The sequence below is a fragment of the Nicotiana tomentosiformis genome, chromosome 8 (genome assembly GCF_000390325.3).
Source record: "Nicotiana tomentosiformis chromosome 8, ASM39032v3, whole genome shotgun sequence".
Taxonomy (NCBI): domain Eukaryota; kingdom Viridiplantae; phylum Streptophyta; class Magnoliopsida; order Solanales; family Solanaceae; genus Nicotiana; species Nicotiana tomentosiformis.
Genome location: NC_090819.1, coordinates 22665509 through 22737597, shown reverse-complemented (window position 1 = coordinate 22737597; position 72089 = coordinate 22665509). Strand labels below are relative to the sequence as shown.

Sequence of the window (72089 nt, the reverse complement as noted above, 5' to 3'; positions counted from 1 at the left end):
ACTAACTACACTCCATCCTGTCTGACAATCAAGAAACACAAAATATTCTAAGCATCGTCCTCGTTGTGTCCTCATCCATTGAAATACCAGTCATAAAGCCCACACTCCCTGTTCCGACTAGTCCAAACCCTAAGCTAGAGTCACAACCATCCTTTGCTTCCTCTCCAACCCAGTCGAGTTCTGGTTCTCATCGAAGTCGCAAAACATCGAATCCCAAGAAATTTGTGGTTGTTACCTCTACTTCTGCCTCGCCAGAAAAGATGGTTAACGAAGATACAGTGGATGGAGAAGAAAATCAAGAAATTTCTAGTCTACCAGTGGAAAAAAGTTCTGCTAAAGAACAAGGTGTGGGTCATTCCAGTGATGAATCGATAATGGCAGCCCCGGGCTTTGATCTTACAGGTAATGATCCTCTTATGCCTTCTGAAGTTACTTTGGAGTTATAAGAACAGGAGGCGATAGAAAATATGCTTTCAATCGCTGCTGAGGGAAGTCTGATTGGAGGTTATGAAGGTATGTCTGAGTTTTAGGGGGAAGATAATGGTACATAGGACGAGGATAGGGAAATATTGTATGTCAAAACCTCGACACCTAACAGTACTACTGGGAACCAACTGAGGGACCTGATTCCTCTGTATCTAATAGGGATAAAACCCCTAGTTCTTCACAAGAACCCCAGGTAAGTACTGATCTCGCCCCATCTCCTCATTTCTACGCTGCGCCATTATCAATTGTGGTTCCTGCGATGCGATCTCTGTCTGATGAGGAGAATGACGACAGTGAAGGAGAAGATTATGATAATGTGGTGCTGGTGAGCTTTATTAATGCTAGGAGTAGAAAGGCACCTCCCAACGATCAATTTCTAAGAGACTTATCATGAGGTTGCAGACAAAGGAAGAATTTGAGTCAGTTTTAAGGAAAAGCAAATAGGGAAAGAAGAAAAGGAGATTGTTGAAGGATGGGAAGATTGTAAATGAGAGGGTAGTGCCTCCAACACCAGTTGTCGATATTGATGATGAGGTGGATGAGGAACCTGGTTCCTTAGTTCGTAAGTCCTCCAAGAAACTTACAATTCCAACGTCCAAGAAAGAATCATCCGTAAGTGGTATGAGTTTGAGGAATGATGAAGGTGAAACATCTGGTGGAAAGGTGGATGACGAACTTGGAGAGAAGAAAACTAAAGAACTGGTTGAAAAAGTGTCTAAGAAAAGGGTGTTTGAAACATCTACGGAGAAAAGAAAGAGTGCTAGAAAATCAGTGAAAATGAAGGCTGATGCCAGTGGGGAGCCTGGTTCCTCCAATAAGACCAAGGTTGGTGATGCCCAGGATGCTAGCAAGGAAAAATTGAGAATCAAAAGGTACTGTGAGGCCGTACATTTGCCCTTAATATTCTGAATATGTCAGGAATGCGCCAATTGGTGGAGATCTATAAATTCCAACAATTGGCACATTTGTTCATAAGTGAAAATCCCAAAGTATATGAGGCAGAAGTGTGTAGTTTCTATGCTGACTTCTACACAGTTGAGAATGATAACATTTATCTAAAAGTGAATAGTGTTGATTTTGTGATGGACACTACTGTACTGGGGGCCATTTTGGGCGTGCTTACTGATGGGATGTCCTCCATTGAGGGGGTCTTCTCTACAAATTTCAGAAACGCCATTGTGAAGGATAAGGCAGTGCAACAAGGGGTTATGATAGAGCAGACTTAGTTCTCATGGAAGTACTGGATGGATACATCACTCTAAACCTGCCTGGTCTTATGATAGAGCACATGAAGAAAGTAGCAAAGTTCAAGAAAGGTAATCATGGGTTGCCTTATGGGTTTCTCCTCACTAAAGTTTTTGAATTCTTCAAGGTTCCTTTGGGACAGGCTAAAGTAGGAACTCGCAAGCAATCGTTCTCCAAAACCACCCTCGAAGAGTGTGAGTGCATTGATAGGAGTGGAAGGGTTGGCAGCATTTCGACTATTTCTCAGCTGATCAATGCTCAAAATAGTGCCACTGAAGAAATAAGGAAGCTGAAGGCTTGGAATGCCATTCTCGAAAGTCAGCTCAGTTAGGCCCAGGGAGCAGCTGGATCCAATGGTGCCCAAAATACAGAGGTTACTCGCCTGACAAAGGAAAATGCTGCTCTCAGGAAACTAAAGGAAAGGCTGCTAAACGAGCAAGGTTCTGCAAATGCTCGCATGGACATACTTCTTAGAACCCTTGCCTCTTATTCAGCCTCCAGTGCTCCCCCTTCCAGTGCTCCTTAATAGCCGTCTTGTTCCCAGTGTCAAGTTCCTAGTGTCTGTCCTATGTTTTTCGTCTTAATTATGTTTATGACTGGTAACTTTTGTTGTTGTTTTTATTTTGTAGATATTTTGGTAACAATGGAAATGCTCCTTGCTTAATTTCCAAAAATTAATGGATGTTTCATCCTTTTGCCGTGTATGTCTTGCTCTTTTGCTCTGTTTTTATCATAATTGTATGCACACATGTGACATAAATTAATCAAGCTAGACTTATTTTTGGTTATTGCTTGCTACTGACTTTTTATGATGCCAAAAGGGGGAAAAATAATTGAGGGGGAACAAGCTGGGGAACAGATTCAGGAGGAATATAGGAAATTGATCTACCATTCTAGCTCTCAGGGGGGACGTCAATTATAAGTTTGTCATCATAAAAAAGAGGAAATTGATAGGTTATACATATCCCTGTTATGTTTTGATGATCTAACAAACTTAATGATAAGAATTAGATAATGAACCTGTTACACATCCTCAATTACTTAAAGAACAACAAGTCACAGTTCGGGGACGTGGTTCAACTTTTCAAAGTCAAAGGAACAACAGAGGAAACAGATGGCCACCAGTTCCCGTGGTGACTGTACAAGTCAACTCCTTACAGCTGTAAAGTTGTTGTCTACTCACGCAACAGTACAAAAACAGTTCAGCAGTCGACTTTATGGGGAATGCCCTTTACCTAACTTGCTTGCATCATTCAAGTGATGTCACAAATGAGTTATTAACATCAAGCAAAGGTAAACAAAACACTTGCACATTCAAGAATCGATCAAGCATTCTCTCAAGTTTGTGTCAATCTTACAAGTGATTCTCAAGGGCATCAAGAATAAAGAACAACATAACGAAGGACCAGTTTCCTGTATTGAGTCATTACATGTCCTTAGTTGTGTTGCACCTTTGTTAAAGCACTTTACTTGTAATTCCTACTTAGCTTAGTTAGAAGCATTGTGTAGGAAATCTTTGTAAAATCATAAGCCTTATGTTTGTGTCTTGGCTAGAGTTAGTCGAGTTGTATGTCTTTGTAATAGAGTTATTACAAAGTGGCTTGTAATAGAGTTGTTACAAGTTAGTGAGGGATTAAGAGGTTAATTTCTAGGTTACAATAGGTTGTAATCTAAAGTTTGCTCAGTAGTGAAGTTGAAATCCTACAAGGGTAGATCGTGATTTTTTATCCTGTGAGCTAAGAGTTTTTCACGTAAAATTTCGTTGTGTCATTTACTTACTGTTGTGTGCGTGCGTTCTGTGAGAACTTATAGAGAACCTGATTCTCTACGTAGTTTGGTGGGCCATTAATTTCTATCGGTTCATATATAACATACCAACTCAGCGAGCATTGACATTTCAGTGTTTTGTTTACACTATCAAGATTTATAATTTTAATCCTCAATTATTGGTACTTAACATAAAAAAATTATGTAATTCCTAACAGCCAATGCCCTTCGATAAGACTTTTAAGTTGCACTGTAAATTTTTTATTTTTTATTAAAACCGCCAATGCAAGTATACTAAAACATATGGTATAAATCATGTGGCACTTTGTCGTTTTCTGTAATACTGCGTATTGACTAGATCATACAATATGACAAAAAGCACAAGGCTAAAAATTATTATATCAAGCTACTCTATTTAATCATTTAGATTTCCCATATAAATAGAGCGAAATGGCTGAGGAAGAGATAAAGCAAAAATGGAGAAGAAAAGCAACTGTATGGTCTGTGTTACAGGAGGTGCAGGGTACATAGGTTCTTCTCTTGTAAAGAAACTTTTGGATAGAGGCTATACCGTTCACGCTACCCTCAGGAACTTAGGTATGTTTTTAATTTCTTTTACTCCTCGAATTTTTTGCTGCACTCGTGTCGGATCTTTTAAAAATATAAATTTTTTAGAGAATCCGACACACACCCGACTGAATTTTGTCAATGATCTAATTAACTTCACTGACGTGTGCAGAGGATGAATCAAAGGTGGGGCTGTTAAAGAGCTTCCCCGGTGCAGATGAAAGACTCAAGTTATTTCAAGCTGATATTTACAAACCAGAAGAGTTTGAGAAGGCTATTCAAGGCTGTGAATTCGTTTTCCACGTTGCTACCCCTTTGTTGCATTCTGACGGATTTCACGTATGATGTTTTGTCCTCCCTCTCCCTTTCCACCTATGCCACTCATCCATCCCTCTTATCCCCAATTTTGATTGAGCTTAAATTTTGTGCACAGGCTATTAGGCCGTCAAATTTGGCCAAAGCCCAACCCGTTCAAGGTTGGGATGGTTATTGATCCGCTTATTTATTGAACTTAACTCATCTTGATCCAACACATCTTAACTCATTTAAAGTTGAGCCAATTTTAAGCCAAATTGATCCATGAGTAACTTTGTTCAAATATCTTAGAAATATTTTTTTTTTTTTGATATATATTATATATGACCATAACAAAAGAAAAAAATACCTTATTTAGTAATTATACAATTCATACGAAGACAACACATATTAAGTAAAGGTTGAAAAGAGTTTGATAAGTTGGGCTATGACCCGAATTTTAGCCCATCTTGAACCAACTCATCTTAGCCCAAGTAACTTTTGGACGAGTAATTTGATCAGCCCAATTATTGACTCAATCCATTTTGACTCGCCCAAAATCTGTCCAACCCGCCTATTTGACATCCCTACTGACTGTGTAGAATTTATTTTTTATACGATAGGTTAATTTGAATAAATGACATGTCACTCTTAAAAGTAAACTTGGTATGGTAACAAAAAAACCTGTTGTAACCTATTAAATTATACTGATAGTAAGAAAAGTATCATACGCTATTAATATATACTTCCTCCGTTTCAATTTATGTGAACTCATTTGACTGGGCACGGAGTTTAAGAAAAGAGAGAAGACTTTTAAATTTGTGGTGTAAAATGAGTCACATATATTTTGTGTGGCTATAAATCATTGCATAAAGGTAAATTATTTCCAAATAGGAAAAGAGTTCATTCTTTTTGGCACGGATTAAAAAAGAAATAGGTTCACATAAATTGAAACGGGGAGTATAACTTAAATCCATTGTGATTTGGTGGGGATGTGGCTTCCTCAGCACCATTCATGAGTTCAATGGACTCAAAACTAAAAATCCCAAATATTAACTCATCAAATTTAAATGTTCAATCCGGTAACTAGCCCCTATTATATATAGTTACTACTAGGATTTGTTTAAGACTACAAGAAATTGACAAAAGAAGGAAAAGATCAAATATTATGGAAATTTTTTCTTTTTCTTCTCTTTTTTTTTTTTTAATAATTTAGTTTTTTGTTTTTGGGGTCATATGAAACAGTACAAAAATAGAACTGAGGCTACAATTGCTGCAGTGAAGAAAATTGGAATGAGTAGCCTTAAATCTGGGACAGTAAAGAAGCTTATCTATACTGCCTCAGTGGTTGCTGCTTCTCCATTGAAGGATGATGGGACTAATTTCAAGGATTTGATGGATGAAACGTGTTGGACACCTCTCAATTTCTCAAATCCTTATGCCGATCAGGGGCTTAGGGTGAGCCTAATGTATTTATTTACCTTCCTATATGCTGCAATAAAGCTCGTATGTAGTTTAAACACTCATAGCAATACGAGTTTCTCTTCGGCCAAAAGAACTTTTTTTGAAAAGTATTTTTGAGAAAAATACACTTAGAAGCACTTTTTAAGAGCTTGGTAAAACACTAATTGTTGCTCAGAAGTGTTTTTCAAATTCATTAGCAAAACACAAATTGCTTCTCATCACAATTACTTTTGAAAAAAACACTTATCAAAATAAACTCATTTTAGAAACTTGGCCAAATAAGTTTCATTTTTTTCAAGTTAGTAATTAATATAATGCTCATTCACTAAAATTTACTTGTAATTACATTAAAAATGACATGTCAAACTCTTTTATAATTTTTGCAATATCAGTACATTTTAACATGTATCAAGTTAATGCTATATCTAGTAATTTAGCCAATTAATAGTTATGATGAAATGTTTACTGTAGTTATCTTATAAGTTAGTGATATGATTATGTAAATATCGTTATAATATCAGTGCATATAACTTAACTCTTTATAATAATAGGATTATGTAGAGTCAAAGATGCTAGCTGAGAAAGAAATGTTGAACTTTGGGAAGGAGGATATGGAGGTAGTGACGTTATGTTGCGGTCTTGTGGGTGGAGACACTTACTTACCTTATACCCCAACAAGTACTGCCTTATTCTTGTCACTGTTGAGCCCTCAAGAGAAAAGTCTCTATAATACACTCAAGTTTTTAGAAGAGCTTATTGGAAAAGTGCCAATTGTGCATATTGAAGATGTATGTGAAGCTCACTTGTTCTCCATCAAAGCTGCAGTCAATGGCCGTTTCTTGTTGGCTAGCTCCTTTGTTTCTTCTGCAGAGATTGGCTGTTATTACCAACAGAATTATCCAGAGTTTAATCTCAACCAAGAGTAAGATCGTCAAATCTTTCGTTGTTCATTAATTTTAAGTTTTATGCATCGATAGTGTTATAAGTGAATAGAAACCTGTGTGACTTAGATTACGGGTTCAAGCCGTGGAATCAGCCATTGATACTTGTATCAGGGTAGGTTTCCTATATCACACCCCTTATGATACAACCCTTCCCCGGACCCTGCGTGAGCACGGATGCTTCGTGTACCGGGTTGCCCTATTTTTAGTATTAAAAGTATTTGCACACTCAAGTCCCTTGTGAAGTAACTACAATATAAGTTTATATGATTTAATTAGCTGTGACTTGATAAAAAGTGTAACTAACTTTAGAGGCAGATTCAACATTTGAACTTAATGGATTTTTGGTTCTAAGACAGTAATCTCAAGTGTTAGTAATTGAGTTTTGAATTTAATTTTTGTACATGTTAGTAAATTTCTTTACACTTATAAAGGGTTTGGGTACTCAAAACTATTGGATTTTATCGAATTCATATATTAGAACCTGTTATGAATGAAAATAACCTTATGAAGGGCACATTGGGAAAATTAGAAAATTATATGTGGAACCGAAGATAGGGACACGCGAGGAAGGAAATGGGCAAATGAAAAACTAGTAAAGGTTAGGTGAAATTAGGTATGCTATGTTGTTGACATAGTAAAGGTTTGTCGTCTATTTCTTATCTCATATTCTGTATCCTCTGCTTCTCATCCCCTTCTTTTAGGTTACTATTCTTCTATCCTGCTATAACTTTTTCAATATTTTGGTTATGAATTTGAATAATCAGTCTTCCTTTATAATTGTGAGTGTTTATGTATTTGGAGGCTGTTACAGAGCCTACCTCCACCCTAAAATTAGATTATAATGTCAATATATATATATATATATATATATATATATATATATATATATATATATATATATATATATATATAAAACTTGTTAACTCCTTATATATATAAAACTTGTTAACTCCTTATGCATTACTTACTTCCTTTGCCTCAAACATAGTGTCATTCTAAGGTCAATAAATGACAAAATAATTTAGAGGTAAATACGGGTGTACTATTAGTTTCATTGAAATTTTATTTTCAATATTTAGAATTTAATTCAAATTTTAAACACGATGAATTTTTTGCATTTAAAATATTTAAGAAGATTTAGTGAAAGAAATTCAAATTTGAGTAGTCCGAAGAATATGAATTTGAATTGCATATGGAGAGAACCTACTCTATCTTGAATGGAATTTTTTCTAATTATGTTTTTTCCTCTTAATTCCTTCGGCAAAAATTTCTCATTCCAGGTACTTGAATGACCCCAAGAGAGAAATTAAATGGGGATCGAAAAAGCTTGTTGACAACGGTTTCGTGTACAAGTATGGGATGAAGGAGATATTGGATGATAGCGTTAGTTGTGCCAGAAAAAATGGCACCTTTCAGCAACAATGAAGCACCTCGTGCATTCAAAGGCGGATCTAGAATTTAAAATTTATAGGTTCCTATAATGATCTCAAATTTATATATAATAACAATTGGATTCACAGTTTAATTTTTATAAATATTTAATAAACTTTTTAATATATATACAAGGTATGAGTGAGCAAAAGCTACGTACGTAATGCTTTGGATTCACCCCTATGCGACTCGAAGTTTCATAGTTGACGCGAGTTTTCAAGTAATTGCTCTGGTAATAACAAATGCGGCCCTCCGGGTCGTATTGATTGTCTAGACTCTATTGTTAGGCTTCCTAAGGCAGCTTAATTGATTGATTTCTCCATTGAATTTCTTTGGTTAAAGTGTAACAATAACTTTCGTGTCTAGAAAATAATCAAGATAAAGACAAGAAAAATGTAACAGTATTATGAAATAAAAATAATTTAGTAAAACATGAACAAGATATATTGTTATGAAATAAAAATAATTTAGTAAAGCATGAACAAGAAATGAATATAGAGAGAAAGAAGAAATTTTCTTTTTCAATTGTATATATTTATTCCTATCTATTACAAGGCCTTTATATAGGCATGAAAAGTGAAGAATCACTATTGCAAAATATGTCATTGAACATGTCATTAAGCATTTGAGAGGAAGATCATGGAGGAGGTTATGGAGTTACAATCATAACTCCATAATTATTAGAGTATTGGGAGTTATGGAGATAATGGAGAAGAGTAAACGTCCACTAGAATTTAATTTTCTTATAACACTCCCCCTTGGATGTCCATAGATAATGTGCCTTGTTAAAACCTTATTAGAAAAAATCTTATGGGAAAAAAAATCATAATGAAGGAAAAAGAGTACACATGTCTAGAAATACGCTTTTTGGTTGCCTCGTTAAAAATTTTGCAAGAAAAACCCTATGGGACAAAATCTTGTAAGGAAAAAAGTGTACAACATGTATTAACTCCCCCTGATGAGAGCATCAATTCATATCCCTGAGCCTTCGCATCATAATTTTGTACATTAGTTTCTTGAAGGTTGATGTCGGTAGAGATTTGGTGAACAAATCAGTCATACTATTACTTGAACGAATCTGTTGCACATTGATATCACCATTCTTTTGAAGATCATATGTGAAAAATAACTTTAGTGAAATGTGCCTTGTCATATCTCCTTTTATGAATCCTCCTTTCAATTGGGCTATGCATGCTGCATTGTCTTTATACAAAATTGTGGGTAGTTTATCACGCTTCAAACTACATTTGTCTCAAATAAGATGTATTATAGACCTCGACCATACACATTCTCAACTTGCTTCATGAATAGCAATTATCTCAGCATGATTAGATGAAGTAGTCATTGATTGCTTAGTCGATCGCTAAGATATGGTAGTGCCTCCCATGTAAACACATAGTCATAAAATAAGCCCATATCGGTAGTCCCTTCTAGATACCGCAATATTTATTTGATTCCATTCCAATGTCTCCTTGTAGGAGCAAAGCTATATCTTGCTAAGACATTAACTGAAAAATTTATGTCAGGCCTTGTAGTGTTAGCAAGATACATTAGTGCACCAATTGCACTAAGATATGGTACTTCAGGACCAAAAGGTTGTTCATTATTTTCATGAGGTCAGAATGGATGTTTTATTTATATCGAGTGATCTCACAACCATCGGGGTACTCAATAGATGTGCTTTATCTATATAGAATCGCTTTAAAATATTTTCAGTGTATGTTTATTGATGGACAAAAATTTTATATTTTATATACTCAATTTGTAGACCACGACAAAATTTTATCTTTCCAATATCTTTCATTTTAAATTCTTTCTTAAATAGTCTACTGCTTTAGGAAGCTCCCCAGGAGTTTCAATGATATTTAAATCATCAACATACACGGCGGTTATAACAAATTCAGATCGTTTTATAAAGACACAAGGACAAATTGAATCATTCTTGTACCCTTCTTTCAACAGGTACTCACTCAGGCGATTATACTGCATGCGCCCTGATTGTTTCAATCCGTATAAGGATTTTTGAAACTTTATTTAATAAATTTCTTGGAAACCTTAATATACTTCAGAACAATTTAAATCCTTCAATGATTTCCATTATACGTATATCAAGTTTTTCATGTATTACCAGATTAAAACCTGAAATGACTACATCAACCACAGGAGAATATGTCTATATATAATCAATGTGAGGATATTTACAAATCTTCTTGTGACACAAGTCGTCTTTGCATATTTATACCTCCACTGGCTTTATACTTTCAGGTGTTGGGACTATCCGTCCAACTTCATATTTTTTAGGTGAAATCAATCTTGATTGCGTATTTTTTATTTTGGCCAATTATTTATTTGTCTACATTCCATGACAGATTTGATCTCAAGATCCTCGTGAATATTAATAATATTGAGCGTTATATTATATTAACAACATCGTTGACGATCATTCTATATCGGTTTCATTATTACCCAATAAAGACATAACTTACTGAGATCTCTTTATCTCATTATTTTCAGGTATCTGAGCCTCTCTCATGAGGTCTTATGAAGTGTTATGTCGTGGTGCTCTTCTAGAGTACTTGCCTCCTTATTATGACCATCTTGAACATTTGCTCATCTCCTTCTTCAAGGAGTTTCATCTTTAGAACCGATTAGTCTATTACACTATATGCGTGCCATAAAATATGTCCATCAAAGACGTTATTCTATTTGGAGCATTAACAGCTGAAATATAACATTTAGCTTTGGGTCAACAAATGCGTCTGCAATAATTTGCAAATGAATTATCACTTGAACTTCAAGTTCATATTTTTTTTATACGAGGATCTATATGTATTCATAATAATTCATTCTACGTATTGCTTTCTCAGCTGCCCATTTTCTCCCCCTAATATTGGGATCACCAACACATTTTTCAACCTTCTTTGGGAACCCATCTTTGTGCATTGTGGTGGCATAATTAAATCATATAATTCATTCATATTTCTAGATGGAAATTATTTGGTTCCTGACCCTGAACCGATTGTGATAGGGAGAAATTTTCATAACTTGGCTAGATGCATACAAATACTGTTCTATATTAAATAATATATCTCACACCAAATTTTATTTTGGGGGTTTTGTTCTCATAACCAATAGTTTAGCTATAATTTGAGGCATACAATTTTTGCTAAACCAACTTGAATTTAAACTAGTATTATCAAGATAAATCATCATAATTTATATTCTGAAACTTTGCTCTAATAATTTGTGCAAGTAACCTTGCAAAAGTCAAATTGCAAGTTGAACAAATGCACATGTGACCATAGAATAGATACATCTATTAAAATCATATAATAATAAAAGGTCCACATGGCAGGTGACTAGACTCATATATTTATCACCTTTTATTTGCTCTAAAAATCAAGGGATTCAATCCCAATATTAACTGGTATATCATGAGAATAAGCAACATAAGAGAATTCTTGAATAATCTTCTATTTCTTCAATATATGCCAATGTGAATTCTCAATCAATTTTTCGCATCATAATTGAACCGAGATGGTCAACCAGTCATGCCAACTAATATTTATTACAGTAAACTTCTAGTTTACTTGTGGCATATTATTCCATCATCATACTTATACTTGTGTAGTACAAATAGAAAAAAATCGGGTAACCTTTCATATTTACCCGGTATGATTAAAGAAATATGAAGACATTCAATCTTCCTTTCAGTTATAGTCTCAATATGCCAACCACTTTGGCTAATATATTTGAAACTCAAAAAGTTTTTTTTGAGATTTACTACAATATTAATGTCATGAACAATTTTACCTATCCGTGTAGTAACAAATTAGCTCTTTCGGAGCTCTTAATTGATTTTGTACTACAAAATTTTTTGTCACACCATCCATATGGTGAATATCTCCTTCACGGAGAAAATTATATCATAATAATTATCATTATCAAAATCATCATAAGCAAAATCGTTTATTACTTTAATTTTGCCTTTAATAATTTTTTATAAGACATGGCAAAATATTTTCGGTGTACCATATGTACGCGACCAATGACATATTCATGTAACCATACAATAATGTTCATTATCTATCTTTCTCTCAAACCTCCCATAGAGGTGAGTTGTAGTATTTATTCATCCATGCATAAATACATTCTTATGCATAATTTATATCATATATATATTTTCACACTCACTTTCAGGAATGAATCTGCATTTACAATGCTTATAATAAGTCACATTTTCTAAGAATAAACCATAATCATCTGAATATGCCTCATATTTACAGACCACATTAATGGCAAATATTTCCTTCACCTTATGAAGGATTATTTTATGAGAACTCTTATTGTTCTCCATTTTATAATTACCAGAATGATGACTATTATTATTTTGGTCTTTGGTACGCCCGCATTCATTGGTCAACCACTTGTCTTCATTTAGACTTATTATGCATCACTATCACATTCACTTCAAGAATGGAGCAAATTAAATGAGACACGTTTTATGCTATTTAATGAAAAATATATTATTTTTCCTTAGCCATCATTATATCATCAATTTGGTACATTGAGACTCATACCCAATGTCTTATCCATATAAAGGTATGTTAGTCCATAATGAGTTGGGACTTGAACCCATCGTCTTACCCTCAACCAATGACATAATATCAAACAGGCCAAAGTGCACAAAGACACTCTCGAGCTTTAAAAATTTTACCAGTTTTAAACCACATATAAAAGAGATTATAACTTATAATCAAACAATAACAGAGAACCATCAATAAGATCAAATTTGAACATTAGATTGTGAGGTGTAACTTGACGTCAACTTCAGTAATAGCAGGCTACTGATTAGTAACCATTAGGGGCTCTTTTATTACATCACCTAATTATCTTCTTATTTCACTTCTTATATCAATCTACAACTTGCCTTGATAAAAGCCAATTCATTGATAAAATTATAGAAACTAAAATACAAGGGAATATCTTTTTCATTTATCTAATTAATTGAAGATAAAAACAATGGCGACAGTAACTAAATAGAAAGCTAGTCCAAGAACATATATATAAAACATAATTACTTGAACTTCAGCAAACACTTGAAGTGCAGGTGTAGCCAAACTTTGGTGAACTTTGAATTAAGTTTAGTAGCGATTATATTTTAACCAAAGATAATAAAATATTTGTTCCTTAACCAAAAATTTCGAAGCAATACTAATTTTCAAGGGAAGTTACCATAAGTTATAAGCTATGCCAATATTACCTTTAAGTTATACCAACAAATGTTGTGATATCAAATATACTGCTTGAGTTTCCATCCCATCACATCTTTAATTTATGATGATACCGTCTCTTCTATTTTCTATACCAAAATTCTTGAAGAAGAAAGAGATCAAACTCAATTGGTTAGAAACTCGTACTGATAACGTGTTATGAAATAAAAGTAATTTAGTAAAACATGAACAAGAAATGGAGATAGAGAGAAGGAAAAGATTTTCTTTTTCAATTTTGTACATTTATTCCTATCTATTACAAGGCCTTTATATAGGCATGAAAAGTAAAGAATCACTATTGCAAAATATGTCATTGAACATGTCATTAAGCATTTGAGAGGAAGATCATGGAGGAGGTTATAGAGTTACAATCATAACTCCATAATTATTAGAGTATTGAGAGTTATGGAGATAATGGAGAAGAGTAGATATCCACCATAATTTAATTTTCTTATAACAAACCGTTCGATATATTTAATAATCAATAACTTCTACTGCTCTACAGCCCGCAATTGGGCTTTGGTTTAGGCACTGAAACCTTCTTCTTCAATCTACAACAACCAGAATGGCGGGTCAGATCTGACCCAATTCGGCTCCACTACTAGAAATTCAGCAAAAATCATCCAAAATAATCGACAAAAGTAGGTCGGTAATAGCCAATAACCGTCCAAAATGCGATCATTAATGTGTGGTCGATATTTTAAAGGTCGGAAGGGCATACCGACAAAAGTTGGTCGGAAATTACCGACCAACTTTGGTCGATCAATTAAATTCAAAAAAAAAAATTGCCTAAAAAACCGATCAAAGTTGGTCGGTTTTTTCCAACCAAAGTAGGTCGGTATTTTGATTATGTAATTAAAAAATACACTATCTGGGAATCGAACTGGGGTCTGTACTGTGACAGAATACTATTCTACCGCTAGACTATTGATGCATTTTATTTTAAAACTATCTTTTATTTTATTTTTACTCTTTAATTGTATTTTCGCACAAAAATAACCGACCAATGTCGGTCGGATTTATTAAAAAATAAAATTACCGACCGAATTCGGTCGGTTTTTTAAAATGACTGGCTGAATTAACCGATCGATTGCAGTCAATTTTTATTTATATTAATTTTAATTTATTTTAAATGAAAAACCGACCAAAGTTGGTCGATTTCTTGAAAAATAAATTTTGCGGGATTCAAAAATAGTTTTCCGCAATTTTGCGCCAAAGAAAACCGACCAAAGTTGGTCGGTTTCGTAAAAAAAATCAAAAAATAAAATATTTTGAAAAACCAACCGACTTTGATCGGATTTTTGACCGACCAAAATTAGTCGGTAGACCGCGCTCGGTTTTTGCCGAATTTCTAGTGGTACTCGTGGGTCTGTCACGATTTAGTCAAATTTCCTCCAATCTTTTATTATGTCACGACCCCAAATTCCTACATTAGAATGTCGTGTTGGCACCTTATCTCTAAGACTAGGTAAGCCTAACACATGCTAAGAACTTCAGAATTAAACCAACTTAACTGTAAAATATTAATTAATAACTGAAATAACATAGCTGAACCGACATCAATCATACAATCCCAAAACCGGTAGTACAAGCCATAAGCTTTTCTAAGAGAAACTAGGAATATCAAGTACATCGCTATCTCAAAATAATGGTAAACAATGGAAATGAAAGACAACAGAAGGTGACTCCGGGGCCTGTGAATATCAAGCAGGTATACCTTGAAATCTCCAGCCGCGCAGACATAAGTCTCAAAACCAACTCGATCAGAAGTACCTAGATCTGTACAAAAATGTGCAGAAGCGTAGCATGAGTACACCATAACGGTACCCAGTAAGTATTAAGACTAACCTCGGTGGAGTAATGACGAGGTAAGTCGAGACACTCACTAGACATAAAATTTATGCAAGATATTAACATAAACTAGCAATGGAAAACATATCAATATATGGCTAATAGCGTAAAGATTGTCAATAGAAAACCAACAAGGGATTAATAGAAGCACAGTTGACACCAAAAGTAAATGGATAATAAAGCAGCAAAGTAATCAGAACACACTAAAAATGTGAATGAGATCAATTTGGGGAAACAAATGCCCCCTTTCAAGTAATCAAGTCCCTCAAACACATGGTGCACAACAAGAATTACTCCGAGGCACCACATCTCGTAACCACGAATCATAAGCCACAATTTCGAATCTTACACGCATGACACCTCGTGGCCACATTTTTTCAATTCACTTTCGTACGGCAAAGTCCACGTGCTACCATGTATATTGTATCCGTGTCAAATGCTAAATAAAATATTCGAGAGATTTATTTATATATAATAATGCATAATAACAATCTTGAATAAAGTAGGGAATCAAATGAGAAAATGAGTTTATTTTAGAAACCAAATACAGTGAAATAAAGTACATTTTATACAAGATATGGTATCAAATGAGTTTAGTTTAGAAAGCAATTGGGTAAAGAAAATAACATATTTAAATAACACAAAGCATCTGATAAATGACCGAATTAAATATAGAATTAGTTAAAATAAAATATAATAACAATTTATAAGTAAAGTAAAACATCAGATGGGGTAAGGAGTTTAATTTGAGAAATCAATTAAAGTAAACTATAATAACCATTAAGAATAGTAAAGTATCGGGTGAAATGATTAGTTATAACTTAAGAGTCACCTAAAGTAAGCACGTTCATAATTTTTTATTTAAAACCTTTATGTTACCAACAACTCAACAGAGTATGAGATAATGATTCTGCGCCATAAATTCATCTTGAAAATCAATTCACCAAGTAACCATGAAGGCACATATTGACACATTGAAGTAACACAACAATTCACATAGGATGCATGACTCACACAAGAAGTCGTTATCATTCCAATACTACAATAACAACAGTCAACCAAATATGATCAAATACTAGTGAAATGGTTTAAGGAAAAATAATAACCGTGCAACCGATAAACCATTCCACATAGAACACACCATGAGAATAAAAATTTAGGATAACTTTTCTGTTACAACAATTACAACATATCAATCCGTTTCGTCATGCAACCTGATCCCACACAATAATAACAATATCCGTTGTAGCGTGCAACCCAATTGTCACGCCCCAAAACCGAGGAGCACGACCGGCGCTCAGCCGAGTAAACCCGACCGAGCAAGCCTGTTAGATTCTTTCTACCCAATTCACCCATAACCAAGAAAAGACATGATTTCATAAATTATACAGCAAGAAGTTCATATATACGATACTAAATAATTTGATTAGCCATTGCGCCTTTAAGTTTCAAAATACATATTTCTTATAGTTCGAATTGAACAAGTGATCAAACACAACATAACTGGTTTAACATTCCCAACATCCATATACAACCCACATAGTGTCTACGGAACCTCTAAAGATACAAAAGAGAGTAAATATGGTGCCGGCAATAAGGCCCTGGCTATACCTCAAAAGTGACCACAATATAAATAAAAGGTACAATACATGACCCCGGAATGAAATGGGGCTCACCGAGTCTGCTGAGAAGATGATGATGTACCACTAACTGCGATCAACATTGTCTGCTATGTAACCACCTGCATCCATTTAAAGATGCAGCGCCCCCGGAAAAAAAAGGGACGTTAGTACCTTCGAATAGTACTAGTATGTAAAGCTAAAACACCATTTTAATATAATGGACAATAATGCAAGGGAAAAACAGTCATGAGTTCAATAAGAGCTTCAAAATAATACTAAAACATCAAGTGAGGATCACATGAGTTCTCAAGTTAATTTCCATCTTATTAGGTTGGGTAATCTTTAGTGCCATATGCCACAATCCATAATACCACCGTATTCTTACACGGAGTCCGATCTCGACCTGATCGGCTAGGTCATCTCATTTGAGACATCACCCATATCCCCAATTTCAATTATTATTTCTAGTACAGTTACCGCCATATATGCGGCATGGCGTCCGATCACGGCCCGATCGGCTAGGCCATCTCACTTGAGACATCAACCATAACCACAATTTTAATTATCTCACATCATAGTTCTTTCATATTCTTTCGGTTCATTGGCACTAGTAATCACGATTACAAAATCATTCTTGGCACTTGGCCGTATTTCATAATTTCAGTCCCCTTTTTCACATTCAAATATCATTATCATAATCGTTATCAACAATAATAAGGCTTCCCATTCAAGACAGTAAGTTCACATAACACAACAATTTGGGAATCTTAGGCACATAGGGGCTTTTCATACAATTTGGTATAACAACCTTTATTTCGATCTTGATATGAAGTCATAACATTTCTAACACATATTTCACATTTTGAACATATCTTCAAATAGCAAGATGACATGATAAAAACATTTAGAATAAATATTGAACATATATCCTTCGACACAACCAAATTAGGAATAGCCAATTCAATAATGATCAAGGTCTTACTTCAATTACATGAACACCGTTGAATTCGATTCTAAGGATAAGTGGGTTTAGCCATACATACCTTGATGGAGCTCTTTAGTGATATTAAAACCACCAACTACTCTTACAACTTCAATCTACATTAACATAATTCAATGAGACCAATATTAGTAATAAATTCCATAATTTAGGCCATTTAGGTATTTTATCAAATACCTAGTAGGCATGAATCTCTACATCTTTTAACCATAGAATTAGTTCATCCAACTACTACCATTTACCAATAATTTATCCCACCATCATTCTTAAACAATTCTTAACTTCCAACATCACATACATGACCATCCATCCACACCCAACCAATAAAATTTTATCAAATAATCATCTTTCCATCTCTACAATGGTTATATATTTAAATTGGGAACTTATGACTTCCAATCACCATACCCTAAGTTATAACACATATTCCATACATAAATAATCCCCATATATTAGTTAGAGATGGTAGACATACCTCTTGTAGTGAGACTCATAAAAATCCCAACTTGTAGTGTTCTTGACCAATTTGGAGATTTAAATAAAAATCTATAGATCTTCAAGATTAATCCTTGTTAATACAAGTATTTAGGAGTAGTAATCAACTCAAAATTACTCCAAATACATTACCTTGGTTCATGGTAGGGAGGTGTTGGGCGGATTCCCCTTGATATATAAGCCCTAACTCAAAGAAATGACTTCTTTCTCTCTCTACCCGGTTTTGGGGGTATTTAATGGGTTTCTACGTGCGCGGCCGCGGATTTGGCCGCGGATTTGAGGCAGAAACTCTCAAATATGCGCGGCCGCGGATTTGGCCATGCATATGACACATGTACAGTAAAATGGCCATAACTTTCTGTATATATATCCAAATGACGAACGGTTTGATGCGTTGGAAACTAGATTCAAAGGGATTTAATTTGATAGGTAGATAACCACCTAAGTCATTATATTGATGGAGTTCTATTCATTTGAAGTTGGGTCTTGTGCCAATTGAAACATCCTTTCCACTTAATGTGTCCAACTTGTTTCACACAAGTTCTTGCCATTCCCAAAACTCTTTAGTATGTTCCAACACACCTTAAACATACATTATCAATTCAACATAATGTGGCTCTATCCCATAGGTCTCCTTTAATACTCAAATACGTTATTCTCAAATACCGTTGGCGCACTTTAAAAACTTAAATTATTTGATTTTTTTTTTCCGGGGTGTTACACCAATTCCACACAATAATAACAACATCCGTTGTGGCGTGCAATCCGATCCCACATAATAATAATAATATCCGTTGCGACGTGCAACCCGATCGCCAAACAATAGGCATTGCGCAAACAACTACAACAAACTACGGCATATCACAAAACCAAACACAATAACGAATCTCAAAATCAATAGAATTCTCTCTTTCTTTCCTTTGCAATATTCTTCTTTTCTTTATTGTTTTATTTCATTAGCCTTAATTTTAACGGTTCATATATAACAGACCAACTCAGCGAGCATTAACTTTTTTATAGGGACACTTCGGTGTTTTGTTTACACTATCAAGATTTATAATTTTTATCCTCAATTATTGATTAACATAAATAACTATTTAATTACTAACATCCAGATGTCCTTCGATAAGATTTTAAGTTGCACTGTAAATTTATTATTAATTAAAACCGCCAATGCAAGTAAAGTAAAACCTATGGCATAATTAATCATGTGGAATTTTGTCGTTTCCTGTAATAACACTGCGTATTGGATTAATCTAGATCATACAATATGACAAAAAGCACAAGGCTAAAAATAATAATAATAATAATTATTATTATTATTATCAAGCTGCTCTATTTAATCATTTAGATTTCCCATATAAATAGAAAAAAATGTCTGAGGAAGAGATAAAGCAAAAATGGAGAAGAAAAGCAACTGTATGGTCTGTGTTACAGGAGGTGCAGGTTCTTCTCTTGTAAAGAAACTTTTGGATAGAGGTTATACCGTTCACGCTATCCTCAGGAACTTAGGTATGTTTTTAATTTCTTTTACTCCTCGAATTTTTCGCTGCACTCGGATCTTTTAAACTCTTTATTTTATCCTTAATAAGAAGTTTTATAACTACACAAATATCATGACCCCGCAAAGCTTTTACCCCTTATGTTTTTAAGACCACAAATTTCAATTTTTTTTTAAAACTCCGTGATGAGTGAAATTAACTAATCTTATTTGAAACGGAAAAAGTAGTATATTTGGTTCCAAAAGTAATGGGTGCTCAGACACCCATAACCTATAATGTAGATCCGTACTTGCCCCTTTCCACCTATGCCGCTCATCCATTCCATCCCCAAATTTGATTGAGTTTAACCGTTACTCTCTATATATATAAAAGTTAATTTGATCTATAATGACATGTTACTCTTGATATTAAACTTGGTATGGTAACTCAAAAAACATGTTATAACTTATTAAATTATAGAATTTTCCAAAAGAAGGAAAAGTCCAATATTATAGATTTTTTTCTTCTTAATTTTGATTTTTGTTTTAGGTGTCATATGAAACAGTACAAAAATAAAACTGAGGCTTCAGTTGCTGCAGTGAAGAGAATTGGAATGGCTTGCCTTAAATCTGGGACAGTAAAAAAGCTTATCTATACTGCCTCTGTGGTTGCTGCTTCTCCATTGAAGGATGATGGGTCCGGTTTCAACGATTTGATGGATGAAATGTGTTGGACACCTTTCAATTTCTCAAATCCTTATGCCGATCAGGGGCTTAGGGTGAGCCTAATGTATTTATTTACCTTCCTATATGCTGCGGTAAAGTTCTTATGCAGTTTAACCGTTGATAGCAAGTTAGTATTCCTTTCGTCCTAACTGTCGTTTTTGCTCTTTTCATCCTCATTAAGAAAACACTAAATACAATTTATAGTTTACTAAGTTACCTTTATTAAATATTTTTTGAGAATTGAGCAGTATTAAAAATTAAAAAACTACAACTTCTTTAATATTAAGGGCATAAATGAAAATAATTATAATTTAGTCTTGAACTCCTAAAGTGTCAATTATTTTGAGATAAATTTTGAACTAAATTGAATGTTAATTTGGGATGTAGGGAGTATCATTTTTAACAAGTTTAGTAATTATAACGCTTATTCAATAAAATTACGTGTAAATACAGTAAAAATGACATGATTGTGTATTTCGATGCATAAAAGTCAAACTCTTTTATAATATTTGTAACATCAATACATTTTAAAAATATCAGGTTAATTATTACCCAATTAGTAGTTATTATGAGGGGATTATGTGGTTATTAAGCTTGACATGACCAAGGCTTATGATAAGGTGAACTGGGATTTCATGTTAGCTGTTTTAAGGAAATTTTAGTTCTCTAAGAGATGGATTGATATGGTTTGGAGATTCATTTCCAACAACTGGTATTCTGTCACGACCCAAAACTCAACATGTCGTGATGGCGCCTATCACAGAACTAGGCAGCCGACAATCACAATTAACTACGCATTTTTATACTGAAAATAAGATGAAACAAGTTCAACAATAATAACTCTCATAAATAGTCGATATGAATAACTGCGACTCGAATACAACATTCTTAAATCCGGGTGTCACTGAATACATGAGCTACTAAAATGTCAACACAGTCTAACTACTAAAACAACCGTCTAGAAAGATAGAACAATGCTAATAAACTGAAAAGAAGAAGAGTCGAGGTCTGCGAACGCTAAGGCAGCTACCTCAATCGTCTCCAAACAAATTAAGCTCCAAATCTAGCAACCGCCGGGGCCAGAAGTACCTGGATCTGCACACGAAGTGCAGAGTGTAGTATGAGTACAACCGACCCAATGTACTCAATAAGTAACTAGACTAACCTTGCACTGAAAGCAATGACGAGCTCAGATAGGTATAGTCCAAATCAATATTATAACAGTACAGACATGATAGGAAAAATGACAGTAATAACTCGGAGAATACTCATAATTAGTTTGTACACAGTACAGAAATATAGACATGCTTTCAAGTTTAACAGTTTAAACTTAACACGGATAAAATATGCCAAGTATGACTAATATGAGGAATGTTACATCTCTATATCTACATGTCAAATGTGCCACATGTAATTCATCAGAATGATAACCTCACGTACTCACACTCTTAGAGTACTCAATCTCACTATCTCAACTCTCACTCATCACACTTAGTAACCCAGCACTATACGGTACTTGCGCTCACTGCTGGTATATCAGACTCCGGAGAGGCGGATCCTGCCCAAGCGCTAATAAAACCTGTTGCGACGCGCAACGATCCCATCATGAATCAATAATACCTGCTGCAGCGTGCAACCCGATCCCATCTTGAATCAATAAAACTTGCTGAGGCAAGCAGCCCGATCCCATCAATATCGCTCATAATCAGGCCTTCGACCTCACTCAATCATCAATCTCTCCAGTCTCTCAGGCTCACAAGACTCATGCCAATCAGCCCAAACAATGATAACATGATGTACAATAAATGATAACAAAGACTGAGATATGGTATGCAAATGATGGATGCGACTGAGTACATAACTGCAATTTAAGCAAATAACACAACAACAAAAACGACCTATGTGGGTCTCAACAGTACTAACATATAGCCTAAACATGATTTTTAACATGAATCACAGCTCAATTTCTCTAACACATGTAGAGTACATGAATAGTAACGAGATCAGATAACTACACAGTTCCATGGAAACAACCAAGTCACAATTACTGCGGTGCACGCCCACACGCCCGTCACCTAGCATGTGCGTTACCTCAACACCAACCACATAACATGTAGTTCAGGGATTCATACCCTCAGAGCAAACACCAAAATAATGTAAAACTTCTTAAAGTAGTAAAAAGAAACGGCTACAGCAGCTTTTAATGTTCAAACTTGACCTAATTTTGTGAAACTCGTCTGTTTATACAGGGCCAAAAATTGCAGACAAAAATACCCCTCGGGAGGTTCTACGGCCGCACAATTCCATGCGCGGTCCGCAGATTTCTTCAGTTGGCAGGAAGGAGGATTCTGCGGCCGCACATTTCTTGTGCGGTCTGCACTTCACAAAGGCTTCAGTACTTGGTCTTCTTGCATATTCTTTGAACTTTGAATCTTTGTCAGTGAAAGCCCAGTTCTGCGGCCGCACAATTCATGTGCGGTCCACACATTGCTGTCAAGCCTGTTGGGTTCTGCTGCTTGGGTTGCGGCCGCAAATGGAATTCTGCGGTCCGCAATTTCTTCTACGGCTACAAAATTCCTTCTGCGGACCGTACATCTTTGTTTCTGCGCCCTTTATTGCCTTGTTCTTCAGAACACTCCTTTTTGAGTCAGATTTTATCTTAAGAGACCAAACTTCCAACGTTCCTGCAATTTGCACAATTTTATTAGTTTCGGGAATATAATTCAATACTTTCATACTAAAACATAATCTAAAAGGTGCTAATAAGCAGTCAAAATCCCCACTTATCAACTCCCTTAAACTTAAGTCTTTGCTTGTCCTCAAGCAAATAAATTAGTTTTCACCTCCAAAAGTTAAGGGTCATTTCAGCGAGTCAAAGGTGAGCCATTCACACATCAATTGGGACTAACAATTACCTATACTACTCATGCATTATCAACAAGGCGGCAAGTTTAGCATTCATGCACATATAGTTCTACTGTGACATTTGAGCTACAAGAATTGACTTTACTCATCAAGGACTCTTGCTCTATCATGTAGGCCATGGTGGACTCCAAACTCTTCCTCCTCTACTTTCCATTTGCCAAGCTCACTTAAGAAATTTAGCACTCAATCTAAAAATTTATGAAAGGTTTACTCATCTGTCTCAAGAGAATGTCACAAGTACGGCGTCAAGTACTATAGGCTTACCCCTATTGTAGATCGCCACTAATGTAAGCTCACTCGGTTTGTAATGAAGGCTTTTGGGTTAGGGTAGGAGACCGTATGGGTAAGTGGTTACACCTTTCCTTAAGCACTCCATCTTTTATTTTTTGACTCACACTTTGCCAATTCTTAGAGGCACTTTCTTTTCATTGGGGACTAGAGAGACTTAGCATCGCTCTTTCTTGATCATTTTATTATTTTCTCCCTTTTTGATTTTTCCATGTTTGGGATCATTACCTCCCTCTTATTTTTTGAATCCATTCAACCCTTCCACTTATTCACTTTTTTGCAATTTTCTTTTTTGTTCTTTTCTTTTCTTGCCTTCTCTTCTCATATAGATCATTTATTTTTTCTTTTTATGCTTTGATACCTTTTTCAAGTTCATCATCTCTCCCCTAAGCTTACGTTTTAAGCCATTTATTTCACAAGAGTGTTAAGGAAAGCTCGGGTGCCAAGAGAGGGTCACAGCAAAACGGGTAAAGGCTTGTAACATGGTTACCAAATGAGAAAGGCTAGAGATTCAAAGGGGTTGACTAGGGATAACGACATTGGATGGCAATAGAAAACTCAAACGGTCAAAGGAGAGCATACAATCACTTCCCAAACCAAGCAAAACTTAAGATTTTGCCTTGACACACATTCGGGGCAAGTTCTAGACCCTTCGCATGGATACTTGGACTAGCAACAATTCATCTCACCCCTCACGCAACCAGATTGTAAAAGAGGACAGAATATAGGGCTCACAATGACCACATTCAAGTTTAAAGATCACTATGGTCCAACTAAAACACTCAATGATTTCCAAAGTCAACACAAGAGTCACAAAGTCACTACTAGAGCTATTTCTTTCAAAAACCTTGTCTCTAACTATAAGCACATAGTTAAGTGTGTTGGTGCCAATTGAAGCATTACTGACTCTTCCAGCATGACTTAATTAAGTCTTTTTATTTATTACTACTACTATTATTACCTAAACACAAAAACAGACTCATTCCCTTAAGAAGGTTATCACGCCATCCATCGTTGGGACGCGTCACCTGGTTCACACAATAACTACCTTTGAAAAGAATCATGGCATTAAGAAAACCAAAGGCTTATTATATACTAAAACATAAAAAGAAGCTACTAAACAAAACAAGAGCTAATACGCTACTAAAACATAAAACGAAGCTAATAAGCAAAAACAAAGATAAAAAAAACTAATGAGCAAAACTACTAAAGATAGAATGAATATACATAGTAAGAGAGAGAGAAGATATAGACATACAAATAAGAAAAGAGAGAATATCATCAAATTATTACAGACCAAATGTATCAAAGTACTAAATGTGTGAAATAAACTCCCCCTCCCCCACCGAATAAAAGTAAGCATTGTCCCCAATGCTTAGCAAAATAAGAGTAAAAGAGGGAAGAGTGATGAAAATTCCCTATGGCTCCTTGGACATCTCTGTCTCCAAGCAATGTCATCGCCCTCAGGATCAATAACTGAATCTCATCATCCTCAACTCTAGGTATGGCTGGGTTGGCGAACATCTGATGCACTACCTCAGCAGTGTCGGCAGCCAGGTCTGGCTCTTCAGACTGGCCAGCTGGTACCATCGATGCAGATGGTGCTGAAGGATTTAGGGCAGAATGGTATGGGTCAAGCAACATATCAAAGGAGAGATCTCCGGCTGTAGCAATCCTGGTCACCACTCTCCGGAGCTTGTCCACTGACTTCTTGCTGGCTTGGGACTTCCTCATCTTCTTTACTTCTTTTCCCAGCTCTTCAATCACCGATCCATGTTGTACCAAGGTGTCCATGATAGTATTCCGATTCTCCAAAATTTTCTTCAATGTCTCCTCAATGTCAGAAGGAACCTGTGATGCCTATGAGGTGGACTGCGCTGCAACAGTACTAGACAAGAAAGTCAGCTTTACAGTGGATGTCTGCATCCAGTTGTTGAGACTCACCAATGTCTGGGAGACTCGTAGTGCAGATAGTGGGTGAGTAGGCACGGGAACTGGCTTCAAAGCCGAGGTGGGAGCTGTGGAAGGAGCTGTAGTAGGGGCTGTGGATGATGGTGGAGGCATAGCTATGACACTAGAAGAAGGCTCAGCCGAAGTGGATGGAACAACAACTATTTCAGGAGCTACCACTGCTGGCTCATCAGACTGGCCTGTGGTGGTAGGAGGCTGAACTTCTTCTTCGGGTTGCTCGCATCTATTAGTGAGTACCAAGTAAAAGGCTTCTTCGGCTTTACCTTTGTATCATAATCCCTCGGCTCTACCTTTGCATCAGTGAGATATTCTGTAATGGTGTTGGGATAGAGGTAGTACGAGTCATCTTGCCGAGCAATCACTGAGATGTTGGCTGACATCACGGCACCCACATTGATTGGGTACCCGACCATAATAGAAGCAACCAGAACTGCCCGAGGGATCGGAAGGTGAGTCTCATTCTAGCATGGATCCAACTAGCTGCATACAAATGTCTGCCACCCCTTTGCCTCAAAGCTTAACATGCTACGGTGGTTGGGAACCCCATCAGCAATCCATGGTGGTGGTGGCCTTAGTGGTGCCAGAATCTCCGCTAACCAAGTTCGGACCTCGTCCCCCAGTGCACACTTCTCCAAATACTCCTTCGGCTCAACATCTTCAAATCCCAAGTACGCGTTGAGCGTATGCTGATCAAACCTCACTTTTAGGTTATGTACTTTGGTCTCCTTTGTCCCCTTTTTGATATGAGCCACATTGGCGTAGAATTCACGGACAAGGTACTCTTTGGCATCCACTACACTCTGAGTGAACCACATCCACCCCTTGCATGCCTTGAACTGTCTCAAAACTGCTGGGTTGTACCTCTCCAAATCTGTCAACAGAAATTGTAGCTCAAGAGTTAGCGACCTCAGTGGCCATCACACACAGAAGCTGGTGAAGGTCGCCAGGCTAACAAAGCGGTCCTCCCAAACCTCTTTCTTCTTCGATCTTTCAAGACCGGCAGCTATAGCATCTCCCCCTCTGCCATCATCGGGGATATCATGAACTGGAGCATCATGTGCCTCAGGGACTAGTGTAGCCGATGGATCAGAAGCCTGACTAGCACTCTCCGATCCCTCGAAAGTGCTATGAGATAAGGATGGCTCATCCCTGAGCTGGTATCTCCCTAGCGCCCTCGACTGTATGGCTGGCTGCTCCTAAACAGAGGTTGAGTTTCCCTGTGATACTTCCCTAGATGGTACATATGAGCTCGTCTCGGAGAGATATGCACCTCTCCCTTTGCTGGCTGTTGCTTTCTTCCTTATTGTCTTTGGTTGGCCAAGGGATAAGGCACTCTTGCCTCGGCCTAGAGAAGGTTCACCTCTCCCTTTTGAAGTGTCGTCGCGTCCTCTAGATCGAACCATTATCTGTACCAAACAAAGGCGATTGTTAGTTTCAATTCAATGTTCAGACATACACAACATATGTACAAACAAAGGATAACCAGAGTACAAAATGAGAGTGTTCAATCAAAGCGTGCTTGCAGGGAACAAGAACTGCGGTCCGTATAATTTGTCTTGCGGTCGCAGATGAGAACTTGCAGACCGCACAATTTTGTTTCGCGGTTGCAAAAGTGAAGTGCGGTCCGCACAATTTCACTTGTGGCCGCACCTTTGAGTCCCAACAAATGCCAACTCTCTGATGACAGAGAATTGGCTCATGTGCGGCCGCAACATGATTTCTGCGGTCCGCACAATTAAACTTGCGGCCGCACATTGGAGTCTCAAGGTAGGTACTCTCTGATGATAGTAAGGGTTGTTCTGCGGCCGTGATGGAAAATCTGCGGTCCGTACATTTTATCTTGCGGCCGTAGATCCCTTCTTTTACTATGTTGCCCTAAAATCAAAATCTGCGGACCACACAAATTCAGGTGCGGCCGCAGAATTCAAAAATTACAAACAATTCAATTTTTTCTATCTAGGTTTTTCATCTTCGTGCACAATTTGACATGGCAACATCATAGAAGCCTGAAAATATGTTAACCCAGTCCCCATAGAGCATGTATACACAATTGAATTCTAATGACAAATGGCCTAAAAATAAATAAAACTTTACAAATTAAAAGAAAAGAATTAACAAAAAATTGAAGCATACCAGATGAATGAGTGTAATGAGTTACCTATCAAAGATGTTGTGTGTGTGGACAGATGAAATCACCAAGAAATTTCAAAAGGGCACTTTTGTTTTTGTTCAGAGAGTGAAAAATGTACAAATGGCCCTATTCCTCTATTTATACCAGTTGGTTGGCTAAGGGAAAGAAGAGCGAGTGCGGCCGCACATTTTCATGTGCGGACCACACTCTATTACCTGGTGAATCCATCTCAGCATCTCATCTGCGGTCCGCACAATTTTGTATACGGCCGCAGATTTTCATGTGTGGTCGCACATCACCCTTTCTTCTGACAGGCTAAACTTCAAAGAGTTGGTATTTTCAACCTTTCATTTGTGCGGTTCGCAAGATAATTGTACGGCTGCATTGCACTTTTGCTACAACAACCATAATTGTGCGGTCCGCACAAATAAACTGCGGTCTGCAATTCTTAGAACACTTAGTCAAAGTTTTGGTCCACAGTTTCTGTAAGTCATACTCACCGTGTAGCACACTTCAAATCAAGTTAGAACAAAAATAACACCTAATTACAAAAAGAAAAAGGAAAAGAAACATGGGTTGCCTCCTAAGAAGCGCCTAACGTCGCGGCACAATGCAAAATACCCTCAATTGAAATGAATGACCACCACGACGTGGCTATCTCCAACCTTTCCCAAATAGTACTTCACCCGGTGACCATTGACTCGGAATACTTCATTATTTTTTCTTCAAGTCTAATGCAACAAAAGGTGTCACACCCATAATTTCAAAAGGACCACTCCATTTAGACTTTAGCTTCCCGGGAAATATTCGCAACCTTGAGTTAAATAACAATACAAGATCACCCACCTTGAACTCTTTGTTCCAAATGTATTTGTCATGAAGATATTTCATCTTTTCTTTGTACAAGGACGAACTTGCATAAGCATGATACCGAAACTCATCTAATTCATTTAAATGTGCAACCTTCAAGTTAGCGGCTACATCCCAATCAAGATTCAACTTCTTTAGAGCCCACATGGCCTTGTGCTCTAGTTCCATCGGAAGATGACAAGCTTTTCCGAATACCAACCGGAACAGAACCAATCACCCCAGAAAATCACATATCAATAAATGAGCATAGAATAAGCAATAAATGGGAGAACGAGACTACAATACTCAAAATGACCGACCGGGTCGTTACATATTCAATTTTGATTAATGGAAACAGAAAGGGTTTCTTTCACTCAACTCAGGGACTCAAGCAAGGAGACCCTATTTCACCAGCTCTTTTTATTATTGGAGCAGAAGTACTTTCCAAGCTACTTAACCAGCTGAATTCTGATGATCTTTTCAGGGGCTTCTCAATGCATAGAAATGGACCACAAGTTACCCATCTAGCTTATGCTGATGATGTAATGATCTTTACTTCTGGATCCAGGGCTTTTTAAAACTTGGTTATGCAATAACTTAGTAATTATGAAAGATATTCTGGTCAATCTATTAATTATGATAAGAGTTATTTCTTGGTTGCTTCCAATGCTGGCTCGGAATATATTGCAAAAATCAAGAACATCACTAGCTTTAGGAATACTCAGTTTCCTATTACCTATATTAGTTGTCCTCTCTATGTAGGAAGGAAAAAATAATATATTTTAATGAATCAGTAGCCAAGAATGTTAGGAAGACTAATGGATGGCAAGGCAAATTATTATCTATAGGAGGGAGAGCTGTCCTGATTAAACATGTACTTCAGTTTCAATCTTTACATCTTCTTGCTGCTCTGGACCCTCCAAAAACTATTTTCAAGCAAATTGAAAGATACATGGCTAGATTCTATTGGAGAACTTCATATGGAAAACAAAGATATCATTGGAGCTCATGGAGCAATATGTGTTACCCAAAGGAGGAAGGGGGCATGAGATTCAGAAGTCTAATAGATATAAGCAATTCTTTCTCTATGAAGAGGTGGTGGAGATTCAGAACTACGTACTAAATCTCTATGGCAGAATTTTTGATAGTCAAATATTGCAGTAGAATACATCCTATAAAGAAGAAAAAGAATAATAAAGACTCTCACTATTGGAAAAATTTATTGGACATAAGGGATCAAAGAGAGAAACATATTTTCTGGAGATGCAATGAAGGAAATATTATTCTTTGGTGGGATAACTGGTTGGGCATTGGTGCCCTTGCTAATACTGTCCAACTTGAACCTCATGACATGAGGAAGATCAAACATGTTAGAATAGGAACCTCTCTACAATTTGAGGAACTTCAACAACTTGCTGAATATTTGATAGAGCTTATTCAGTGTTTTAAGCTTGGGGATCCTAATTTTCCTGATAAAGCTGTGTGGACTCCCTCTTCAACTGGTTCTTCTCTTCCTCATCAGCGTGGCAGATTGTAAGGCAATCAAGAGAATTTACACCAGTACTCAAGGAATTATGGCACAAATTTCTACCATATAACATGTCATTTTTAATGTGGAGAGTGCTAAAAAGGAAACTATCTTTTGATGATATTATTATTCGGTTTGGACAGCAACTTGCATCTAGATGCGAATGTTGTAGGACATCACGAGACCATGCACCACACCTTTGTCAATGGTGAGAGGGCTAAGATAATTTGGAGGCAATTTGGAGCTCCTTTCGGGTTTAGATGGGAAGATAAGCCTATTCTCAATATCCTTTAAAGCTGGTGGAGTCTCAAGGCCAAAAATAAAGTAGTGCATGTCATCAACAAGATGACTCCTATTATTATTTGTTGGGAACTTTGGAAAGTTAGATGTGCATCGAGATATGGTGGCATTAAGATATCATCTTCTAGATCTCATTTTCAGGTTCTTTCTCATCAGAGGTGGGTGATTTACAAGCACAATATTCATGTTGAAGGGGTTGTTCAATGGCATGGAATATGTGACAGGTTATTGTCGTTAACTGCCAAAATTAATTGTTTTCCGGTAACATGGGAAAAATATTTATTTGGTTGGACTAAGCTTAATGCAGATGGAAGTAAACAGGATAATGACCTCATTGGTGCTGGTAGTATTTTAAGAGATCATAGAGGTGATATGATCAAGGTTTTTTCTCAAAAGTTGGGGAGCGGGACTAGCAATTTGGCAGAGGCTTAGTCTGCATTGATTCGCTTACAATGGTGCCACTCTAATGGATACGATAGGGTTATCTTGGAATGTGACTCTAAATTAGTTGTGGATATATTGAATAATACCATCACTCCTCCCTGGCACATTGAGGTTATTATCATGGAAGCTCAACACCTAATACACCAACATAACATTGTTATTAGACAGTGTTATAGAGAAGCTAATAATGTCGCAGACGTATTGGCAAAATGGAGTCATGAAATTCAAGAGAGTATGTTATTCAACTATGTGAATCTTCCAAGACAAGGATATGAGGCAGGTTCCAAACTTGAGGCACAAAATTTTCAAGAATCATTTTCTACGGAATGTAATCACATAGCCTCGGGCATCATTTTCTCCAGAAACCAATTACACGGCCTCAAGCTTTGATATTCTTGTTATCCCTTTATTATGTGTTGTATTAGATTTTCTGTAATAGTTTCTTTTGGGAGTTAGCACATATGACAGACCAATAAGAAACTCTTTTGGATCGTCTGTTATCTTATTTCTCTTTATGTATTATTACTCTTGGGAGGTTTTGGTTTTATGTCCCTCCTCCTTTGTACTCTACTTTTTGCTATTTAATAAATAAGGCAGGGGTCAATGTCGAACCTCCCATCACCATAGAAGATGAAAGCCTTAGTCGATGGCTTAATTTTTTTTAAAAAGTAGTTATTATGAAAATTGTACCGTAATTATCTTATAAGTTATATGATTATGTAAATATTCTTCATAATATCAGTACATATAACTTATGAACTCTTTATAATAATAGAATTATGTAGAATCAAAGATGCTAGCTGAGAAAGAGATGTTGAACTTTGGGAAGGAGGGTTTGGAGGTGGTGACATTATGTTGCGGTCTTGTGGGCGGAGAAACTTACTTACCTTATATCCCAACAAGTACTGCCATATATTTGTCACTGTTGAGTACTCAAGAGAAAAGTCACTACAATACACTCAAGTTTATAGAAGAGCTTACTGGAAAAGTGCCAATTGTGCATATTGAAGATGTATGTGAAGCTCACTTGTTCTCAATGAAAGCTGCAGTCAATGGCCGTTTCTTGTGCGCTAGCCTCTTTGTTTCTTCTGCAGAGATTGGCTGTTACTACCAACAGAATTATCCAGAGTTTAATGTCAACCAAGAGTAAGATCGTATCCATTGATTTTAAGTTTCATACATCCATAGTGTAAAAAGTGTTTGGCTGTTTGCATTCTTAGGTCCATAGCGAAGTAACTACAATGTAAATATGTATGGTTTAATTAGTCGTGACTTAGATAAAAATCGTACCTAACCTCAGAGGCAGTTTCAAGATTTGAACTTAATTGGTTTAGGGTTCTAAGATAGTAACCTAAGATGTTAGTGATTGAGTTCTGAGTTTAATTTTTATACAAATTTAATGAATTTCTTTATATCTATACTGTATTTGGGTCAAAACTACTAGATATTTTCGATCCCATATGTTTGAGCCTACCTCCGCCCCTGACTAATCTTATACATGAGGTTAAACTACAATGATAAATTAAAATAAGATATACTGTCAAGGTATATAATTAATGCATTACTTCCTTTGTCTCAAACATAGTGTCCTAATTACATACATGACAAAAACTTTTAGAGGTGAAAAACCGACAGTACTATTAATTTCATTGAAATTTTATTTTCAATATTTAGAAACTAATACAAATTTTAAATACGATGAACTTTTTGCATTTAAAATATTTAAGAAGATTTAGTAAAAGAAATTAAAATTTGAATAGTATAAAATATTATACTGTCTTGAATGGAATTTTTTTCTTATTATGCTTTTTCCTCTTAATTTCCTTCATAAAACTTCTCATTCCAGGTACTTGAATGACCCCAAGAGAGAAATCAAATGGGGATCGAAAAAGCTTGTTGACAACGGTTTCGTGTACAAGTATGGGATGAAGAAGATATTAAATGATAATGTTAATTGTGCCCGAAAGATTGGCAGCTTTAAGCAACAATGAAACACCTCATGCGTCGAGAAACAGATGCAGGATTTAAAGTTTATGGGTTCTTAGAACGATCTCAAATTTATATACAATAACAATTGGGTTCACGGTTTATTTTTTATATATATATTTAATGAATTTCTTAACATATATACAAGATACGAGCAAAATTTCTTAACGCATACGTAATACTTCGCCCTTGCATGCATCTCGAAGTTTCATATTTGAAGCGACTTTCAAATAATTGCTCTGATATTAACAAATGTGGCCCTCTAGGTTGTATTGATTGTCTAGACTCAATTGTTAGGCTTCCTAAGGCAGCTTAATTAGTTGGTTTCTGCATTGAATTTGTTTGGTTTAGACTTGTCTGCGCAGCATTTTACATGATTAAAGTGTAACAGTAAATTTCGTGTCTAGAAAATAATCAAGACAAAGAAAAGATAAATGTAATAGTTAGTTGTATTTAATAATCAATGACCTCTGCTGCTCTACAGTCTGCAATTGGGCTTTGGTTCGGGCACCAAAACCCTCTTTTCAATCAACAACAACAACCAGATTCAGGGGTCGCATTTGACCCAATTCAGCTCATGGGTCTGTCGCTATTTAGTTCAAATTTCCTCTAATCTTTTATTATTTTCAACGAACTAATCCGTTCAATTTCTTAACCAATGTTATATGATGGATTTTTAAGCTTCAAACAGCTTCAATATCTAAAATCATCATGTAATTTAAGGATTCAAATCAAGAACAAACCCCATAACTTTAAGCAAATCCACTTCACCAAATCCATTAAAATGACATCAAATAAATGTGACGATATATAATGATTGAGTGAAGTTGCACAAAAGATGATGATAATAATTAATAGTAATAATAATAATAATAATAATAGCATCCAGTCGTGTACTAACGTGCTATCTAGAATTTTCTCTCTGCGCATGCTAGGGTGAACTCCTAAGTTGAGGGTATTCCGAAAATAACCTATTTGCCTTATTGAAGGTAGGTATAAGGTTTGCGTACACACTACTCTCCCCATACCCAATTTTTTTTTTTTTTTGTTGTTGTTGCATGCTAGGGTGAACTAACGTGCGCTGGTTGCCGAAAATGTCTAGAGGGCGACCATCCTAAGTGAACAAGCCGGTGGTAGAATGCGGCGATAATCCTGAAAGAGGCACTAGGTGTCGGAAATGTGGGGATCCAGGCGATGAAATCCCCAATTCCAATCGCGAAACCTCCCCTAGCCCTAAGACTTAAGGTCCGATGCAGGCAGTTGTGGTAATGCCAGAGAGAGCTCCAAATAACACAGTAGAAACTCCACAAGCCGACATCAATTTTGGATCCAGCAGTTTTGATAATAAGCAGAAAGGAACGGAAGTGGATGGCACAAAGGGGGAACGACAGAACTTGGATCCAATGACACTGGTGGTGGATGCACCCAAGTAAGTAGACCCAGTTCAAGCTCCAGAAGTGCCAAAAATGCGGGCAAAACTATTTACTGAGATCAAGTTAGATGCTAGGGCAAGGGAATTGAACTATATTGCCCCGATCATTGTAGAAGGGAAAAAAGTTTCTCAACTGCAGCAAAAGGAAGTGGAGAGGGAAACTGCAAACTAGAAGCATGCTCTGATCTTATACGTATTAGGCAGCTCACCATCTAGTGCAACGGTTCATAGCAAGCAATTGGAGGTACATCACACAACTAAAAGTATACTACCATAATAATGGATATTTCTTAGTGAAATTTAACAACATTGAGGAAAGGGATGAAGTTCTCTACTCGGGCCACTGATGCTGAATAATTGGCCAATAATCACTAAATTATGGAGGGGTGACTTTAATTTCAATCAAGAGATGATTAGGGTGATTCCATTATGGGTAAAAATGCCTAATCTCCCCCTAAACTGTTGTAGCATTGACTCACTAAGTAGAATTGGCAGCATACTGGGAAACTAATTTATACAGATGCCTGTACTACCACAACTGAGAGAATTTTCTATGCACAAATGTTAATTGAAATGGATGTCGTAACCCCTACCTAGCAGCATTAAGGCCATGGATCTTAGTGGTAAATTTTTTGATCAGGAGATACTCTATGACTGGAAGCCATTGTATAGTAACACTTGCTTGCAAGTAGGACACAGTTGTCAAGAGCCTCCTCTAAGGCAGAAAACACCCGCAAAAACAATAAAGTAACAAACTACATAGGTACAAAAGGAACCATCAATGAAGGTCAATAAAAAAGCTGTCAATTAAGGGGAAACTAAGCAAATGGCAACAACTGAAGGACAACAAAGGGGCCCTCATAAACACAATGATGGTTGGAAGGAAATAAGAGGAAACCAGCTAGTAAGGGGGAACATAGAAGTATGCAGGAACATAGCCTCCAAGCTACAAATAGTTTCAGTCCGTTGTGTGTGCAAGACAGTAGCATACAACCAGAAGTTGAATTTGATAGTGGCCAATGTAGTCGAGGTGGTAAGATGGTAAAGGCCCCTGATCCAAACCAAGCCCAATGAAACTCATCACTTTGAATGTCAGAGGATCGAATAAAGTCTATAAGCAGACTGAGTTAATGAAGTTTATTTTGATGAATAAAGTAGGAATTATAGCTATACTAGAACATAGAGTACAAGCTCAATATGCCAAGCAAGTGATCATGAAAATAGCATATTGCTGGGACTGGCATGCAAACTACTCAGATGCAGGAAGAGGTAGAATATGGGTACTATGGAACTCCAAAGATGTTGAATTCAAGCCACTCAGCACTCACAACCAACTGATTCATGGAATTGTAAAAGTAAAAGCTACAAATATGCTGCTCCACCTCACAGTGGTATATGAATTACACACAGTAGCAGATAAAAGAGAAACGTGGGATAATTTAAGGAATCGTGAACAACACCAACAAGGACCTTGGCTAATTATGGGAGATTTTAACTCTATAAGAGTCATGGATGATAGGATTGGCGGAAACCCTGTCCAACAAGCAGAGGTGATTGACTTCAATAGTTTCATGATGGATAATAATATGATTGAGATGAAAAAAGTCGAAAGGACATCATCTAGCACAGCATCCTGAGTTCCTACCAATTGTGGAAAAAATATGGACTGAACAAAGGGGTTAACCAGGGACACAAGGAATCTGGCTAAAGTTCCAAAGCATCAAAGTCCAATTGAAAAGGCTGAACGCAAAAGAATTTTTCAAGACAGATGAAAAAGTAGACCAATATAAGAAGTTGCTGCAAGAAATACAACATCAGATGGAGGATCTTTCACACCAGCAAACACTGTTTGATCAAGAAAAAAACTTAAGGGGATAGCCTGAAAAATGGGTACTGGTCCAAGAGAACATCCTAACACATAAGTCAAGAATTCAATGGCTACATCTAGGTGACTCAAACAATGCCTACTTCTTTACCAGTATGAAGAACATAGTAGCACAAAACTAGATAAGAAGATTAAATACTCTAAATGGCTACATAACTCAAACTAAGGTAGAGATTGAGACTGAAATAAATAACTTCTATCATAAGCTACAGGAATCCTCTACTCCCTACTTGCCCAGAATACAACAAAATATAATGAAAGAGAGTAACAGACTCAATAGGGGTTAGCAACTACTATTCATTACCCCTGTAAGCAGAGATGAATTATTCAATGCTACTAGGGGTATTGATGATCAAAAAGCCCCAAGATGTGATGGTTTCAACTCATGCTTCTTCAAGAAAAGATGGGATATTGTGGGGAAGGATATTACATCGGCAGTGATTGAATTGTATACATCAAGCTCCCGACAACACTTGAATACGGAACTCGAGACATGTCTTTCTTTTCATTTTTAGTCTTGGGACACATTTCAAGACCTAAAGTTTCACCTCTCGCTATAGGAGTGTCCATGGATTTGAAGCTATTCATAGGAAAACGCTCCAAAATTTTCTTTATATATGTTTTTTTAAGATAGACTCAATAACTTTTTGGAACGTTCTCTTTGGATCTTAACTCCAAGGATATAGTTTGCCTCACCCATATCTTTGATGTCAATGACTTTGAAAGCCATGACTTGATAGTATTCAAATACTCCAAATTATTTTCGGCCAATAAAATATTATCTACGTAAAGAGAAAGAATTACAAATATCCCATTGGACTTCTTCACATAAATGCAATGGTTTTCATTGTTCATAGTGAAATCATACAAGTCACCTACTTGTGAAATATCAAATACCATTGCCTTAAAGATTGCTTCAGGCCATAAATATATCTTTTCAATTTACAGACCTTCTTTTCTTGACCATTAACGATGAAGCCTACAGGTTGTTCCATATAAATTTCTTCGTTTAGCTCTCCATTGAGAAAAGTTGTCTTCACGTCCATTTGGTGTAATTCCAAATCCAAACGTGCAACAATAGCCAAAAGTAAGAGAATTGAGGTAAACTTCACAACTGGTAAAAATATTTTCTCGTAGTCTATTTCAGCTTCTTGATTAAATCTTTTTGCCACCAATCATGCCTTGTATCTTTCTATTGGCCCATCCGCTTTGCGTTTAACTTTGAGAACCCATTCGCTCTCAATGGATCTATACCCAGTCGGAAGGTCAACTAGATTCCAGACTTTGTTGGTTTTCATGACTCTAATTCTTTATTCATTGCTTTCATCCACTCGTCTTTCCCAGGGCTCAATAAAGCCTCAATCACAGACTATAGCTCATCCATTTATGTGGAAAATATCAAGAAAATGTAATCTTCAATCTTATAAGTATGTTTGGGTATATTTTTTTTGGTACTCTTTCGAAGTTGAAATTCATATTCGTTAGAAGGATTTTGGGATTGAGAACTCCTACTCCCACTCGGATCAAGAACAAGATCCTGATCAATTTGATTATCAACTATGTCAGAAGACACTTGCTAACTATCTGAGTTCAACATTTCATAAAAAGGCTCTCCATTTTTTACCTCGCCCTTCTTTGGGAAAATCATTTTCTAGAAATGTGACATCTCATGATTCAATCCCAGTAATACTTCTATCCTCTAATTCACCAATGAACACATACCCTTTGGAGTGTTCTGAATCTAGTTCAAACTAAAGTTCAATCTAAGTAACACTTCTCAGTAATTGGAGATTTACGAACACATACTAAAGTTCAAACTGAAATCTAAATCTAGAAGAACAGATACAGAGACTAAGTTTCGTCGAATCTCTGGAACATATAGGATATCATGAAACATCAAATATCGGCCACCACACATGTCTATTCTGCAAGTGCCTATCTCTTTAACTTCAAGCTTTGCATTATTTCCCACATATACATGCCTTGATCTAGGTGAAACTCGACGAAACTATATAAACGCGTCTTTATCACGGCTCACATGGTCGGTGGCCCCTGAGTCTACAATCTACACAGGATAAGTTCACTTAGTAAAACAGTGCTAGAAACATATATAACACTTAGATATGTGTTTTGAAATGCTACTTTTTTTTTTGGCTCAATGCACTCACGAGCAAAATACCATAGAACTTGGCAATTGTAGCACTTCATCTTACTCTTGTCTTTCTTCTTGTAGAACCGTTTTTCTCTTGAAATTGGCTTGTTTCTTTTCTTGGAGGATCCTTCCCCGGTCTCCTTACCCTTTCTGTTATTTTTCCAGTTTCTCTTGCACTTAAAGCTTGAACTCTTTGTATCACTTGATTCTGCCACAAAGGCACTAGGTATAGCTTTAGTAGTACCAAGTCGCTCGTCTTCAAGCTCCACATGACGAGCAACATTAGCAAAAGTTTTGATGCTATCATTGTGGGTCAAGTTAATATTCAGATGTTCTCAATTATTGGGAAGAGACTAAATCACTACTTGAACCTGCTGCTTATCAAAAAGAACATGGCCAACACTTTTGAGCTGAGCAATCATATTTGACATCACCCTTAGATGTTTCTTGACACTATGATCATGACATTTTTTGTACGTGTCAAACTTGATTGTCCACTGTTTAAGGCGAGTCATAGTTGTACCGCCATATGCCTCTCTTAAATGTGCCCACATGACTTGAGCAGTAGGATATTGCTCACATTCGTAGATGAGATTATCAATAACTGAACTTACAATAATTTCACGTGCAGTGAAATCTTTCTTTTTTTAAATATTGTAAGTTTCCAAATCCCTCCTATGTTGGACAGTGTTACCCTCCTGTGGGTGACTCATAACATGGTTAATACTTTCAAGAGCATCTTGCTCTTTGAGCACATACCACATCTTACGACTACAGATATCGTAATTTTTACCATTTAGTTTGTGACCCGTGTTCAAGTCAGCAATGATACTTTTCGATGTCATGTCTGTTATTAGAGATAATATTACAAGTTTAACTCTTCGGTCAGTTTATGTAATTTATGCATGTGATTACGCACTCAAGCAAATTAACTATAATATTAATTCTACATTTAGTATAGAATCAAAAGGTCACTACATTTTCATTCTTCATATATATTTAAATATTTTAATTAATATTAAAATCACTTCTTAGTGTGTACTTCATTTCAAGTCTTAATTTATTACAAAATAAAATATAGATAATATATGTAACTAGTGAGACAAACAACACGATCAAATTTCATTAAAATAAAACACACAATAACTATTTATATGTTTGCTAGGACATACGTATACCAATTGAATACTAACTCTTGCACATATACGCTAAAAGGTGCACTAGGCTAAATATCATGATAAATCTCTGTGAAAACTTCACCCCAATGCTCTCGAAGAGAGTCCGCTAAAGTAGCTAATACTTCTCAATCAGTAATCTATATGTAATTAGACAACTAAACTCTTTTTAAATGAAAAATGTGTACATGTTCAGGAATGGAAGCATCATGGCCCGTTTTAAATTCCTTAAACTCCCTAAATTTCTTTTCTCCTTTCCTTCTTTCAGCCCGTCGATCCCTAAACTCATTTTGCCTTGCTCTTAGGACATTCCTGATGATTTCAAACTCCGAGTCTGAATTATTACAGAAATAAGTCTTGCAACGACGTATCCTTCTACGTTGTCCCTTTCCTCGACTTCGAAAACTCTCACTTGGAGTAACTCGAACTTGTCCCTATTCAGCCATGTCTGAAATAGGACCAAGGAAACAGTAAGTATGGCTACAAGCATTCAATGTAACAACATATATCACACATGCTTGTAGAAAGATATCAATTGAGGGATTAGGACTAAACTAATTTTTAACATTGTGAAACAGTGAGTTGAAATTAGACCAAACCTCTATATATTATTAGAGACCGAGTAAGAAAAACAGAAAGCATGCACAGTAAAACTGCATATAATTCTTCTTAATAGTTTATACTTTGTAACTATTCAATTTTCTAATGTATGACTATCCAATAAATCAATGCATAACACTGCACATATCCCATTATGTGCACTTTCAAAAATTGACAAGGGTCCAATTTAATCAAAAGAAGAAATTTGTCCTCTGTGTCCTTGCAATTTGGGATTAAACAATAAATATCTATCTAGGCTAAAGTTATTTGTCTCCGGAATGTATGACCAATGTTGGAGTTTTTAAGACAAAGTAGTAGTATGACTTTTGAACATGATAACTCTCAATTAATGTTCCAATTTTACCAAGAGTCAATTCAAAATTTTATCACAAACGGCCTTAAAGAAAATTGACAAAATATGGAGAAGAGATTTGTTGGGAACCAAATATAAAGGACTCATAAGATTTTGAAACCCTCCATTATCAACAAAAGGAGACAATGAATAACATATACAATCCATCCAAATTTTGACGCTTCATTCATGTTTTAACAGATATATCATGAAGCTTCAGTCATGTTTCAAGTAAAGAGCAAGATTCTGACGGTTAACAGATATATCATGAAGCAAACTGAAAAATTCCACCCTTAATTCAAAAAACAACACAGAACACATAATACATGTTCAAAAAATGTTATTCAATAAACATGTTCTAGACTAGGAAGCAATTAAACGATGCTCTGATGCCATTGTTAATCTTAATTAAGGAGCAAGAACAACATATTGTGTGTACCTTGTTATACGCAGTGAAAATTGTTGTACTTGCTACCAAGATAATTACCCCAAATCTACTTTGAATCACTAGGAAACAAAGTTTATTTCACAAACTAAAGTCTTTACTCTCTTGTTACGTGTGTTTTGTTGGGAGAAATAGAGAAAGTTATTCTTAGTTGGAGAATTCTTCTACAGGAGAGATATATAAAATAGGAATAGAGAAAGAATTACCGATGAAAATCACCACTACACATTCTCACATCTCTTAATAACGCACGGTAGTTTTTTTAGGATTTATAAAAACCCTCATTAGTAACCTCTTTACGTTTAATCTATTCTAAAACGGGTCGGGTCCGTCCACATGGGCGACCCGCGACACAAACCTAATATCCAATAGATTAGAAAGTGAACTTTGCATCAGAGAATGAGGAAGAAGAAAACAAGATTCTTATGGTTTGTATTGATATAACCATATGCCAAGTGATTTATGGTTTGTGGATAGTAGTTTTTCAAATCATATGTGTAATGATCCATCCGGTCGTTTTGAGCATTTGCATTCTGTTCAACTGTTTGAAGTTTTAAGTAGCTTCATATGATGTATTATGACTTGTGCGAATCGTCGGTTTTGGTTTTCAGGTGCCTCGGAATGAATTTGGAGGAATGAATCTCATATTACAAGCTTTAAGTTGGAAGAGTTGACCAAGTTTGACTTTTGTGTATTTGGCCTCGGATTGGAGTTTTGATGATTCTGGTAGGTCCGGATGGTGATTTTGGACTTGGGCGTATACTCGTAATTTCGTTTGGATGTTTCAAGAAGGTTTTAGCACTATTTGGCGAAAGTTACAAATTTAAAGGTTTGGAATGTTCATAAGTTAGACCGGGAGTTGACTTCGATGTTATTGGATTTGGATTGTGCTTTTGAGAGTTGGAATAGGTTCATTAGGTCATTTGGAACTTGTGTGTAAAATTTGAGATCATTACGAGTTGATTTGATATGGTCCGGCACGAGTTTTGGAAGTTGAAAGTTCAAAAGTTCATAAAGTTTGATTTGAGGTGCAATTCATGATTTTGATATTGCTATGTGAGATTTGACGCCTCGAGTAGGTTCATGTTATATTTTGATACTTTTTGGCATGATTTCACAGGGTCCTGAGGGGTTTGGGTGTGTTTTGGATCATTGGTTAAGAGACTAGTTGAGTTATGAAATTTGGAGTTTGACCACGGTCAATATCGGGTCAAGACGACCTCTTTTCAGTATTTTGAGTGCGTGAGCAGTTCCGTATCATATTTTATAATTTAAATGCATATATGATGTGTGTCCGAAAGGTTCCGGATGCGTTTCAGGGTGGTTTCGGATTGTTTCGGTGAAGTTTGGGTTTGCTAGCGGTGGTACTTCGTAATTTCGAACTTTTTGTTGCAATTGGGAACTACTGCATTTGCGAACATCTGGTTGCAATTGTGAACCTTGATTGCAATTGCGAACTTGTGGTCGCAATTGCGAACAATCCGCAATTGCAAACTTTCGGTCGCAAATGTGACATCTGCATATGGGTTAAGAGTTAGAATTTCGGGATTTTAGCTCATTCTTTCATATTTTGAACCCTAGGCTCGAATTTGGGAGATTTTGCAGATAATTTTCACCACATGGATTGGGTTAATTATTTTCAACTCGATTTTGATTATATTCCATGATTCCATCTTCGATTTTGGCATTTTATTAATAATTTCAAAAGAGAAATTGGGGGGTTTTGTCTAAATTTTTCTAAATTGATTAATTGAGTTTTGAACATCGATTCGGAGTTGGATTTGAATGGAATTATTATGGTTGGACTCATATTCGAATGAGTTGTCGGAATTTGTAAGTTTTGTCGGGTTCCGAGGTACGGGTCCGAGTTTGACTTTTTGGTTGACTTTGAGTAAATGTGCGAAGATTCGACCTTTATCATTTGGGATTGCTTCCTATGACATTATTTGATGATTTTGAGTTACTTTTGGCTAGTTTTGAGCCGTACGGAGGATGATTTGAGCGGGATGGCACTTCTAGTATATCGATTTGACTTATTTGAGGTAATTGTCTTGCCTAACTTTGTTGGAAGAATTTTTTCTACTAATTGATAATGTTTGCTACATGCAGAGATGATGCATATATGAGGTGACGTACGTATATACATGTACCAGGGTTAATCATGCTCGGGGGTAAATTATACGATTAATTGTGCCTTATAGAATCATATGACCTCCTTGTTTCATGTATTCTTTGACTTTTAGATTACTATGAATATGTAATTAAAGGCTAGAAATCATGATTTAGATTATTATAATTTGATTGAAATTTGACGGACTTTTGTGAAATTATTGATGCGCTAAATCTGATCATTATTATACTTAATCACAAATACATCGCTACGACTGTTATTCTTGAGATATTGGATTCTATACTTGAGTTGAAGATCATCTTTAAGACTTGTTAAAATACTTGAATAATAAGGTTTTTTGAGGTTTATTGAATTGTTATTGGCTTGAAAGCCGTGATTGATGTTCATTTGAAATAATCACTTAATCACTTTCCTCGATGTGATTCATGCTTCCTATCTAGCTTGTTAGTGATATACATGTTCTTGATGAGGAAGAGTGTAAAGCACGAAGGGTGATGACGTGCCATTGCATATACATTATCATGTGAGGAAGAGTATAAAGCATGAAGGGTGATGTCGTGCTATTTCATTTACATTATCATATGAGGATGAGAGTAAAAGTACAAAGGGTGATGCCGTGCCATTTTATTTATATTATCATATTTTTATTTACATTATCATATGAGGATAAGAGTAAAAGCATGAAGGGTGATGCCGTGCCATTTTATTTACATTATCATGTGAGGATGAGAGTAAAAGCAAGAAGGGTGATGTCATGCCATTTATTATATTATCATGTGTTCATGGCTTCTGTACAGGCGAGGACGAAATACATGCATTATGTGATGATATCTTTTCCTTATGAATACATTCATGCCTTTATCTTAAGTTGTTACTGTTGCACCTATATTTTCTATGTGATTTGTCATTATTGTTCTGTCTTTTTCCTATATCTCAATTGTTGTTGTGTTGTTCGTGCCTTCTATCTGTTTAACTTGCAAATATCATGTTTTTCTTCTTGTTTGTCATATTTATATCTGTGTCGTTTCTCATTTGTGGCACTTTCGTATAAGCCTTCTACTGATGTTAGTTACTCATACCTTCTATTTGTTTAGCTTATAAAGATCATGTTCATGGCTATTATATTTACACATAAGCCTTCTACCATGTTGGCTTAGTAAAATTTATGATCCTCTATCTTAAACGCTATCATTACTCATATGCCTTCTATATAGTCTATTATTGTTGCCTATATGCACTGCATTGCTCGTTATTGCTTCTTGTGTATCTCCCACTTTATCATTATTGTTATTGACATTTCTTCCATCTAGTTAGTACTGTTATACGTATGCTCGGTGAGGAAGAGATAGTTGCACGAAGGGTGTTGCCGTGCCAATTGATTTGACCTACATTCATATATTTGGTGAGGATGAGATAAATGAACGAAGGGTGTTACCGTGCCACTTGATTTGATATCTTGAGTATATTTCTCACACCATGAAAGTTATAAATTTACTGCCGTGATTTCTTCTCGTAATCATTTACTGCTTCGCATAGTTATTTTCTTGTACTTTTATCTGTTATGTTGTAGAACTGTTTCTATTGCTAGTATACTGCACAGGTTATAATAGTGAGTAAAAAGCCTCGTCACTACTTCAATGAGGTTAGAAAATATACTTACTGGGTACATGGAGTCGGTTGTACTCATACTAAACTTCTACACCTTGCGTGCAGATTTTGAAGCTAGAGTCGTTGTGTATGGCGGGAGCTGGTATTGAAGATGTACCTGCGTTCCGATTACAGCTGCCACTTGTCCTTAGTAGCTTTAGATTTTGCAAATTTGATTATGTAAACTTCAAGAAGATGATGCATTTATTCGTACCAGCTTCTGTAAATTTGAAGTCATAGAAGCTCATGATTTGTACTACCGATCCTTGGGTTATTGTATAAATGTTTAGATAATTCTTCATTGTTTTCTTATAAATCTCATTTGGGTTGTATTGATTGTTAGTTGGCTTACCTAGCGGGTCGAGTTAAGTGCCATCATGACTAGTAGATTTTGGATCGTGACAATATGACAGACACCAAATCTTTGTTCCGGGAGTTTGATGAGACGCAAAAGATAAAAGTGCAGCTTGGCAACAAAAAAGAGATGCAGGTTAAGGAAAAGATACAATGAGTGTCAACGCTAGCCATGGCAAAATAAAAATCCTGGATAATGCTCAATTTATGCCTAATTTAGGATAAAATTTATTGAGCATTAGACAATTAATGGCAAGTGATGTTCTATTTTGTTTTATGTAACTACTTGTGTCATTGCAAACAAAAAATCAGGCAAAAAGATTACTGCAAACAAGTTGTTTCCGTTGGATGTTTCTAATATGTAGAACTTCTCTCTCGCTGCAAGTGCAAAGGATGACTCAAATTTATGGCATTTGAGGTACGAGCATCTCAACACAAATATTATGAAATTGCTCAAGGACAAAGGTATGATTTTTGGTCTACCTATAATTGGCTCTCTTAATTTATGTGATGGGTGCATTTATTGGAAACAAATAAGGATCGGAACTCTTTTTCCGTTTGAAAAGTATGGACATCTTCTACAAGTTTAGAATTAATACATGCTGACTTATGTGGCCCTATGCAAACTAAGTCCTTAGGTGGGAGACGTTATTTCATGTTGTTTACTGACGATTATAATCACATAAGTTGGAGTATTTACTGGAAAATACGTCGGAAACTTTTGAGAAGTTCCATAAATTTAAGGCCTTGTTGGAGAATCAAAATGGCAGCCATATTAAATGGTCTTGCACATACAAAGAAATAGAGACAAGAAGCGTAGCATTAAAACTTACAACAACAAGAACAACAACAACAACAATCCAGTAGTGGGGTCTGGGGAGGGTAGTGTGTATGCAGACTTTACCCCTACCCTGGGGTAGAGAGGCTGTTTCCGATTAGACCCTCAGCTCCCTCCCTCCAAGAACTCCCCACCTTGCTCTTGGGGTGACTCGAACTCACAAGTTCTTGATTGGAAGTGGATGGTGCTCACCAATAGAGCAACAAACTTTTTTAAAACTTAAAAGAGACCAAATGTAAGTCATTTACAGAGTTTTGGTTGTGTTGCTTATGTTTTGGTTAATTTTCAAGCTCGTCAAATTGCTTGATGAAAAATCTCAAAAAAACATTTTTATTGGTTATTGTTTTCAATCCAAAGCATATACCATTGTATAAACCTCTTAATGGTAAGATCTCAATTAGAAGGGATGTATAATTGATAAAAATTCAAACTGGATTGGAGTATAAAAACAGGTGCAAAAAGAGATTCTTATGCCTCTTGGGATCTTTTAAGATGCCAAGAGGTTGTCAATTTGCTCTTATTATTTCATATCACATAAATTATGGAGAAACAGATGAAAAAGAAGAATAACAGAAAGCAATGGCGGAAGAGATGAAATCTTTTGTAAAGAATGAAATATGAGAGATAGTGAAGTTACCACAAGGAAAAAGTTCAAATGGCTTGAAGTGAATGTTCAAGACAAAGTTTGCAACAGATGGGAGCCTACAGAATCTAATATAAGATCACATGTTACAAAATTGATCATCCACTCTACAAAATGGCAAATTAAAGACTGAAGTTGGTGTCGAAATGTGACCCAATTCTAGGTCATAAGTTCAAATTTTAGGTGCGACAATATTCTTGTATAAACCAGATACCGCCACTACTCTCAGATTAGGCGAAAAATTCAGAAATGTCAATCATCAGGCTAGGATCAATAGTATCAACTTCATCATCCACTGATAAATCCCAGTACCCACAAAATGGCGAATTAATTACTGAAGTTGGTGTCGAAATAAAATCAGTACGACCCAATTTTGAGCTCTGAAGAATCTGGTCCAATTCAAACTCCTCCTCTTGGGTAGGCAACAATGACAAGTGCAAGGATTCTGAGGTTATTGGAGATGTAAATGGCTCCATTGAATTGGCAAAGAATTGGGCATTTGCACTTTCTGATTTTGGTGGTGTGAAAGGAAACTCTTCTTCTTTGATAATATTCAAATTTTCAACTTTTTGATTCCCCACTTTCTGTTTCTGTTTCTGTAGCTGATACTGATTCTTGTTAGTATAATTTGCCTTTTGGGTTTCTTCTGAAATGTCTACTGATTGTGAGGCTTTGCAACTGTGCTTTCCTTTATATGTGACCTCAAAGACTAGAGGGTCTTCATCTGATTGTTGGACTTGTTTTATTGCTAAGCAGCCCTGTGTATTCTTGTGAGTGCATCTGTAATAAGCCCTGCAATTCCAAAGTAAAATTCTTTTTAGATATACATTTCCAAAATCTATTTTCAGTTAAGCAATTTCTTGTACCATTCCCTAGTATATACAACAACGACAACAAACCTAGTGTAATCTCATAAGTAGGGGTATGGGGAAGATAGTATGTACATAGCCTTTACCCCTACTTTATGTAGGTAGAGAAACTGTTTTCGGTAAACCCTCGACTTCAAACAAGCATGCAAATCACGACAATATAGAGAAGAAATGATTATATACTTAAAACTAATTAATTAGCCACATTCGTGATTGTGTAGCACCATGAATTTTCTTAAGAAAAACTCTTCTTCTTGCTCTATAGACATAGTTTGAATATATCTTAGGTGTATAATATGTAATAACCTGAGTTTCTAAAATGAAAAGATGTGACAATTTTAAAGGCTGTCTACATATTTGGAAATCCTTCGGGCCCAAAAGTTGAATTGTTGTAAATTTAAGGACATTCTTCTTTTGAATATTCAAAAAGGTAAAAACTATCACCACCTAACAAAAGTGAAAAAAAATGAACTTTAGGCCTGTATAAGTGATATTAACTTGACTTAACAAATATTTCTTCTTCAACTTAAAGTTGGTAATAAGTGAAGTGTAACTAACATTCCATAAAAAGATAAAACTGAGGAATATATTGGGAACACAATTCTCCCCGGACCAAAGTTGTTATTACTGTTGTATATTCAAAACACAAATTAAGGGTTAAATGCAAATTATGTTATCTAAAAAAAAGTAACAGAAGGAAAAGGAATAGGTTTTTTCACCTGGGAAAATTTGCTCCTAAAATATCTTTCTGGCCATATTTTCTCCAACTATAGCCATCATCATGATTAAGATCTTCTATCCCAGATATCCTAACTTGCTTACTCCATTGCTGCAATAACTTTCTGCAAATCCAACAAATTTAGAAAAAAATCCAATGCTTTAATTTCAAGAAATCATAGAAAATGGTTTAGTGAGGCCTAAATTCACCTTTTTTTAAAGACCATATTTTTGCCTTGATCCCTTGAATAATCCAAGTCAGAACCCTCACTCTTTGGACTTTTACCAAGAGTGGAAGTAGGAATTCCAAATTTGCTAACTCCAAGTACTGAAATTGATGAACAACAACAAGGGTCTCTAATTACATTAACAGCCTTCAAATTCAGAATTGACAATGATTTGTCAAGGGAGGAAAGTATTTTTTCAAGTAGTAAATCACATTCCTCTGGTGAAGCCAAAGGATCAATCTTGCTTTTTAGCCTGTTTACAAGCTCCAACCCCTGGGTAAGCTCAGTGATCAGAGTCATTTTTTCCCAAGCTTTAACTTTCTCCATTTGGGTATTAACAAAAGTGCATAAACTTACAATATTTTTTTATGAGAAAAGTTATGCCAAAGGCAACACTAAATGGAGTGTACAAAAACAAGAAAATATGTAAAAGGTTCAAATGGCAAATGAGTATTTGAGATTACTGAGCTTTATAAGGATGACAAATATTGGTTCATTAAATGACAAGAAATAAGAAAGTAAAAGAGAAGTGAAGGTTCTATGTAACTACATAAAGGCTCTGTTATTATTGCAAAAAAAAACTATGGAAGGATAGGTGATATATAGAGGAAAAGATGTGGAAATTAAGGAGGACAAGAATTTGACATGTGAACAAAAGGGAGTAGGAAATTTTCTTCTACTTTCCCATAGATATCGACTATGCAGAAATTCCAGAATAATTCAAGAAAGTTTCAAAGGGGGGCCTTTTAGGCCACCACCAATTAATCACATCTCTTTTCTTTTTCTTTTTCTTTTTCTTTTTCCTTCTTGTGTCTCTTACTTGATGCTCTGTATCATTCTTGATTACTAACGGGTGATAGAAGTCGGAATTTTCATTAAGGGGTCAAAAAATAAAGAGGTAAATTTAGGAAGAAGTTAAAGGAGTGTCAATTTGTAGTATAAATATATAAAGAAAATTGCTTCTCCCGTTTCAATTTAGATGAATTATTTTGACTCGGCACGAGTTTAAGAAAAAAAAAGACTTTTGAAACTTGTGGTCTTAAAATCTTAAGGATAAAAGTTTTGTGGGGCCATGACATTTGTGTGGTTCTAAAAGTTTATCATTAAGGACAAAATAGGTAAAATGAAGAGTTTAAAGTTGAATTATTTTCAAATTTAAAAATATGTCATTTATTTTGAAATTGACTAAAAAGAAAAGTATCTCATTTAATTTGAAACGGAGGAAATACCTAACCATAGAGCGTAATTTTTCGAACGATTATCGGTGACATCCTTTGAATACACATTGGATCCGTCACTAACTAAATAGAAGTATATTTAATGGCCTTCACATTTGCTACCTACCAAAACTTTTCAATAGTTACTTCAATAGTGCTAATCTATCCAAAAGTCAGAATCTTATAGACATCTAATTAATGTTGCTACGTCAAAGAATTATGATAATGCATACAATATGTAGATAGAGTTATCAGTAACTAAATGTAGGAGTGTACATAGGTCCGGTTGGTTCGAATTTTTTTCAATTATCAAATCAAACCAACGGTGTTAGGTTTTTAAATTTGTAAACCAAACCAAACCAATAAAATTGGGTTTTTCAATCTCGATTTTTTTCAGGTTTTTCGAATTTTTTCCCGATAAAGTCTTAATAGCACAAAATATGTAACTTGTACTCCAAATATTTATTTTAGTCCTAGTAGGATACGACTATATAATGTATTTTCCAAGAAAATAAAATAATAATATGAGATGAATCATAACATTGTACTAAAATATTCAATAACAAAGATAATAAAATCGCACAAAAAAATATTACTAATTAATATAATAAAAATTAACATAATCTAAAAATACTATATAGGTCATGCTAAAATAAGTGCAACTAATAAGTACTAGTATTAATTACACAACTAAGCACTAAAGAAAAAGATAAATTAGGTTATGCATTTTCATTATAAATCAATGCAAAAAAAAAAAAAAAAATAGATATCCAACATTATTATTCCTAGTGTTGAATTGAATTTTCTTTATTAGCATTAGTATTGATTTAAACTTTATTTGACTTACTACCTTTATGAGATATAATATTTATTGGACCATTCAAGAATGTTAAGTCCAAACTTTAAATAATACTTTTAAAGATAAAATTGTGAACAAGTTTAAAAAATATTTATAAATTATATTACAATAAATATTTATATGGATAAATATTTTTAAAAATTATATAAATGTAATATCGGGTTGGTTTGGTTTCGGTTTGACTTTTTTAGTTAAAATCAAACCAAACCAATTGTGGCCGGGTTTGTTTTTCAACACCAAACCAAATCAAACTAAATCACAATCGATTTTTTTTTCCGGTTTGACTCGGATCATTGAGTTGGTGCGATTTATCAGTTTTCTTTGTACACCCTACCTAAAGGTTCCTCATGGATGGAGGTACTTAGATTTAAACAGAATTTTTAAATGATAAATCTCAATATCTTAAAGCTTTACAATTACGCGCTATTAGGTGGTCCAAAAATATACGATTCAAAATGATATGGTTGGGGTTTACTCTATCCAAACTTATGTGCTATACCAAACTGGTAAAGAAGATTTGAGCTTATTAATCACATCCCATTTCTTTTTCATTTTCCCTTTTTGTATTTCTTACATAGGGCTCTTCCAAATTGAATCGTAATCGTTAATCGAACCATAAAAGTGGCTTAATGACTTATTGATATCGGGTTATCGGACCAACGGTTGGTGAACATGTTGAATTTTTATAATTAACGGTTTATCGATTTGGAGGCGAATTACTCTATTTTCTTATCTGATAAACCATTAACCTGTTAAGAATTATTACATTTATATTTGAACCCATTATGAAGCAACTTCTTAGGAGCTTGAGCTTCAACATCATTATAACTTATTTTTTTGGGTAGGACTAGGCAAATCTAAATATTTCGTGATACCTTTCTGCTCAAATAAATCATTTAACTTGGTAACTGAAGCAAAACTATATCTAGAATTTATGTTAACTGAACTTCTATTACTGGTTAAGGATCCCCAATTTGTATTTTAGCTTGCTTATTATAATAACAACAATAATCCAGTGGGATCCCACAAGTGGAGTGTGGGGAGGGTAATGTGTACGCAGATCTTACTCCTACCCTGGAGGGGAGAGAGGTTGTTTCCGAAATACTCTCGGCTCGAGAGGAAGAATAGGAACAAGTAAATAACAATAACAAGGCCAGAAAAATGACACCAAAATGTAAGGACCGAAGAATAAATGGAAGAAAGCAATAGCAAAAGTAGTAGCCACAAGCAGAAACACGATGGGGTAATAGAAAACCGAAGCGGAAGATAGTACTAAAACAACCCTAATACTGGCATTCTAAGAATCGAAGACAATATACTAGTCAGCTAGCCCTAATAAACCTGGAACAGATCAGAAAAATACACGACGACTATTACCTTTCTAACCTAATCTTCGACCTCCATACCCTCCTGTCAAGGGTCATGTCCTCGGTAAGCTGAAGTCGTTCCATGTCCTGTCTGATCACCTCTCCCAATACTTCTTAGGCCGCCCTCTACCTCGTCTCCTACCTGCCAGCGCCAACCGGTCACACATGCTCACTAGAGCATCTAGGCTTCTCCTTCTTACATGCCTGAATCGTCTAAGCCTCACTTCACGCATCTTATCTTCCATAGGGGCCACACTCACTTTCTACCGAATAACCTCATTCCTAATCTTGTCCAACCTAGTGTGCCCACACATCCATCGCAACATTCTCATTTCGGCTGCGTTCATTTTATGGATATGAGAGTTCTGGATTAGCTAGCATTCTGCCCCATACAACATAGTCGGTCTAATCGCCGCCTTGTAGAACTGACCCTTAAGTTTTGGTGGCACATTCTTGTCATATAGAACGCCGGATGCTAGCCTCTATTTCATCCACCCCGCCCCTATACGGTGTGTGACATCCTCATCAATTTCTTCGTCCCCTTGGATAACTGACCCGAGATACTTGAAACTTCCTCTTTTGGGGATGACTTGTGAATCAAGCCTCACGTTTATATCTGCTCCCCTTGACACTACGCTGAACTTGCACTCCAGGTACTCCGTCTTCATCCTGCTCAACTTGAAACCATTAGATTCTAAGGTCGGTCGCCAAACCTCCAACTTTTCATTGACACCGCCTCGCGTTTCATCAATCAGCACTATGTCGTCAGCGAATAACATACACTATGGCACCTCCCCTTGAATATGACGCATTAGTTTATCCATCACCAAAGTAAATAAGAACGGGTTAAGCGCAGATCTTTGGTGTAACCCCATCCTAACTGGAAAATGTTCTGAGTCTTCTCCCACTGTACTCACCCTAGTCTTAGATCCATTTCCTTAATCACTCTAATATACACTACAGGAACACCTCTAGCCTCCAAGCATCTCTAAAGGACCTCCCGAGGGACCTTGTCATACGCTTTCTCTAGGTCAATAAATATCATATGCAAATCTTTCTTCCTATCCCTATACTGTTCCACCAACCTTCTAACAAGTTAGATGACTTCCGTAGTCGAACGTCCAGGTATGAAGCCGAACTGGTTCTTGAAAATAGACACTATCTTTCTAATCCTCACTTCTATCACCATTTCCCACACTTTCATAATGTGACTAAGCAACTTGATACCACTAATAATTCTACTTTAGAATAATTTTATGATTTTTTTTTCAACATAATTTTATGATTTGAGAATAGTAAAAATTGACTACTCTGGTTAGTTTTATTTATTTATTTATGCAGATGAGTACAAAATGAAACACAAAGCTCGTTTTGATACTTCAAGGTTTTCTTGATTTCTCTCTTTTCTATCTACTCTGCTTATTATACAAATAGTGAAAGTTGACTATTTTGGTTGGTTTTTTGGATGCAGATGAAGCACAACATAAAGAGACGCATTGCAATGAGAATGTTAGCAGTATTGAGGCAAGTCATGAAGGGATCAACTTAACACAAGACTCTTCGATGTGTTTTTTTTCATTTTTCCTTTTTGTGTTCATATTGGTTCAAATTTCGCCGTTGATATTTTGTTTTTGTTGACATAATGACAAAAAAACTTTATTTTTTTTATTTGACGTTTAGTGCGGAGATCAGTACTATAATAAACTCATTTTGTAATATTTTTTGGATTCTAACAAACTATATGGACGGGTTAAACTCTATTTACCCGAAAAATTGGATAACGTTGAATTTATGTATGGTTCTAAGGGTAAGTAGGTTCCTTTGATCTGAAGATAACAATACACATATTTATGATGCAAGATAGAAAATGATGAACAAAGATACTTAGTGAGCTTTAGAAAGATAAACACAATGAATTCTTAATCCTAGGGAAGATGTCTTCTATTACAATCTATCTTGCCTTTTATAGCTAAGGATCACTACTTTATCTATAGCAACATAATGGAATAATATTACTAGTGGAGGACCCATGATGGTGTGTCTCCTCCTTAATTCCCGCCAAGATTCTCTCATTTGGTGTGGTTGTAATAGCTTTTTGTCTGTGAGCTCGATACCGACTCGAGCTTGGTGTCGGATCGGAACCTCGACCTTGGTTTCGAGCTTGGTGATCACTTTCGGGCATCGATGTTCGGGACCTGTATCGGTCGATGTTACCTCGATCGATTCGGACGCCCCGAGCTCGACGCCCCAATCTCGGAATTCGTTCGGGTTCTCCATGAAGATACCCCTTGACTGAGATGCCATCCTCGATCGATCTTCATGATCGAGGATCGGTTTTAACCGTATACAGATAGCTCCCTCATTTCTTGGAAAGGAGATGACAAGAAACGATGTGATTTCCCTAAGGTTCGACCGAATCAATGATGACGTTTCTATCGACTTTGACTATGACGTGCGTGATAGCTACCCCATCGATTTGGTTTTATCGAGGCATTTAATGTGTGTCAGTCGGTGGTCGGCCACCGCTAGAAACGAATCGCCATGCCTTATAAATAGTTTTTCCATATAATGTTTTCCACTTTTGTGCTTCCTCTTTTCCCAAATTCCCTTTGATTATTTTCTCTACTTCGTTGCTTTAGTGCCGCTTATACTAGAGTTTTGGTGCTGTCCCCTCTTTCACCTTCCTTTGCAACTTTTTCTTCTCATATTGATGGCGAAAACTTCAAAAATCGTACCTCACAAGGAGAAAGCTTCCTCCTCACGGCCGTGTGACGATAAGGCGCCGACGGAGCCGTTCGTTCAAGATTATATTCCCGGCCCGTGTATTTTAAAAACTGATTTTAGGGTGGAGAACCCTTCATCCGTTCCGGGTCGGTGTGAGCACGTATCGATGTATATGTGCTCTATAGCGGAGGTTCACCTCGAGGCCGTCAGAAAAGACTGCGGCTGGGTTTCTGAGGTTGTGTTACAAATCCCATCCTCCGATGAGAGCGTCACTACCTACGTGGAGGGATTTTTAAGTGTTTACACCTATCCCTTTATGTTGGGAGCTGTCAATCCCGTGATTTTTGGTTTCTGCAGGAGATATCAGGTCACCCTCGGCCAAATTCATCCTTCCTTATGGCGTATAGTCATCTTATTGCGTTTCTTCTCTATCAAAGCCGGAGGGTTGGATTTTTCTCTGAACCACCTTATACGACTGTATCGGCCTCAGATTTATTATGGACTAATTAGCTACATCGTCGAGCAAAGGCTTTGATGTCGAGCATCGATGAAGATAAGGATCGAGGTTGGATGGGTCGATATATTCGAGTGAGGACTCGTGATCTTATCCGGGAGGAAAAGATGCCGTTTCCTGAAAAATGGAATTTCGACCGTAAGTGATTCATGTTTGCTTTTCGTGTCTTTTTCCATTTTTGTTAATATTATTTTCTGATGTCCAGCTGCACCTTGGATGCCACAAGCTGTGCCTGATCTCGAGGATTGGGTTCGAAAGTTAGCCTCGACTTCATCCTATGCCGAGCGCGCTTGGCGCGATTTGGCTAAAGGTAGATGGGAGGTCAAGAATCATGGTGAGGTTTGGTTCCTGTTTCCCTCGAGGTATATTCTGCGTTCATTTCGTTATCAATTTTTTCTTTGTATATAGGTGTAACTAGGGATGCCGTTTTGAGGCCTTCGAGCGGTGATGAAGGAAACAAGTCCCCGGTCCTGGAACAGGGAAAAGAAAAGAAACGAAGGGCTTCCTCTCGGCTTGAGGACCCTAAGTCCAAAACTCGAAAGGTGAGGAGAAAAATCATTGCCCTTTCGATCGACTCGGTCCAACGACTGAGGGAGGAAGAAGAAGAAGAAGATAGCTCCTCGGCTTTGGTAGTCCGACCTACGGAGGCAGTCGAGGTTGCTAGAGCTGCTGGGCCGATGGCGGCCGTGCCCATCGGGGTTGGTTCCGAAGACCTAAGTCTCGATCGGAGTACTCCGAGTGATTTGCTCGGGGCAATGGAAATGGGTCATTCACCTTCTCTTCCGTCTTTTTCTGAGGAGGCGTTGAAGGAGGCTCGAGAGCTGAAGACTCCTGATATTGGTGCTGGCTCAGGTGCAGCGGATCCTTTTAAGGATTGTTTTACTGGTGTTGGTGACAGTTCCGATATCGGTGATGCTTCTCTTTTGTTAGAGGAAGCTCAGCGTTTTATTACTTGGGTAATGATTCTTCCATACTTGGCTTCTTTATTCTTTTCCATACTTGACGGTTCTGATATCGGTGATCCTTCTTTGTTTTATTGGTGTTGATGAGTGTTTCTAACTATGCAGGCCATCGGTAGGTTTCGAGTTGATCTTAGCCAGTGTGAGGCCGAACTCCGGAAGGTCCTAGGTGAAAGAGATGACCTTCGGTTTCTTTATAGCAAAAAGGAGGAGGCTATAAAGGATCTTCAAGCGGATTTGGCTAAGGTTCGTGAAGAAAGGGTCGAGCTCGATCAGCAGTTGAGCCTCGTTCTGTTAAAGTATGGATTCGACTCGACTGTGGAAGTTAACCCTTCGTTGTCTCAGTTGCAGCAAAAGATGGAGAAGATCAGGCTACTTCGAGAGGAGGTCGATCAAATCCGGGCCGAATGCAACCAGTGGAAGGAGACTATTGACCGCCTGGCAGCGGAGAAAGAAACCATCTTAACAAAGTTATTATCAGCCGACGTTCAGCTTCGAAACGTCAAGCAAAAGGTGTCGGTTCAGGCTAAGAAAATCGATGAGCTTGAGATACGACTTGCTGAGGCTAAGGCGGAGGTTGAGTCGTCGAAAGTTTTGGCGGATAAGTCTATTATTGTATATCGAGCTGATGCTGAGGCCGCTAAAGTGGAGGCCCGGGAAGCGGCTAAGATTGATGATGCTCGAGCTCATTGGGTTGCCGAACTTGTTAAGTGTAGATCTCGGAGGGAGACCCTCGAGGAGATACATGCTCGAGGTTTTGACCTTACCGAAGAGGTAAGAAAGGCAAAAGAGCTTGAAGCGGAAGCTGAAGCCTTGGCTTCTGATGATGATGACGATGATAACGATGATGGTAGCAAAAGAGGGTCCGAGGGTGGGGAAGACCCCGACCCAGAAGCTTAGAGTGTAATTCTCCATATCTGTAAATTAATTACGTAGGCAATTTTGTATATATATAACAAGGTCGATTTTGATCGATCAGATTTGGAGTGACGTTTTGCTTGTTGAGTTGATGATAATGTGGTGGTTAACGTAAACTCTGAGTAAACGTAGCTTTTTCAATGTTTCAAACTCGATTGGGTCCTTGTTCGAACTCGTCAGCCCGTAGGCTTTAACATTTGAGTGTTTATTTCGAACTCGATATAGAAGTAGCTCGTGGGCTTAATATTCGAGTGTTTATTTCAAACTCGAGATAATGTGGTAGCCCGTAGGCTTAATATTCGAGTGATTATTTCGAACTCCAGATAATATGGAAGCCCGTAGGCTTAATATTCGAGTGATTATTTCAAAATCGATGTTGAAGTAGCCCGTAGGCTCAACGGTCGACTGAGTATTTCGAACTCGATATAGAAGTAGCCCGTAGGTTTAAAATTCGAGTGTTTATTTCGAACTCGAGATAACTCGATATCCCCGTAGGCTGGTTGCATAATAAATCTCAAGTCATTGTACATATGTTTTGGGGCAATCTATATGAGCATGGTTCATTTTGACCATTTTGGCTCTTACAATTTTTCCTCTATTGTTGTGAGAAGACTTTGTTGCATCTGAACTCGATGTATTTGAGGGCCTGGTGCCCCCCGGTATTCGAGGTCGTTCGGGCTAAGGGTCGAAAGCCTCGGATACTGTTTTAAAAGCGCAGCACGATCGATGGTTGCCTCATTAAAAACCTTGCCGCAAAAACCCATTTGGGAAAAAACCGGTCTAAGGAAAAAAGAGTGCAACACATGCTTTTGAGTAAAAGAATACTTCTGTTCTTTGTTCGAACTTCTGTACAGGACAGTTGAATAAATATGGGAAAGGTCGGACCTTAGCAGTAGTACCATTTTAGATGTGATACATTCTAACTGCTTGATAGCTGTTTGTCGTTTATGATGCCGAGCTAGTACGATCCTTTCCCAAAGTTCTCGAGCACCTGGTACGGTCCTTCCCAATTTGGTCCTAGTTTTCCTTCGTTTGGATTTCGAGTATTGATGGTGACTTTCCTTAACACCAAGTCCCCTGGCTTGAAGTGGCGAAGTTTAGTTCTTCGATTGTAATACCTTTCGATTCGTTGCTTTTGTGCGGCCAACTGGATGAGGGCAGCTTCTCGTCCTTCGTCCGATAATTTAAGGCTAGTGTTCATAGCCTCGTTATTTGATTCTTTCGTCATGAATCGAAATCTGGGACTAGGCTCTCCGACTTCGACTAGTATCAATGCCTCGGAGCCATATATTAAGGAGAATGGGGTCGCCCCTGTACTGGATTTCGATGTTGTTCGGTATGCCCAAAGGACTTCGGGCAGGATTTCTCTCTATTTTCCCTTAGCGTCGTTCAATATCTTCTTCAGGTTTTGAAGAATAGTTTTGTTTGTTGATTCGGCTTGTCCATTTCCGCTGGGGTGGTACGGGGTTGCTAGTATCCTTCTTATTTTGTGGTCTTCGAAGAATTTTGTGATTTTGTTGCCAATGAATTGCTTCCCATTATCACATACTATTTCGGATGGTATCCCGAACCGGCATATGATATGATCCCACAAAAAGTCGATAACCTTTTTTTCTCTTACTTTCTCGAACGCCTGTGCTTCAACCCATTTAGAAAAATAATCAGTCATAAACAAAATAAATCTGGCTTTACCTGGGGTCGATGGTAGGGGGCCGACGATGTCCATTCCCCATTTCATGAATGGCCATGGGGATAGGACCGAGTGAAGTTGTTCTCCGGGTTGATGGATCATTGGAGCAAACCTTTGACATTTATCACATTTACGAACAAATTCTTTTGCGTCTTTGCCCATATCGATCCAATAATACCCTGCTCTGATCACTTTTCGAACTAACATGTCGGCACCGGAGTGATTTCCACAAGTGCCCTCGTGTACTTTCCGGAGGATGTAATTGGTATCTCCCGGACCTATGCATACCGCCATCGGTCCATCGAATGTTCTTCGATGTTCCGTCCGCAGTCAAAGTAAATCGAGCAGCTTTAGTTTGAAGGGTCCTGGACTCTTTGTGGTCTGAAGGGAGCTTTCCGTTTTTAAGTATTCAATATACTTGTTTCTCCAATCCCAGGTTAAGCTAGTAGAATTTATTTCAGTGTGCCCTTCGTCGATTACAGATCTTGAAAGTTGAACGATAGTTTCTGAGTTCAAATCATTCACCTTGACTGATGATCCCAAATTAGCAAGCGCATCGGCCTCGTTATTCTGTTCTCGTGGAACATGTCGTAGACTCCATTGTTTGAAATGGTTCAAAGTGATAAGTAGTTTGTCCAAATACCTTTGCATTCTGCCTTCTCGGACTTCGAAGGTTTTGTTTACTTGACTCACCACCAGCAAAGAGTCGCAACTGGCCTCAACGACCTCCGCTCCCAAATTTCTAGCTAGCTCGAGACCTGCAATTATGGCTTCATACTTGGCCTCGTTGTTAGTTAACCTGATAGTTTTAATAGCTTGCCTAATAATGTTACCCGTGGGAGATTTTAAAACTATGCCTAGCCCGGACCCCTTTACGTTCGAAGCTCCGTCCATAAAGAGGATCCATGCCCTCGTCGATAAATTTGATTTTAACAGTAGTTCTTTTTCGACTTCGGGTATGAGGGTCGGCGTGAAATCGGCCACGAAGTCTGCTAAAATTTGAGACTTAATGGTCGTTCGAGGTCGATATTTGATATCATACCCGCTGAGTTCGATGGACCATTTGGCCAATCGGCCCGATAGTTCAGGCCTATGTAAAATATTACGAAGTGGGCAGGTGGTTAATACGCTTATGGGGTGGCATTGAAAGTACGGTCATAACTTCCTAGAGGCGCTAATCAGCGCAAGCGCCAATTTTTCCAAGTGCGGATATCTAGTTTCCGCTTCCCCTAAGGTCCGACTTACGTAGTAAATAGGAAATTGCGTACCTTCCTCTTCTCGAACCAGGACACTGCTTATGGCGACTTCTGATACTGCCAAGTACATGTAAAGTTTTTCGTCGATTTTTGGAGTGTGCAGCAGTGGTGGGTTCGATAGATATTGTTTCAGTTCTTGTAATGCTAGTTGGCATTCCGGTGTCCAAGCGAAGTCGTTCTTCTTTTTGAGTAGAGAGAAAAATTTGTGGCTCCGATCTGATGATCTCGAAATGAATTGGCCTAAGGCTGCTATTCTTCCTGTTAACCTTTGTACAGCTTTCACGCTGTTCACGATGGTGATGTCTTCAATGGCCTTGATTTTGTCTGGGTTAATCTCGATTCTCCGATTTGACACCATGAAGCTGAGGAACTTACCCGAGCCGACTCCGAAAGCACATTTTTCGAGGTTGAGCCTCATGTTGTATTTCCTCAGAATATCGAATATTTCCTACAAATGGGTCAAATGGTCCTTTGCGCGCAGGGACTTGACTAGCATGTCATCAATATAGACTTCCATTGATTTACCTATTTGTTCTTCGAACATTCTATTTACTAGGCGTTGATAAGTAGCTCCCGTATTTTTTAGCCCGAAGGGCATTACGTTATAACAATATGTTCCATATCTGGTCACAAACGAAGTCTTTTCCTGGTCTTCCGGGTTCATCTGGATTTGATTATACCCGGAATAGGCATCGAGAAAAGTAAGGATCTCGTGGCCGACCGTGGCATCGATCAAGTGATCGATGTTGGGCAGTGGATAAGAATCTTTGGGGCATGCTTTGTTCAAGTCCTTGTACTCTATACACATTCTAAGTTTGTTTCCCTTTTTAGGCACTACGACCACATTGGACAACCATTCGGGGTATTTTACCTCTCTAATGGATCCTATTTTGAGCAGTTTAGTTACCTCATCTTTTATGAATGCGTGCTTCACCTCCGATTGGGGTCTTCTTTTTTGCTTCACCGGTCTGAATCTAGGGGACACACTTAGTCAATGTGTCGTTATGTCCGGCGGGATTCCTGTTATATCTAAACGGGACCAAGCAAAGCAATCGATATTATCGATAAGAAATTGAATGATTTTCTTCCTGAGTTCGGGGCTCAAACCCCTTCCTAGGTATACCTTTCGTTCGGGCCAGTGTTCGATCAAAATGATTTGCTCCAATTCCTCAATAGTTGATTTGGTGGCATCGGAGTCATCGGGGGTCACGAAGGATCGAGGGATCCACTGATCATTATCTTCTTCGATGCTCTGCTTATCTGGCTGGGTCGAGACCGATGTCTTTGGTTGCTATTTGGCGTTCCAGTCTTCGACTGTGCCTCCTTTTGAACCCGATCCATTCACCGGCGAAGACGAAGATGTTGGTTTTGCTTCCTCGATGGAGAACATTTCCTTTGCGGCTGGTTGTTCTCCGTAGACTATTTTGACACTTGTCGGTGTTGGAAATTTGAGGACCTGGTGTAGGGTCGAAGGTACAGCTCTCATGTTGTGGATCCACGGCCTTCCAAAAAGTGCGTTATATCTCATATCGCCTTCGATCACGTGAAACTTTGTTTCCTGAATTGTTCCGGCGACGTTTATCGGTAGGGTTATGTCGCCTTTGGTGGTTTCGCATGCCATATTGAATCCGTTTAAAACCAAAGTTGCGGATACGACCCGGTTTTGTAGGCCGAGTTATTTTACGACCTTCGATCTGATGATATTGGCTGAGCTACCTGAATCAATTAACACACGCTTAATTTTAATTTTATTCATGAGTACAGATATTACTAGTGCATCGTTATGGGGTTGGATGATTCCCTCTGCATCTTCATCATTGAACGATAAAGTCCCCGAGGGAGTGTAATCTTGAATTCGAGATCGCTTTTCCCTCACAATTGACATTTTAGTGTGTTTGAGCATAGGTCCATGAGGGGTATCGACGCCGCCGATGATCATGTGAATGATGTGCTGTGGTTCTTCTTCTTCATTTTGCTTGCCAAAGTCCTTGTTTTTAAAATGGTTCTTCGCCCTACCACTCAAAAATTCCCTAAGGTGCCCTTTGTTGAACAAGCGGGCTACTTCCTCTCTTAGTTGTCTGCATTCTTCCGTTTTGTGACCATGGGTGCCATGATACTCGCATATTTGATTGGGATTCCTTTGGTCCGGATTGGTCTGCATGGGTCGAGGCCATCTGGTATCTTTGATGCGTCCGATAGCCGATACGATGGCGGATGCATCGATGTTGAAGTTATATTCTGATAATTGAGGAACTTCTATAGGATCGGCATATTTATCAAAGCCTCTCTTGCTCATAAGTCCCCGAGAATTTTGCCCCCGATCATACCTGCGGTTATTCCTAACTGTCTCATGTGCCGAACCGTGGTTCACCCGATCTGTGACGTAGGGCTGGTATCGGTCTCTGTTTGACCTTTGTTCTCTGTTGATTTCCTTCAGAATTTTAGTGGTTGCGCGGTTCTGATGCGTGGGTTCATACGGAAATCCCAATTGATCATCTTCGACCCTGATTTTCGATTGATACCGATTGTGTATATCCGCCCAAGTTATTGCAGGGTATTCGATCAAGCTTTGTTTCAGCCGACGTGATGCTGTCGAACTCAGTCCGTTCAACCTTTGGGTGAAAGCTTGTACGGCCCAGTCGTCTGTGACTAGTGGCAAATCCATACGTTCCATTTGAAACCGGGATACGAATTCCCTCAGTATTTCGTCACCCCTTTGTTTTACTTTGAATAGATCTGATTTCCTCGTTGCGACCTTTATGGCACCAGCATGTGCTTTTACGAACGAATCTGCTAACATGGCAAAAGAATCGATAGAATTTGGTGGCAAGTTGTGATACCAGATCATTGCTCCTTTTGCGAGGGTCTCTCCGAACTTTTTCAATAATACGGACTCGATCTCATCGTCTTCCAAATCGTTGCCTTTGATGGCACATGTATAGGAGGTGAGATGTTCGTTAGGATCGGTCGTACCGTTATATTTGGGAATTACGGGCATACGGAACTTTTTTGGGATCGGTTTCGGGGCCGCGCTCGATGGAAAAGGCTTTTGTATGAATTTCTTCGAATCCAGTCCTTTCATCATGGGCGGAGCCCCCGGGATCTGATCGATCCTAGCATCAAATATTTCAAATTTTTTATCGTTGGTTTCGACTCGTTTTGTGAGTTCCTCGAGCAGTTTAACAATTTCAGGAGTAGTTCCTGATTCTCGCTCGTTCGATTTCACTGTGTCGGGCTCCGTTCTGGGGGTTACTTCTCGAAGAAGTGGATTGGAGTTTGGATTACTTTGCATATGAGTTTAGCTCTGTAACTGAGCTATCGCTACTTGTTGGGCTTGTAGCATTTCGAAAATCATACGCAAGCTGACCCCGATTTCCCCCGTGCTGTGGGTGTCTCGGGCTATGGGTCGAGCGCCACCCTGAACGCTTCTTTCCTGCTCGGAACGCTGATTTGCTTCTAGAGCTATTCATGAATTGATATCTACTGGTACTTCGGCTCGAATTTTGGGTTCCTCGATTCGAGCCTCATTGCCGTTGTTGGGTAGCCTTTCGGCCATGGGTACCAAGTTGTTGGTTTCATCCTGAAGGCCGGCTTCGAGGTCGATTGGCAGAGCCATTGCTGGTATGAAGTTGTAAGCTGGAGTGTACTGTATATTTGTATCAAATAATCACTTGTTATCCTTAGCCCCACGGTGGGCGCCAAACTATTTACCCGAAAAATCGGATAATATTGAATTTATGTATGGTTCTAATGGTAAGTATATTCCTTTGATCTGAAGATAACAATACACATATTTATGATGCAAGATAGAAAATGATGAATAAAGATACTTAGTGAGCTTTAGAAAGATAAACACAATGAATTCTTAATCCCAGGGAAGATGTCTTCTATTACAATCTATCTTGCCTTTTATAGCCAAGGATCACTACTTTATCTATAGCAACATAATAGAATAATATTACTAGTGGAGGACCCATGATGGTGTGTCTCCTCCTTAATTCCCGCCAAGATTCTCTCCTTTGGTGCGGTTGTAACAGCTTTTTGTCTGTGAGCTCGATACCGACTCGAGCTCGGTGTCGGATCGGAACCTCGGCCTTGGTTTCGAGCTTGGTGATCACTTTCGGGCATCGATATTCGGGACCTGTATCGGTCGATGTTACCTCGGTCGATTCAGACGCCCCGAGCTCGACGCCCCCATCTCGAAATTCATTTGGGTTCTCCATGAAAATACCCCTTGACTGAGATGCCATCCTCGATCGATCTTCATGATCGAGGATCGGTTTTAACCGTATACAAACTCATAAAGTAATGTTTCTTGAATTTTAACAAACTCATTTTTCCTCAAGAATAAGCAATTAATTAGAGAGGCTATCCGGAATTAATCTTAAACCATGTTAGATGCTATTAATTTATTTAAACTTAAGGTTTTTGTGTGTATCTGATGGTTGCAACATACGTATGAATAAATATACACATAAGTTTATAATAAGAAGATGCATGAAAAAAGGCTTATGAAATCGATGGTGGGAAGTATGGTCAAAAGGCATCACTGGTTAAATATTTTTTTTTTAAGTACATGAATAATTCGGTACTTTTACTTTAGGCATTTTTTTGTTGTGTTGATGGGTTATCTCTTTTTATTTTAATTCTTTAATTTGCTTATCGAGAAAAATATAGATACATTTTTCATTGATATTTGGTTTGTAAAAAAAATAAGTTCATATAATGAACCGAAAGAATGGTTGCTAGAGCATACTTCTTTTACGAGAGCTAATTGTTTGGGCAAGAGTAAACATCTTCTTTTTATTAGAAAAAAGTTCTTTGTTTTCTCTAATACCCTTGCAACCAAATAGGTTTGTTTTCATCAAGATAAGCTTCAATTGTGTTCCTTAATTTTACCTCTAGGTTTCATCGTAAGTTTTAATTTGAACTATTTAAATTTATACAATCTATTTTTGGATGTTTATATTAGTAATTTGACTTTGTTTATTTTAAATACAAGGTATGTACTACCCAAGAACAAGACAATTATGTTGATAGAGCAAGGGTCTTTTCTCAAATGACTTTTTGTTGTTACTAAAAAGGTTTGTATTTCATTTATATATAATTTTATATTTTAATATACGAATAATTATAATTGAAATATGTTTATTTCATAATTAGTAGTCTTAAGATAAAATTTATCTAATAGAAATGCGCATTTGAATCGAGAAAAGAGAAGTGAAAAGAGAAGGGAGGGAAGAATTTTCAAGCATGGTTCCGTGCTGTTGCCTTTGAAAAAGTGGGCAGAGAGAGAGAGATGACGTTGATTGGCCAGTGTCACCACTCACCAGCAAACCCTTGCTTACGTTTGTATAAAATGCCAAATGTTATTGTAAACTTCATATAAAGTAAAGTTTTTTAAATAAACTTACATATGCAGTCACGATGTGGAATAGATCAATACATCCATTCTATCCTTAATCAAGAGTTATTTCATAGTAGAGAACACTTTCCTCTTAAATATGTTTTATGGAGCGTGAATCTGAATTAGGTAATGCTCTAGTATTGGACGATCAGTGACGGAGCTACATAGCTTCATGGGGTGTCAACTAACATCCCTTCGCCGAAAACATACGTTGTTTAGATAGGTAAAAATTATTTTTAAAAAATACATATACTATGGATTGATTCTCTTTACTTCTTCATGTATTTATTTTTTAAAATTTTGACTCTCCTTAATGAAAATCTTAATTTCGCTACTACGTACAATGAGTAAAAACAGAAAAAATACTTATATATGCATTCTCATGAATATTGCACTCCCTCTTCCTCTCAAAATAAATAGTTGCTTCTTTTTACATAGTTAACATCGTAATGATAGGGCACTGGACACCACAAAAGTTACTTCTTGTATTATATTACTAAAAGTTCTTAACTCTAACACAATAGCGTGATATTCCATCAAGGGTATTCAAACCTTAAATAAGTCAATAATATTTTTTGTCGATTAATGGTGTATCAAGATTTTTAGATAAAACTACGATACATTTAGCTAAACAATTAAAACCGTTAATAGAGCTATAATTATAAATCAAAATTAAAATTAAAAAAAAATATTAGAAATTTTACTAATAAAAGTAAGCATATCACTGGAAAGAGAGTCAAGAGAATTTGTAGTTTGTAGGGAGTTTTTGTTGAAAATATTGTTGTAGAGCTTGACTTTTAAATTATAAAATTTATTTAAGAAATAATTTTTAATTAAAAATTAATTTTAGAATTAGTTGTTTATTTCTACATAATTTTTAAGTTTTAAGAGTTATTTTATTAGAATTTATTTTAGAGTGAAAAAGAATCAAATAGAATACACATGGTAATTTTTATTTAGTTTTGATAAATAAAATGGGTAGAACTTTGAACCCATGAATAACACATCACTTTAAATACCTTAAACTGTTAGATTACCTCATTCAATTGTGTTAAGGGTATTTAAAATATAATATATAATTATTTAAAATAGTATTTAATTTATACACGCAATATAATTTTTCGACCAAGGATATACACTCGATTACCCTTGACATAGGGTGGCTATCAGTGGCGGACGCACGTGGTGGCAAGCGGGTTCAACTGAACCCGCTTTATCAAAATATAATACTGTATATATGTATAAATTAGGATTAAAACTGCATAAATTTTGTATAAATATTTTATTTGAACCCACTTGACAACTATTATTTTACGATTAAAGTTATGTATTTTTAAAATTGAACTCGCTTGCATAAAATTTTGGATCCGTCACCGATGGCTATGCCACTGACTCGACAAATCAACGTAACAAGAATATGGACAGAATGAGGTGTACTTTCCATTTGGAGGGGAACAATTATTTTCTATTATTATTATAGGCACGAATAGCCAAAAGAAAATGTTTCAGTTTCAGAGGATTCTACTTCAAAAAGACACAATCATCTGAGTCCACGTAAAACTGGACAGAATATTTCAGATGTGAAATTCTATTTTTTCAAAAATGTTAACGCGTGCTAGTGACATCTAATTATTATAGAATAATAATTGAATTTACATGATAGCTCCATCCCGGCCCCTGCCTTTGAATTCTTAGTTATACAGAAATTGCCACCAAATATACAGTTTCCGTGGATGCTCTACGCATTCAGACGTGTGGGACAACGCCAATTTTTCTATTTTACTATATTAATGACTGCTTAATTGTGTTAACTTGGTCAAAAAGAGAAATATATGGTTGCTAAAATCGTGTGAGCATCCTCAGATAATAAAGGTAAGGCATTTTACCTTAACGCAAGTATGGTTTGTTATCTTCTTTTTTTCTCCGTTATCACACATTTTAGGGGATGTTTCTGTCACGACCCAAAATTCATTAAGATCGTGATGACGCCGAACACCACTATCAGATAAACCAATAATAAATATTAAATTGGGTTCTCATTTTTTTATTACTTTTGCAATCATATTTTCTTTTAATATACACAACAAAGAATGGATATTTATAGAGTAAATAATAATACTTTTAACAAATTCAATACTAAACAACCCATAATCTTTCCAAAATTCGGTGTCAAAAGTGCATGAGCATTTACTAGGGAGTTAAAATAAAATACAACATCTGTCCGAAATACAAATTAGACAGGAAAAATATAATAACTCTGAAGGAGATTCTGTTGGCTGCGGATCGTAATACAGAATGTAGCTCACCTAAGTCCCCACATTTTAACCACACCTCTCCGCCCACAAGGCCAATAGACATATATTCACTTGCACAATAAAATGTGCAGCAAGTGCATCATGAATACGTAAACAACGTGTACCCAGTAAGTATCAAGCCTAATCTCGAAGAGGTAGAGACGAGATGGTCGACTTTGACACTCACTATGGGTCAATAATATTGAATAACATAAAAATAGAAATATTTAAATCAACCTGATTCACAGAGTTAACGATAAATTTTATTTAACCAACAAAAATAATTAAATTCCTTCATATGCAAAAATTTCTAATTTATTAATTAAATTCACAAGATGCAATTAAAATAGCAAAATATCGTGTAATTATTATTATTATTAGGCACGATTTCTGCCGAGGTCGTATAACACGATCCAGAGTGTCGTGTACACTGCCGAGGGACGTGCGACGCGATTCATAGATGTATCTATACTGTCAAGGCGTTCGGCCCGCTCCACAAGAAAGGATGACATTTTCTTATGTACCTCCGGAATGAGAGTTTATTTATTATAAGATTAATTCGAGAGAATGAACGATTTCTTTTATCAATTAATTAATTTAAACAGAAAGTTAAGCATATGAGATTTTCATCTTTTAATATCTTTCCCTAAAAATTCACAATATATTTTTAATAATTTAATTAAATAAGGAATACAATTTACACATGTAATTCATGATTTGAGTCCTAAACTATCCGAACTTTAGCATAAATAGTAGCTACGCACGGACTCTCGTCACCTCGTGCGTACGTAGCCCCCGCAATTAGCAGCAATTATTAATTTAATCACATATGGGGTAAGTTCCCTCTCACAAGATTAGACAAGAGACTTACCTTGTCTCAAGGTTCAACTTTCCGATCAAAATATCGCGTAAAACCTCAATTCGGTGTCGAACAATCCGAAACTATCCAAAAGTTATATGGAATAATTAATACATGTTCAAAATTTCGAAATTCACATATTAAATAAATTACCCTACCCAAAATGGTAAAATTTTTAAAATTCACTCTGGGACCATGTGCCCGGATTCTGAAAATATTTGGAGAAAAACGTTACCCATAATCTCACGAACTCAAATATACAATTTCTATCCAATTCCATAATCATTTTCGTGGTTAAAATCTAATTTTTATACAAATCTAGGTTTTTCATCTAAATCCTTGATTTCTAAGACTTATAAGTTATAATCCACCCATAATCTATGTATTTAACTCAAAGTGTGTAGAATTAACTTACCTTCAAGTTGCTAGTTAAAATTCCCTCTCGAAAAGTTCCAAAATCGCCCAAAAATGGAGGAAACACGGACAAAAAGGGCTTAGCCTCGCCCCTTTTTAACATTTTGCCCGAACAACTTTTTCGCACCTGCAGAGTGCTAGCCGCACCTGCGGAAAAACCTTGCAGGTGCGAGATTTCTTTTCTTGGCCATGCTTCGCACCTGCAGACAAGGGGGTCGCTTCTACGCATCCGCAGGTGCGCCCACGAGTCCGCTTTTGCGCCAATACCTGCTTCCCTCTCTTTCGCATATGCGGCTTGGGGCTCGCTTCTGTGAGCTCGCACCTGCAGTTGCTTATGCGCAGGTGCGGTTGCAGCAGAAGCGTGATGCAACAACTGCTCTTCAAAAATCCAACCTTGGTCCGAGCCTCATCCGGTTAACACCTGAAGTCCCCAGGGCCCCACCCAAACATACCAACAAATTTGAAATCATAAAATGGACTCGCTCGAACCCTCGAAATGTGTAAAACAACATCAAAACTAAGAATCATACCCCAAACCAAATTGATTCAACTTAGAAATTTTAAATTCTTCAAACTTATTCCGAACGCGCCAAAATATATTTATACTACTAGGAATGACACTAAATTTTGTGTGCAAGTCTTAAATCACCATACGAACCTACTCCAATTTCCGGAATCGGATTTCGAACCCGATATCAGAAAGTCCACTCCCGATCAAACTTCTTAAAAACCTTCAAATTTCTAACTATCGCCAAATGACTCCGAAATGACCTACGAACCTCTAAATTAACATCAGGACGCTCTTCTAAGACCAGAATCACAATACAGAGATATTCCAAGGCTCAAAATTTTAAACGGACCTCGATTACTCCAAAACCTACTCCAAATCAATTTTAAAGAACATTAAACCTTCAAATAGTTAATTTTTACTATTAATCGCTAAAACGCTCCCCGGATTGTCAAAAACTCGATTCGAACATACGCCCAAGTCCAAAATTATCATACGAACCTATTGGAACCCTCAAATACCGATTTCGGGGTCGTTTACTCAAAATGTTGATCGAAGTCAAACTTGGCCTTTTAAAGCCAAACTAAGGAACCAATTAGTCCGAGTTCAACCCGATCACTTCCAAATTCCGAACCAACCATTCCCGCAAGTCATAAATTAATAAAAGTACACACAAGTAGTCTTTTAGGGGAAGGGGTTCTAACAGTCAAAACGACCGGTTGGATTTTATGAAATACGAAGTGATTGTAGCTAAGACTATCAAAGAGAAGTGAATAAGAATATCAAAGAGAAACACAAAAAATATGTAGGGTTTTATGAAATACGAAGTGATTGAAAAGAAAAAGATTGACTTGGACAAATTAAGGAAGAGAGAGCAATTTTTGTTTAATGGAGTAAAAATTAAAACTATTCATCTAAACATTTTTAAGTAAGTCAAATTATTATTTCATTTATATATCTAAAAATAATTCTTTCCTTTATATTAAAAACTCTAGTTTTGTATTAAAAATACTAAATATTATTTTTAAATACTTATAAACCTATTATTTTTTAAAAATGCGCCCCCTCCTCCTAAATTTGGAGGGCTAAGGCACACACCTAACTCCACATAAGGTTGCAGCCGACCCATATATATATATGAGCCTGTTTGGACATAAGACATTTTCCCTTTTTTCCAAAAAAAAATTATTTTTTTTCGAAATCAACGTTTATTCATAAAATTTTTAATTTTCACTTAAAGATACATTTTTGAAAATTTTCGAAAATTTGAAAAACTCAAAAAGTTATTTTTCAAAATATTTTACTCAAATCACTCACAAAACTTCAAAATAACCCAAAATTATATTCATGTCCAAACACAACTCTAAATTTTAAATACCATTTTTATTTGAAATTCTTTTTCTCATATTTTAAAATTTTACAATTCTTATGTCCAAACGCCCACTTAAGATCCTTAATTATCAATTTTATATTATACAAAAATAAAGAATATTTTAAACTGAGGTATAACAATTATGGTGGTATAAATAAATACGTAAATCTTGCATCATGAGAAAGATCCCCCATATATAATAAAAATCTTAATTCCAACTTTAGTCCAAAGCGCTCCCCTTTTGCTGCCCTAACTAACATTTCATAACTACACATTTTCTGTATTTTAATCGAGTCCATTTATTTATGGGTTTAATTTTTGTGTATTGTCGGTTTAAAAAAATATTTACATAATTAAAGTATTTATAAGTAATTATATAAGTTTTTTAATAAATATTAATTGTTAACCTGATAAAATTATTTGATTCGATATTACAAATTAAACTACATTGCTATTTGCTAATATAAAAAAGAATTTACACCGTCAATATCTAGAACTTAAATACTTTACTTATAAATTAGACATGAGAAAGTACACTGGCGTTATTCACTTTATTACTCAACTAAATGGGAAATATAATGCGGGCAAGGGAATCAAGCGTCTCATTCTTGCGTTCTCGTTAGGGGTATACGAAAAAAAAAAAGGATAAATCACACAAATCGATAATTCGAGTTAAACAAAAAAAAACTTGATTGTAGTTTGATATTGAAAAAAATTTGACCATAATTGGTTTGATTTGGTTTTAACTAAAACAAACAAGTCAAACAGAAAACAAAGCAACACAATATTTCATCATATACAAATTTTAAAAAATATTTTATACATATAAATATTTATAGTAATATAATTTAAATATTTCTTAAACTTTTTTACCGTTTTATTTTTCAACGTACTATTTCAAGTTGGGACTTAATATTCTTGAATTTAAATAAATTTTATAGCCCATAAATGTAGTAACTCAAACAAAATTCAAATCAATACTAATGCTAAAAGAAGAAATTCAACTCTACACTAGGAATGACAATAATGTTGGATAACTATCTTAGTTTATCTTTTTCTTTAGTGCTTAGTTATGTAATTAATAGTACTTATTAGCTATACTTATTTTAGCACGACTTATATAATAGTACTTTTATATTATATTAATTTTTATTATAGCTTATTAATTAGCAATATTAGCTTTATGCAATTTTATTA

General features: G+C 36.6%; 4 protein-coding genes and 1 long non-coding RNA gene across 6 annotated transcripts; 4 read left to right on the top strand and 1 right to left on the bottom strand.

The window, feature by feature from the left end:
• The first annotated feature begins 3935 nt into the window (after positions 1-3935).
• LOC104115182 (NADPH HC-toxin reductase 1-like) lies at positions 3936-8349 on the top strand. Its single transcript, XM_009625764.4, has 5 exons — positions 3936-4095; positions 4238-4404; positions 5605-5817; positions 6375-6745; positions 8048-8349. The coding sequence occupies exons 1-5, from the start codon at positions 3975-3977 to the stop codon at positions 8190-8192; spliced, it is 1017 nt and encodes a 338-aa protein (XP_009624059.1). The 5' UTR covers positions 3936-3974; the 3' UTR covers positions 8193-8349.
• An 11450-nt stretch (positions 8350-19799) lies between these two features.
• On the top strand, positions 19800-33105 carry LOC117272968 (NADPH HC-toxin reductase 1-like). Its single transcript, XM_033661018.2, has 4 exons — positions 19800-19951; positions 20470-20698; positions 31857-32227; positions 32928-33105. Exons 2-4 carry the CDS (start codon positions 20477-20479, stop codon positions 33070-33072), a joined length of 738 nt encoding a protein of 245 aa, XP_033516909.1. The 5' UTR covers positions 19800-19951; positions 20470-20476; the 3' UTR covers positions 33073-33105.
• Positions 30075-31628, top strand: LOC117281178 (uncharacterized). The gene is made up of 2 exons (XR_004511796.2): positions 30075-30861; positions 30945-31628. It is a non-coding gene; the product is annotated as an uncharacterized lncRNA (long non-coding RNA).
• Positions 33106-46711: 13606 nt separating the features above from the next.
• Positions 46712-49151, bottom strand: LOC104115180 (transcription factor WRKY19-like). 2 transcript variants are annotated; one of them, XM_070182169.1, is made up of 4 exons: positions 48637-49151; positions 48518-48573; positions 48310-48432; positions 46712-47513 (listed from the first exon to the last, which is right to left on the bottom strand). In XM_070182169.1, exons 1-4 carry the CDS (start codon positions 48859-48861, stop codon positions 46952-46954), a joined length of 966 nt encoding a protein of 321 aa, XP_070038270.1. In that variant the 5' UTR covers positions 48862-49151; the 3' UTR covers positions 46712-46951. The 2 variants fall into 2 exon arrangements, with proteins under 2 accessions (XP_070038270.1, XP_009624057.1); XM_009625762.4 differs by having other exon boundaries at positions 48518-49143.
• A 6171-nt stretch (positions 49152-55322) lies between these two features.
• Positions 55323-59278, top strand: LOC138897178 (uncharacterized). The gene is made up of 4 exons (XM_070183137.1): positions 55323-55353; positions 55624-56171; positions 56283-56867; positions 59219-59278. The coding sequence occupies exons 1-4, from the start codon at positions 55323-55325 to the stop codon at positions 59276-59278; spliced, it is 1224 nt and encodes a 407-aa protein (XP_070039238.1).
• Positions 59279-72089: the final 12811 nt, after the last annotated feature.

Excerpts from the sequence above, each read along its gene's own strand:
- LOC104115182 (XM_009625764.4), top strand. The coding sequence starts at position 3,975 with ATGGAGAAGAAAAGCAACTGTATGGTCTGTGTTACAGGAGGTGCAGGG. Across the intron at positions 4,405-5,604 it reads TGCATTCTGACGGATTTCAC|TACAAAAATAGAACTGAGGC; the intron begins GTATGATGTTTT and ends CATATGAAACAG. Across the intron at positions 5,818-6,374 it reads ATGCCGATCAGGGGCTTAGG|GATTATGTAGAGTCAAAGAT; the intron begins GTGAGCCTAATG and ends TTATAATAATAG.
- LOC117272968 (XM_033661018.2), top strand. The coding sequence starts at position 20,477 with ATGAAACAGTACAAAAATAAAACTGAGGCTTCAGTTGCTGCAGTGAAG. Across the intron at positions 20,699-31,856 it reads ATGCCGATCAGGGGCTTAGG|AATTATGTAGAATCAAAGAT; the intron begins GTGAGCCTAATG and ends TTATAATAATAG. Across the intron at positions 32,228-32,927 it reads GAGTTTAATGTCAACCAAGA|GTACTTGAATGACCCCAAGA; the intron begins GTAAGATCGTAT and ends TTCTCATTCCAG.
- LOC104115180 (XM_009625762.4), bottom strand. The coding sequence starts at position 48,861 with ATGGAGAAAGTTAAAGCTTGGGAAAAAATGACTCTGATCACTGAGCTT. Across the intron at positions 48,433-48,517 it reads AATATGGTCTTTAAAAAAAG|AAAGTTATTGCAGCAATGGA; the intron begins GTGAATTTAGGC and ends TTGGATTTGCAG. Across the intron at positions 47,514-48,309 it reads TTAGGAGCAAATTTTCCCAG|GGCTTATTACAGATGCACTC; the intron begins GTGAAAAAACCT and ends TTGGAATTGCAG.
- LOC138897178 (XM_070183137.1), top strand. The coding sequence starts at position 55,323 with ATGCCGTTTCCTGAAAAATGGAATTTCGACC. Across the intron at positions 56,172-56,282 it reads CTCAGCGTTTTATTACTTGG|GCCATCGGTAGGTTTCGAGT; the intron begins GTAATGATTCTT and ends CTAACTATGCAG. Across the intron at positions 56,868-59,218 it reads ATGATGCTCGAGCTCATTGG|GTTAAGCTAGTAGAATTTAT; the intron begins GTTGCCGAACTT and ends CTCCAATCCCAG.